General features: G+C 46.7%; 1 protein-coding gene and 1 long non-coding RNA gene across 3 annotated transcripts; one reads left to right on the top strand and one right to left on the bottom strand.

The window, feature by feature from the left end:
- The first annotated feature begins 34,848 nt into the window (after nucleotides 1–34,848).
- On the top strand, nucleotides 34,849–56,222 carry LOC132385560 (uncharacterized). The gene is made up of 3 exons (XR_009509194.1): nucleotides 34,849–35,233; nucleotides 45,117–45,300; nucleotides 55,059–56,222. It is a non-coding gene; the product is annotated as an uncharacterized LOC132385560 (long non-coding RNA).
- A 675-nt stretch (nucleotides 56,223–56,897) lies between these two features.
- LOC132385557 (zinc finger protein 239-like) lies at nucleotides 56,898–67,009 on the bottom strand. Of its 2 annotated transcripts, none has more exons than XM_059957711.1 (2): nucleotides 66,948–67,009; nucleotides 56,898–58,556 (listed from the first exon to the last, which is right to left on the bottom strand). In XM_059957711.1, exon 2 carries the CDS (start codon nucleotides 58,103–58,105, stop codon nucleotides 57,089–57,091), a length of 1,017 nt encoding a protein of 338 aa, XP_059813694.1. In that variant the 5' UTR covers nucleotides 58,106–58,556; nucleotides 66,948–67,009; the 3' UTR covers nucleotides 56,898–57,088. The 2 variants fall into 2 exon arrangements, with proteins under 2 accessions (XP_059813694.1, XP_059813695.1); XM_059957712.1 differs by lacking the exon at nucleotides 66,948–67,009 and adding an exon at nucleotides 65,340–65,722.
- Between the last annotated feature and the right edge of the window lie 5,080 nt (nucleotides 67,010–72,089).

The following is a 72,089-nucleotide window of genomic DNA, read 5'->3' as shown; positions in this document are numbered from 1 at the left end:
GAGCCTATCCGCCATAGCAGTTCATACATCACTGCTCAAACTCGACAGCCTTAGCTGTGACAGCCACATATATACATCCACCAGCTCAGCACTCAAACCAAATCGTAAAGTGCAAAAGGGGCACACACCACTACAAACCCTAGGCAAATTCCAAAAGGGGCACACAGCCCCACAAACCGGATATCCTATGACGAGAGGGGCAAGATTCAACAAAGGCAAGTGTGGGACCTTGTTAACGAAGGCGTGGTCCAGATCAATGTGGCAGGGTCACGTGAAACGGAATCTCAAGTGAGGAGATCAAAAATCACAAGAGGGCTTTTTAGCCCACTGCCCGCATAATTTCTACCTAACCCTAACCCTAACCCTAATGACAGTTTGGCTGTGTACAACATTTCCAGCTGCAGATGTCCTGCGGCAAGGACTGATTCCTTGTTGACAACACTCCCACCTTGTGGTGTCCTGCCGCAATGACAGTTCGTCCGTAGACAATACTCCCACCTGGTGGTATCCTGTCATAACGACAGATCAGATGTGGACAATACTCCCACCTGGCGGTGTCCTGTCATAACCACAGATCAGATGTGTACAACACTCCCACCTGCTGGTGTCCTGCCGCCATGACAGATGAGATGTGGAGAATACTCCCACCTGGTGGTGTCCTGCCACAATGACAGTTCGTCCGTAGACAATACTCCCAGCTGGTGGTATCCTGTCATAACGACAGATCCGATGTGGACAATACTCCCACCTGGTGGTGTCCTGTGATAACGACAGATCAGATGTGTAGAACACTCCCACCTGCTGGCGGCCTGCCGCCATGACAGATCAGGTGTGGACAATACTCCCACCTGGTGGTGTCCTGTCACAATGAAGGATTAGGTGAAGACAGAAATCCCACCTGGTGGTGACCTGTCGGTATGACAGTTTTGCAACAAAATCCTAACCCTTACCCTCATGCGAGCCTATCCGGCATAGCAGTTCATACATCACTGCTCAAAACTCGACAGCCTTACCTGTGACTGCCTCATATATACATCCACCAGCTCAACACTCAAACCAAATCCTAAAGTGCAAAAGGGGCACACACCACTACAAACCCTAGGCAAATTCCAAAAGGGGCACACAGCCCCACAAACCCTAGGCACACCCCGATTAACTCTTGCTAATCCCGAACGAACCGGAGAGGGCAAGATTCATAAAAGGCAAGTGTCGGACCTGGTTACTGACGGCGTGGGCCAGATCAAAGTGGCAGGGTCACGTGAAACGAAATCTCAAGTGAGGAGATCAAAAATCACAAGAGGGCTTTTTAGCCCTCTGCCCGCATAATTTCAACCTAACGTGTCGGACCATGATAATGAAAGGCATGGGCCAGATTAACCAGACTTCCCTGTACAAGCATAGACAACATCGCGGCTCATACTTCAAACTATGCAGCCTATACTCTGTACATCCACCAGCCCTACACTCAAAGCTAATCCTAAAGTCCAAAAGGGGCACACACCCCCAGAAACCCTAGGCAAATTCCAAAAGGGGCAGACACCCCCACAAACCCTAGGCAACTTCCAAAAGGGGCACACACCCCCACAAACCGTAGGCACTCCCCGATTAACCCTTGCTAAACCCTCACAAACCGGATAGCCTATGTCGAGAGGGGCAAGATTCAACAAGGGCAAGTGTGGGACCTGGTTAATGAAGGCGCGGGCCAGATCAAAGTGGCAGGGTGATGTGAAACGGAATCTCAAGTGAGGAGATCAACAATCACAAGAGGGCTTTTTAGCCCACTGCCCGCATAATCTCAACCTAACCTATCAGCGACACGCTCTTCATTCTCCCAGCACACGAAAGGCCAATAAGAATGCCCAGGTACACACAAGGGGAGAGAGAACTAGTAAATTAAACCCCGGATGGGGACGACAGACAGGTCAGTGCTAAACTCAGGTACAGCTCTGCTGAATGCCCAGTAAACACTTTGAATTTAACCTAAGCAATCCCAGGCATACTTGTGCCAGGTAATGATATTTAAAAATATCATTACCCTCAGAATTACATGCCTCTCATTATTGGTCCTTGGGAAAAATACAGGCAGTTTCTGAGTCGGACACAGTTGGGCCGCTTCTGTAGGCTGTCTAGTGATTAAAGGCCCGAAACAGCCGAGGATCCGAATGTTCACTACTGATGATGTGCCCCAGTGCACACCCGGTTCGCTGAACCAAGTGGTGTCGGACTACGATATTGAAAGGCATGGCCCAGATTAACCTGACTTCCCTGTACAAGCCTAGCCAGCATAGAAGCTCAGACTTCAAACTCTGCAGACTAACCTCTGCCAGCCAAACATGTAGATCCACCAGCCCTACACTCAAACCTAAACCTAAAATCGAAAAGGGGCACACACCTCCACAAACCCTAGGCAGATTCCAAAATGGGCACCCCCCCCCACAAAGCCTAGGCAACTTCCAAAAGGGGCACACACCTCCACAAACCGGATATCCTATGTCGAGAGGGGCAGCATTCAACAAAGGCAAGTGTAGGACCTGGATAACGAAGGCGTGGGCCAGATCAAAGTGGCAGGGTCACGTGAAACGGAATCTAAATAGAGGAGATCAAAAATCACAAGAGGGCTTTTTTAGCCCACTGCCCGCATAATTTCAACCTAACCTTAACCCTAACCCAATTTCAACCTAACCCTAACCCTAACCCGAATGACAGTTTGGCTGTGTACAACATTTCCAGCTGCAGATGTCCTGCGGCAAGGACTGATCCCTTGTTGACAACACTCCCACCTTGTGGTGACCTGCCGCAATGACAGTTCGTCCGTAGACAATACTCCCATCTGCTGGTCTCCTGTCATAACGACAGATCAGATGTGGACAATACTCCCACCTGGTGGTGTCCTGTCATAACGACAGATCAGATGTGTACAACACTCCCACCTGCTGGTGTCCTGCAACCATGACAGATCAGATGTGGAGAATACTCCCACCTGGTGGTGTCCTGCCACAATGAGAGTTCGCCTGTAGAGAATACTCCCACCTGGTGGAGTCCTGTCATAACGACAGATCAGATGTGGACAATACTCCCACCTGGTGGTGTCCTGTGATAACGACAGATCAGATGTGTACAACACTCCCGCCTGCTGGTGTCCTGCCGCCATGACAGATGAAATGTGGAGAATTCTCCCACCTGGTGGTGTCCTGCTACAATGACAGTTCGTCCGTAGACAATACTCCCACCTGGTGGTGTCTTGTCATAACGACAGATCAGATGTGTACAACACTCCCACCTACTGGTGTCCTGCCGCCATGACAGCTGAGATGTGGAGAATACTCCCACCTGGTGGTGTCCTGCTACAATGACAGTTCGTCCGTAGACAATTCTCCCACCTGGTGGTGTCCTGTCATAATGACTGATCAGATGTGTGTAACACTCCCACCTACTGGCGTCCTGCCGCCATGACAGATCAGAAGTGGACAATAATCCCACCTGGTGGTGTCCTGTCATAACAGCAGATCAGATGTGGACAATACTCCCACCTCGTGGTGTCCTGTGATAACGACAGATCAGATGTGTACAACACTCCCGCCTGCTGGTGTCCTGCCGCCATGACAGATCAGAAGTGGACAATAATCCCACCTGGTGGTGTCCTGTCATAACAGCAGATCAGAAGTGTACAACACTCCCACCTGCTGGCGGCCTGCCGCCATGACAGATCAGGTGTGGACAAATTCTCCCACCTGGTGGTGTCCTGTCACAATGAAGGATTAGGTGAAGACAGAAATCCCACCTGGTGGTGACCTGTCGGTATGACAGTTTTGCAACAAAATCCTAACCCTTACCCTCATGCGAGCCTATCCGGCATAGCAGTTCATACATCACTGCTCAAAACTCGACAGCCTTACCTGTGACGGCCACATATATACATCCACCAGCTCAACACTCAAACCAAATCCTAAAGTGCGAAAGGGGCACACACCACTACAAACCCTAGGCAAATTCCAAAAGGGGCACACAGCCCAACAAACCCTAGGCACTCCCCGATTAACCCTTGCTAATCCCCAACGAACCGGAGAGGGCAAGATTCAAAAAAGGCAAGTATGGGACCTAGTTAATGAAGGCGTTGTCCAGGTCAAAGTGGCAGGATCACGTGAAACGGAATCTCAAGTGAGGAGATCAAAAATCACAAGACGGCTTTTTAGCCCTCTGCCCGCATAATTTAAACCTAACGTGTCGGACCACGACAATGAAAGGCATGGGCCAGATTAACCTGACTTCCCTGTTCAAGCCTAGCCAACATCGCAGCTCATACTTCAAACTCTGCAGCCTATACTCTGTACATCCACCAGCCCTACACTCAAACCTAATCTAAAATCGAAAAGGGGCACACACCTCCACAAACCCTAGGCAGATTCCAAAATGGGCACTCCCCCCCACAAAGCCTCGGCAACTTCCAAAAGGGGCACACACCCCCACAAACCGGATATCCTATGTCGAGAGGGGCAGGATTCAACAAAGGCAAGTGTAGGACCTGGTTAACGAAGGCGTGGGCCAGATCAAAGTGGCAGGGTCACGTGAAACGGAATCTAAATAGAGGAGATGAAAAATCACAAGAGGGCTTTTTAGCCTACTGCCCGCATAATTTCAACCTAACCTTAACCCTAACCCAATTTCAACCTAACCCTAACCCTAACCCGAATGACAGTTTGGCTGTGTACAACATTTCCAGCTGCAGATGTCCTGCGGCAAGGACTGATCCCTTGTTGACAACACTCCCACCTTGTGTTGTCCTGCCGCAATGACAGTTCGTCCGTAGACAATACTCCCATCTGCTGGTCTCCTGTCATAACGACAGATCAGATGTGGACAATACTCCCACCTGGTGGCGTCCTGTCATAACGACAGATCAGGTGTGTACAACACACCCACCTGCTGGTGTCCTGCAACCATGACAGATCAGATGTGGAGAATACTCCCACCTGGTGGTGTCCTGCCACAATGAGAGTTCGCCTGTAGAGAATACTCCCACCTGGTGGTGTCCTGTCATAACGACAGATCAGATGTGGACAATACTCCCACCTGGTGGTGTCCTGTGATAACGACAGATCAGATGTGTACAACACTCCCGCCTGCTGGTGTCCTGCCGCCATGACAGATGAAATGTGGAGAATTCTCCCACCTGGTGGTGTCCTGCTACAATGACAGTTCGTCCGTAGACAATACTCCCACCTGGTGGTGTCTTGTCATAACGACAGATCAGATGTGGACAATACTCCCACCTGGTGGTGTACTGTCATAACCACAGATCAGATGTGGACAATATTCCCACCTGGTGGTGTCCTGTCATAACGACAGATCAGATGTGTACAACACTCCCACCTACTGGCGGCCTGCCGCCATGACAGATCAGGTGTGGACAATACTCCCACCTGGTGGTGTCCTGTCACAATGAAGGATTAGGTGAAGACAGAAATCCCACCTAGCGGTGACCTGTCGGTATGACAGTTTTGCAACAAAATCCTAACCCTTACCCTCATGCGAGCCTATCCGCCATAGCAGTTCATACATCACTGCTCAAAACTCGACAGCCTTACCTGTGACGGCCACATATATACATCCACCAGCTCAACACTCAAACCAAATCCTAAAGTGCAAAAGGGGCACACACCACTACAAACCCTAGGCAAATTCCAAAAGGGGCACACAGCCCAACAAACCCTAGGCACTCCCCGATTAAGCCTTGCTAATCCCCAACGAACCGGAGAGGGCAAGATTCAAAAAAGGCAAGTATGGGACCTAGTTAATGAAGGCGTTGGCCAGGTCAAAGTGGCAGGGTCACGTGAAACGGAATCTGAAGTGAGGAGATCAAAAAACACCAGAGGGCTTTTTAGCCCACTGCCCGCATAATCTCAACCTAACCTATCAGTGACACGCTCTTCATTTTCCCGGCCCACGAAAGGCCAATAAGAAAGCCCAGATACACACAAGGCGAGAGAGAACTAGTAAATTAAACCCCGGATGGGGACGACAGACAGGTCAGTGCTAAACTCAGGTACAGCTCTGCTGAATGCCCAGTAAACACTTTCAATTTAACCCATGCAATCCCAGGCATACATGTGCCAGGTATTGATATTTATAAATATCATTACTCTCAGAATTACATGCCTCTCATTATTGGTCCCTGGGAAAAATACAGGCAGTGTCTGAGTCAGACACTGTTGTGCCGCTTCTGTATGCTGTCTAGTGATTAAAGGCCCAAAACAGCCGAGGATCCGAATGTTCACTACTGACGATGTGCCCCAGTGAACACCCGGTTCGCTGAACCAAGTGGTGTCGGACCACGATATTGAAAGGCATGGGCCAGATTAACCTGTCTTCCCTGTACAAGCCTAGCCAGCATAGCAGCTCAGACTTCAAACTCTGCAGCCTAAACTCTGCCAGCCAAACATGTACATCCACCAGTCCTACACTCAAACCTAATCCTAAAGTCCAAAAGGGGCACACACCCCCACAAACCCTAGGCAAATTCCAAGAGCGGCACACACCCCCACAAACCCAAGGCAAATTCCAAGAGGGGCACACACCCCCACAAACCCTAGGCAAATTCCAAAAGGGGGAGACACCCCCACAAATCCTAGGCAACTTCCAAAAGGGGTACACACCCCCACAAACCCTAGGCACTCCCCGATTAACCCTTGCTAAACCCCCACAAACCGGATATCCTATGTCGAGAGGGGCAAGATTCAACAAAGGCAAGTGTTGGACCTGGTTAATGAAGGTGTGGGCCAGTTCAAAGTGGCTGGGTCGTGTGAAACTGAATCTCAAGTGACGAGATCAAAAAGCACAAGAGGGCTGATTCGCATACTGTCCGCATAATCTCAACCTAACCTTACAGTGACACGCTCTTCATTCTCCCAGTCCTCGAAGTGTCAATAAGAAAGCCCAGATACACACGAGGTGAGAGAGAACCAGTAAATTAAACCCAAGATGGGATGACAGACAAGTCAGTGCTAAATTCAGGTGCAGTTCTGCTGAATGCCCAGTAAACACTGTCAATTTAACCCATGTAATCCCAGGCATACAGATGCCAGGTAATGATATTTTAAAAATATCATTACCCTCAGAATTACATGCCTCTCATTATTGGTCCCTGGGAAAAATACAAGCATGTCTGAGCCTGACACTGTTGGCCACTTCAGGGAGGCTGTCTAGTGATTAAAGGCCCGAAACAGCTGACGATCCGAAGGTGCATTACTGACGATGTGTCCCAGTGCACACCTGGTTCATTGAACCAAGTGGTGTCGGACCACGATAATGAAAGGCATGGGCCAGATTAACCTGGCTTCAGCCCCACAATAGCAGTTCATACATCGCCACACAAAACTCTGCAGCCTAACATTTCCCAGCCAAACATATACATTCACCAGCCCAAAACTCAAACCTAATCCTAAAGTCCAGATGGGGTACACACCCCCATAAACTCTAGGCACTCCCCGATTAACCCTGGCTTCAGCCCCACAAACCCAAAGCACACCCTGATTGACCCTTGCTAAACCGCACAAACCCGATGTCCTATGTCAGGAGGGACAAGATTCAACAAAGGTAAGTGCTGGACGTGGTTAATGCAGGTGTGGGCCAGATCAAAATGGCAGGGTCGTGTAAAACTGAATCTGAAATGATGAAATCAAAAAGCAGGAGGTGGCTGATTCGCCCACTGCCCACATATGCTCAACCTAACCGTAATGTGATGTGGAGAACACTCCCAGCTGGTGGTGTCCTGTTGCAATGACAGATCAGATGTGGACAATACTCCCACCTGGTGGTGTCCTCCCAGAATGGCAGGTCCTCTGTGGATAACAGTACCACCTGGTGGTGTTCTACCGCAAAGATAGATCAGATGTGGACAATACTCTCACCTGGTGGTGTCCTGCCATAACAACACGTTAGTTGTGGGACAAGACTGCCACCTGATGGTGTCCAGCCACAATGACATGTTCGCTGTGTATAACATTCCCACCTGGTAGTGTCCTGCCGTGATGTGTGTTTTGGTGTGGACAACTCTCCCACCTGCTGGTGTCCTGCCACCATGACAGATCAGATGTGGACAATACTCCCACCTGGTGGTGTCCTGCCATAACAACACATTAGTTGTGGGACAAGACTGCCACCTGGTGGTGTCCTGCCACAATGACATGTTCGCTGTGTATAACATTCCCACCTGGTAGTGTCCTGCAGTGATGTGTGTTTAGGTGTGGACAACACTCCCACCTGGTGGTGTCCTGTCATAAGGACAGATCAGATGTGTACAACACTCCCACCTGCTGGTGTCCTGCCACCATGACAGATCAGATGTGGACAGTACTCCCACCTGGTGGTGTCCTGTCATAAGGACAGATCAGATGTGTACAACACTCCCACTTGCTGGTGTCCTGCCACCATGACAGATCAGATGTGGACAATACTCCCACCTGGTGGTGACCTGTCATAATGACAGATCAGATGAGTACAACACTCCCACCTGCTGGTGTCCTGCCACCATGACAGATCAGATGTGGACAATACTCCCACCTGGTGGTGTCCTGTCACAATGAAGGATTAGGTAAAGACAGAAATCCCACCTGGTGGTGACCTGTCGGTACGACAGTTTCGCAACAAAATCCTAACCCTTACCCTCATGTGACCCTACCCGCCATAGCAGTTCATACATCACCGCTCAAAACTCGACAGCATTACCTGTGACTGCCACACATATGCATCCACCAGACCAACACTCAAACCAAATCCGAAAGTGCAAAAGGGGCACACACCCCCACAAACACTAGGCACTCCCCGATTAACCCTTGCTAAATCCCCATAAACCGGATATCCTATGTCGAGAGGGGTAGGATTCAACAAGGGCAAGTGTGGGACCTGGTTAATGAAGGCGTGGGCCAGATCAAAGTGGCAGGGTGATGTGAAACGGAATCTCAAGTGAGGAGATCAAAAATCACAAGAGGGCTTTTTAGCCCACTGCCCGCATAATCTCAACCTAACCCTAACCCCCACAAACCCTAGGCAACTTCCAAGGGGGGCACACACCCCCACAAACCCTAGGCACTCCCCGATTAACCCTTGCTAAATCCCCATAAATCGGATATCCTATGTCGAGAGGGGTAGGATTCAACAAGGGCAAGTGTGGGACCTGGTTAATGAAGGCGTGGGCCAGATCAAAGTGGCAGGGTGATGTGAAACAGAATCTCAAGTGAGGGGATCAAAAATCACAAGAGGGCTTTTTAGCCCACTGCCCGCATAATCTCAACCTAACCTATCAGTGACACGCTCTTCATTCTCCTGGCCCAAGAAAGGCCAAAAAGAAAACCCAGATATTTTAACCCAAAAATTGACATAGAAGTTGGAAATTAAGACCAACCCCTGATATAATTAATTAAGTAATTGATAAATCACCAGCAGAAGTGACGAATTTACCTAGGTTATATAACCCCGTAATGCCCATAGAACAATGAAGTAATGGGTTGAACCCTACAGTTATAATAAAGTAATATAATTTAATAAAGAGGAATAATTTGAGATCTCACCTATTAGGGGTTATGAAATTAGAAATGAGTAATTTAGAGTTAAAAGAATGGAGGGGTCCACCAACCCTGAGGGATAATTAGCAGATAATGTACCTTTAAGAGTTGAGCAAACAAGGTGGGCCGGTTTCCTAGCAATAGCCAGGTTTGCAGCAGGTGGACAATTAGGTTTTAGAATAACAATAGTTAAAAGAGGCCCTGCGGGGGGAGGAAGGTGAGGGACATTTTAACTGGACAGCAGTACTGTCTGGGTTTAGAGACTCCACAGGAGACCTGAGTGATGGACAAGGGTCGAGTTGGACCTCCCGGTCGGGAATTACGCTTTTTTGAAGGCAATCCGTTGGAGTCGAAATCGCAGACGCAAGATAAGCAGTAGGAACATTATTCTTTTATTTATTGTCTTACTTACATTATTGTCTTAATGATGTGAAAAGGCAAAGATAGGAGAGGTTGTGTGGATCGATACCTGCCAGGTGGGCGAGTGGATAGCTCCGGTTACTACCGGGACCCCGGTGCCCCTGGGGATTTTTTCTCAACCACGGTCAGGTTAATTTATAAAATAGTCCAGAACCTTCATTATGTGAAAATTCTGGAAAAACAGTCCCAACTACTAAAGGGAATCATGAAGTAGGCCCACAGATTCTCCGCATGGCCTGAATGAGGCCTAAGGAGTTAGGCCGCCCTGGAATTAAACCCTTAGAAGTAGCACGACCCGCATAATTCCATGCCTTTCATTGTCTGGTCCAGGGGTAATACACACGCCAAGCTTGATCGCCTTGGCGGGGCCGTCTCGGGGAGGGTGTCTAATGTAAGGGCCCGAAACACCTGACGATCCGAGAGTGCATTACTGACGATGTGTCCTGGGACATGACAATGAAGGGCTTCGACCATATTAACTTGATTTCCCCATACAAGCCTAGCTGGCTTAGTAGCTCAGACTTCAAACTCTGCAGACTAACCTCTGCCAGCCAAGCATATAGATCCACTAGCCCTACACTCAAACCTAATCCTAAAGTCCAAAAGGGGCACACACCCCCACAAACCTTAGGCAAATTCCAAGAGGGGCAGACACCCCCACAAACCCTAGGTAACTTCCAAGGGGGGCATACACCCCCACAAACCCTAGGCACTCCCCGATTAACCCTTGCTAAATTCCCATAAACCGGATATCCTATGTCGAGAGGGGTAGGGTTCAATAAGGGCAAGTGTGGGACCTGGTTAATGAAGGCGTGGGCCAGATCAAAGTGGCAGGGTAATGTGAAATGGAATCTCAAGTGAGGAGATCAAAAATCACAAGAGGGCTTTTTAGCCCACTGCCCGCATAATCTCAACCTAACCCTAATGCCCTACACTCAAACCTAATCCTCAAGTCCAAAAGGAGCACACACCCCCACAAACCCTAGGCAAATTCCAAAAGGGGCACACACCCCCACAAACCCTAGGCTCTCCCTGATCTCATACTTCAAATTCTGCAGGCTAACCTCTGCCAGCCAAACATATACATCCACCAGCCCTACACTCAAACCTAATCCTAAAGTCCAAAAGGGGCACACACCCCCACAAACCCTAGGCAAATTCCAAAAGGGGCAGACACCCCCACAAATCCTAGGCAACTTCCAAAAGGGGTACACACCCCCACAAACCCTAGGCACTCCCCGATTAACCCTTGCTAAACCCCCACAAACCGGATATCCTATGTCGAGAGGGGCAAGATTCAACAAAGGCAAGTGTTGGACCTGGTTAATGAAGGTGTGGGCCAGTTCAAAGTGGCTGGGTCGTGTGAAACTGAATCTCAAGTGACGAGATCAAAAAGCACAAGAGGGCTGATTCGCATACTGTCCGCATAATCTCAACCTAACCTTACAGTGACACGCTCTTCATTCTCCCAGTCCTCGAAGTGTCAATAAGAAAGCCCAGATACACACGAGGTGAGAGAGAACCAGTAAATTAAACCCAAGATGGGATGACAGACAAGTCAGTGCTAAATTCAGGTGCAGTTCTGCTGAATGCCCAGTAAACACTGTCAATTTAACCCATGTAATCCCAGGCATACAGATGCCAGGTAATGATATTTTAAAAATATCATTACCCTCAGAATTACATGCCTCTCATTATTGGTCCCTGGGAAAAATACAAGCATGTCTGAGCCTGACACTGTTGGCCACTTCAGGGAGGCTGTCTAGTGATTAAAGGCCCGAAACAGCTGACGATCCGAAGGTGCATTACTGACGATGTGTCCCAGTGCACACCTGGTTCATTGAACCAGGTGGTGTCGGACCACGATAATGAAAGGCATGGGCCAGATTAACCTGGCTTCAGCCCCACAATAGCAGTTCATACATCGCCACACAAAACTCTGCAGCCTAACATTTCCCAGCCAAACATATACATTCACCAGCCCAAAACTCAAACCTAATCCTAAAGTCCAGATGGGGTACACACCCCCATAAACTCTAGGCACTCCCCGATTAACCCTGGCTTCAGCCCCACAAACCCAAAGCACACCCTGATTGACCCTTGCTAAACCGCACAAACCCGATGTCCTATGTCAGGAGGGACAAGATTCAACAAAGGTAAGTGCTGGACGTGGTTAATGCAGGTGTGGGCCAGATCAAAATGGCAGGGTCGTGTAAAACTGAATCTGAAATGATGAAATCAAAAAGCAGGAGGTGGCTGATTCGCCCACTGCCCACATATGCTCAACCTAACCGTAATGTGATGTGGAGAACACTCCCAGCTGGTGGTGTCCTGTTGCAATGACAGATCAGATGTGGACAATACTCCCACCTGGTGGTGTCCTCCCAGAATGGCAGGTCCTCTGTGGATAACAGTACCACCTGGTGGTGTTCTACCGCAAAGATAGATCAGATGTGGACAATACTCTCACCTGGTGGTGTCCTGCCATAACAACACGTTAGTTGTGGGACAAGACTGCCACCTGATGGTGTCCAGCCACAATGACATGTTCGCTGTGTATAACATTCCCACCTGGTAGTGTCCTGCCGTGATGTGTGTTTTGGTGTGGACAACTCTCCCACCTGCTGGTGTCCTGCCACCATGACAGATCAGATGTGGACAATACTCCCACCTGGTGGTGTCCTGCCATAACAACACATTAGTTGTGGGACAAGACTGCCACCTGGTGGTGTCCTGCCACAATGACATGTTCGCTGTGTATAACATTCCCACCTGGTAGTGTCTTGCAGTGATGTGTGTTTTGGTGTGGACAACACTCCCACCTGGTGGTGTCCTGTCATAAGGACAGATCAGATGTGTACAACACTCCCACTTGCTGGTGTCCTGCCACCATGACAGATCAGATGTGGACAATACTCCCACTTGCTGGTGTCCTGCCACCATGACAGATCAGATGTGGACAATACTCCCACCTGGTGGTGTCCTGTCATAACGACAGATCAGGTGTGTACAATACTCCCACCTGGTGGTGTCCTGTCATAAGGACAGATCAGATGTGTACTACACTCCCACCTGCTGGTGAACTACAACCATGACAGATCAGATGTGGAGAATACAGCCACCTGGTGGTATCCTGTCATAACGACAGATCAGATGTGTACAACACTCCCACCTGCTGGTGAACTGCAACCATGACAGATCAGATGTGGAGAATACAGCCACCTGGTGGTGTCCTGCCACAATGACAGTTCGTCTGTAGAGAATACTCCCACCTGGTGGTGTCCTGTCATAACGACAGATCAGATGTGGACAGTACTCCCACCTGGTGGTGTACTGTCATAACGACAGATCAGATGTGGACAATACTCCCACCTGGTGGAGTCCTGTCATAACGACAGATCAGATGTGGACAATACTCCCACCTGTTGGTGTACTGTCATAACGACTGATCAGATGTGTAGAACACTCCCACCTGCTGGTGTCCTGCCGCCATGACAGATGATATGTGGAGAATCCTCCCACCTGGTGGTGTCCTGCTACAATGACAGTTCTTCCTTAGACAATACTCCCACCTGGTGGTGTCCTGTCATAAAGACAGATCAGATGTGTACAACACTCCCACCTGCTGGCGTCCTGCCGCCATGACAGATCAGATGTGGACAATAGTCCCGCCTGGTGGTGTCCTGTCGCAATGAAGGATTAGGTGAAGACAGAAATCCCACCTGGTGGTGACCTGCCGGTATGACAGTTTTGCAACAAAATCCTAACACTTAGCCTCATACAAGCCTATCCGCCATAGCAGTTCATACATCACTGCTCAAAACTCGACAGCCTTAGCTGTGACAGCCACATATATACATCCACCAGCTCAACACTCAAACCAAATCCTAAAGTGCAAAAGGGGCACACAGCCCCTCAAACCCTAGGCAACGTCCAAAAGGGGCATACACCCCCACAAACCGGATATCCTATGTCGAGAGGGGCAAGATTCAACAAAGGCAAGTGTGGGACCTTGTTAACGAAGGCGTGGTCCAGATCAATGTGGCAGGGTCACGTGAAACGGAATCTCAAGTGAGGAGATCAAAAATCACAAGAGGGCTTTTTAGCCCACTGCCCGCATAATTTCTACCTAACCCTAACCCTAACCCGAATGACAGTTTGGCTGTGTACAACATTTCCAGCTACAGATGTCCTGCGGCAAGGACTGATTACTTGTTGACAACACTCCCACCTTGTGGTGTCCTGCCGCAATGACAGTTCGTCCGTAGACAATACTCCCACCTGGTGATATCCTGTCATAACGACAGCAGTTGTGGACCATACTCCCACCTGGCGGTGTCCTGTCATAACGACAGATCAGATGAGTACAACACTCCCAACTGCTGGTGTCCTGCCGCCATGACAGATGAGATGTGGAGAATACTCCCACCTGGTGGTGTCCTGCCACAATGACAGTTCGTCCGTAGACAATACTCCCAGCTGGTCGTATCCTGTCATAACGGCAGATCAGATGTGGACAATACTCCCACCTGGTGGTGTCCTGTGATAACGACAGATCAGATGTGTACAACACTCCCACCTGCTGGCGGCCTGCCGCCATGACAGATCAGGTGTGGACAATACTCCCACCTGGTGGTGTCCTGTCACAATGAAGGATTAGGTGAAGTCAGAAATCCCACCTGGTGGTGACCTGTCGGTATGACAGTTTTGCAAGAAAATCCTAACCCTTACCCTCATGCGAGCCTATCCGCCATAGCAGTTCATACATCACTGCTCAAAACTCGACAGCCTTACCTGTGACTGCCACATATATACATCCACCGGCTCAACACTCAAACCAAATCCTAAAGTGCGAAAGGGGCACACACCACTACAAACCCCAGGCAAATTCCAAAAGGGGCGGACACCCCCACAAACCCTAGGCACTCCCCGATTAACTCTTGCTAATCCCGAACGAAGCGGAGAGGGCAAGATTCAAAAAAGGCAAGTGTGGGACCTGGTTAATGAAGGCGCGGGCCAGATCAAAGTGGCAGGGTGATGTGAAACGGAATCTCAAGTGAGGAGATCAACAATCACAAGAGGGCTTTTTAGCCCACTGCCCGCATCATCTCAACCTAACCTATCAGCGACACGCTCTTCATTCTTCCAGCCCACGAAAGGCCAATAAGAAAGCCCAGGTACACACAAGGCGAGAGAGAACCAGTAAATTAAACCCCGGATGGGGACGATAGACAGGTCAGTGCTAAACTCAGGTACAGCTCTGCTGAATGCCCAGTAAACACTTTGAATTTAACCTATGCAATCCCAGGCATACATGTGCCAGGTAATGATATTTAAAAATATCATTACCCTCAGAATTACATGCCTCTCATTATTGGTCCCTGGGAAAAATACAGGCAGTGTCTGAGTCGGACACTGTTGGGCCGCTTCTGTAGGCTGTCTAGTGATTAAAGGCCCGAAACAGCCGAGGATCCGAATGTTCACTACTGATGATATGCCCCAGTGCACACCCGGTTCGCTGAACCAAGTGGTGTCGGACTACGATATTGAAAGGCATGGCCCTAGCCATAGAAGCTCAGACTTCAAACTCTGCAGACTAACCTCTGCCAGCCAAACATGTAGATCCACCAGCCCTACACTCAAACCTAATCCTAAAGTCCAAAAGGGGCAGACACCCCCACAAACCCTAGGCAAATTCCAAAAGGTGCACACACCCCCACAAACCCTAGGCACTCCCCGATTAACCCTTGCTAAACCCCCACAATCCGGATATCCAATGTCGAGAGGGGCAACATTCAACAAAGGCAAGTGTGGGACCTGGTTAATGAAGGCGTGGGCCAGATCAAAGTGGCAGGGTGTTGTGAAACGGAATCTCAAGTGAGGAGATCAAAAATCACAAGAGGGCATTTTAGCCCACTGCCCGCATAATCTCAACCTAACCCTAACCCCCACTAACCCTAGGCAAATTCCAAAAGGTGCAAGCACCCCCACAAACCCTAGGTAACTTCCAAAAGGGGCACACACCCCCACAAACCCTAGGCACTCCCCGATTAACCCTTGCTAAACCCCCACAAACCGGATATCGAATATCGAGAGGGGCACGATTCAACAAAGGCAATTGTGGGACCTGGTTAATGAAGGCGTGGGCCAGATCAAAGTGGCAGGGTCACGTGAAACGGAATCTCAAGTGAGGAGATCAAAAATCAGAAGAGGGCTTTTTAGCCCACTGCCCGCATAATTTCTACCTAACCCTAACCCTAACCCTAATGACAGTTTGGCTGTATACAACATTTCCAGCTGCAGATGTCCTGCGGCAAGGACTGATCCCTTGTTGACAACACTCCCACCTTGTGGTGTCCTGCCGCAATGACAGTTCGCCCGTAGACAATACTCCCACCTGGTGGTATCCTGTCATAACGACAGATCAGATGTGGACAACACTCCCACCTGCTGGCGGCCTGCCGCCATGACAGATCAGGTGTGGACAATACTCCCACCTGGTGGTGTCCTGTCACAATGAAGGATTAGGTGAAGACAGAAATCCCACCTGGTGGTGACCTGTCGGTATGACAGTTTTGCAAGAAAATCCTAACCCTTACCCTCATGCGAGCCTATCCGCCATAGCAGTTCATACATTACTGCTCAAAACTCGACAGCCTTACCTGTGACTGCCACATATATACATCCACCAGCTCAACACTCAAACCAAATCCTAAAGTGCAAAAGGGGCACACACCACTACAAACCCTAGGCAAATTCCAAAAGGGGCACACAGCCCCACAAACCCTAGGCACTCCCCGATTAACTCTTGCTAATCCCGAACGAACCGGAGAGGGCAAGATTCAAAAAAGGCAAGTGTGTGACCTGGTTAATGACGGCGTGGGCCAGATCAAAGTGGCAGGGTCACGTGAAACGGAATCTCAAGAGAGGAGATCAAAAATCACGAGGGCTTTTTAGCCCACTGCCCACATAATTTCAACCTAACCTTAAACCTAACCCAATTTCAATCTAACCCCAACCCTAACCCTAATGACAGTTTGGCTGTGTACAACATTTCCAGCTGCAGATGTCCTGCGGCAAGGACTGATCCCTTGTTGACAACACTCCCACCTTGTGGTGTCCTGCCGCAATGACAGTTCGTCCGTAGACAATACTCCCATCTGCTGGTCTCCTGTCATAACGACAGATCAGATGTGTACAACACTCCCACCCGCTGGTGAACTGCAACCATGACAGATCAGATGTGGAGAATACAGCCACCTGGTGGTGTCCTGCCACAATGACAGCTCGTCTGTAGAGAATACTCCCACCTGGTGGTGTCCTGTCATAACGACAGATTAAATGTGTAGAACACTCCCACCTGGTGGTGTCCTGTCATAACGACAGATCAGATGTGGACAGTACTCCCACCTGGTGGTGTACTGTCATAACGACAGATCAGATGTGGACAATACTCCCAGCTGGTGGTGTCCTGTCATAACGACAGATCAGATGTGGACAATACTCCCACCTGGTGGTGTACTGTCATAACGACTGATCAGATGTGTAGAACACTCCCACCTGCTGGTGTCCTGCCGCCATGACAGATGATATGTGGAGAATCCTCCCACCTGGTGGTGTCCTGCTACAATGACAGTTCTTCCGTAGACAATACTCCCACCTGATGGTGTCCTGTCATAATGACTGATCAGATGTGTACAACACTCACACCTGCTGGCGTCCTGCCGCCATGACAGATCAGATGTGGACAATAGTCCCGCCTGGTAGTGTCCTGTCGCAATGAAGGATTAGGTGAAGACAGTAATCCCACCTGGTGGTGACCTGCCGGTATGACAGTTTTGCAACAAAATCCTAACCCTTAGCCTCATACGAGCCTATCCGCCATAGCAGTTCATACATCACTGCTCAAACTCGACAGCCTTAGCTGTGACAGCCACATATATACATCCACCAGCTCAGCACTCAAACCAAATCGTAAAGTGCAAAAGGGGCACACACCACTACAAACCCTAGGCAAATTCCAAAAGGGGCACACACCCCCACAAACCGGATATCCTATGACGAGAGGGGCAAGATTCAACAAAGGCAAGTGTGGGACCTTGTTAACGAAGGCGTGGTCCAGATCAATGTGGCAGGGTCACGAGAAACGGAATCTCAGGTGAGGAGATCAAAAATCACAAGAGGGCTTTTTAGCCCACTGCCCGCATAATTTCAACCTAACCTTAACCCTAACCCAATTTCAACCTAACCCTAACCCTAACCCTAATGACAGTTTGGCTGTGTACAACATTTCCAGCTGCAGATGTCCTGCGGCAAGGACTGATCCCTTGTTGACAACACTCCCACCTTGTGGTGTCCTGCCGCAATGACAGTTCGTCCGTAGACAATACTCCCATCTGCTGGTCTCCTGTCATAACGACAGATCAGATGTGGACAATACTCCCACCTGCTGGTGTCCTGTCATAACGACATATCAGATGTGTACAACACTCCCACCTGCTGGTGTCCTGCCGCCATGACAGATGAGATGTGGAGAATACTCCCACCTGGTGGTGTCCTGCTACAATGACAGTTCGTCCGTAGACAATACTCCCACCTGGTGGTGTCCTGTCATAATGACTGATCAGATGTGTGCAACACTCCCACCTGCTGGCGTCCTGCCGCCATGACAGATCAGATGTGGACAATAATCCCACCTGGTGGTGTCCTGTCATAACGGCAGATCAGAAGTGTACAACACTCCCACCTGCTGGCGGCCTGCCGCCATGACAGATCAGGTGTGGACAATACTCCCACCTGGTGGTGTCCTGTCACAATGACTGATCAGATGTGTGCAACACTCCCACCTGCTGGCGTCCTGCCGCCATGACAGATCAGATGTGGACAATAATCCCACCTGGTGGTGTCCTGTCATAACGGCAGATCAGAAGTGTACAACACTCCCACCTGCTGGTGGCCTGCCGCCATGACAGATCAGGTGTGGACAATACTCCCACCTGGTGGTGTCCTGTCACAATGAAGGATTAGGTGAAGACAGAAATCCCACCTGGCGGTGACCTGTCGGTATGACAGTTTTGCAACAAAATCCTAACCCTTACCCTCATGCGAGCCTATCCGCCATAGCAGTTCATACATCACTGCTCAAAACTCGACAGCCTTACCTGTGACGGCCACATATATACATCCACCAGCTCAACACTCAAACCAAATCCTAAAGTGCAAAAGGGGCACACACCACTACAAACCCTAGGCAAATTCCAAAAGGGGCACACAGCCCAACAAACCCTAGGCACTCCCCGATTAAGCCTTGCTAATCCCCAACGAACCGGAGAGGGCAAGATTCAAAAAAGGCAAGTATGGGACCTAGTTAATGAAGGCGTTGGCCAGGTCAAAGTGGCAGGGTCACGTGAAACGGAATCTGAAGTGAGGAGATCAAAAAACACCAGAGGGCTTTTTAGCCCACTGCCCGCATAATCTCAACCTAACCTATCAGTGACACGCTCTTCATTTTCCCGGCCCACGAAAGGCCAATAAGAAAGCCCAGATACACACAAGGCGAGAGAGAACTAGTAAATTAAACCCCGGATGGGGACGACAGACAGGTCAGTGCTAAACTCAGGTACAGCTCTGCTGAATGCCCAGTAAACACTTTCAATTTAACCCATGCAATCCCAGGCATACATGTGCCAGGTATTGATATTTATAAATATCATTACTCTCAGAATTACATGCCTCTCATTATTGGTCCCTGGGAAAAATACAGGCAGTGTCTGAGTCAGACACTGTTGCGCCGCTTCTGTAGGCTGTCTAGTGATTAAAGGCCCAAAACAGCCGAGGATCCGAATGTTCACTACTGACGATGTGTCCCAGTGAACACCCGGTTCGCTGAACCAAGTGGTGTCGGACCACGATATTGAAAGGCATGGGCCAGATTAACCTGTCTTCCCTGTACAAGCCTAGCCAGCATAGCAGCTCAGACTTCAAACTCTGCAGCCTAAACTCTGCCAGCCAAACATGTACATCCACCAGTCCTACACTCAAACCTAATCCTAAAGTCCAAAAGGGGCACACACCCCCACAAACCCAAGGCAAATTCCAAGAGCGGCACACACCCCCACAAACCCAAGGCAAATTCCAAGAGGGGCACACACCCCCACTAACCCTAGGCAAATTCCAAAAGGTGCACACACCCCCACAAACCCTAGGTAACTTCCAAAAGGGGCACACACCCCCACAAACCCTAGGCACTCCCTGATTAACCCTTGCTAAACCCCCACAAACCGGATATCCTATGTCGAGAGGGGCAAGATTCAACAAAGGCAATTGTGGGACCTGGTTAATGAAGGCGTGGGGCAGATCAAAGTGGCAGGGTCACGTGAAACGGAATCTCAAGTGAGGAGATCAAAAATCACAAGAGGGCTTTTTAGCCCACTGCCCGCATAATCTCAACCTAACCCACGCCCACAAGCCCTAGGCAACTTCCAAAAGGGGCACACCCCCCCACAAACCTTAGGCAAATTCCTAAAGGGGCACACCCCCCCACAAACCACAGGCAACTTCCAAAAGGGGCACACACCCCCACAAACCCTAGGCACTCCCCGATTAACCCTTGCTTAAACCCCCACAAACCGGATATCCTATGTCGAGAGGGGCAAGATTCAACAAAGGCAAATGTGGGACCTGGTTAATGAAGGCGTGGGCCAGATCAAAGTGGCAGGGTCACGTAAAACGGATTCTCAAGTGAGGAGATCAAAAATCACAAGAGGGCATTTTAGCCCACTGCCCGCATAATCTCAACCTAACCCTAATGTGGAAGCGGAGACCCTGGGACAATACACCATTGTCTCAGCCTACAAAAGGGGTAGGAATCTGAAAGACATACTAGTCAGTACCAAAGTACGAGCAGCGCCAAACTGTGAGGTGGGAAATTGCAGGGCATGCATATACCTGAGAATTTCAAAAAGCATACACAACAGAGCCACAGGAAAGTGGGCCGAGATAGAGCAGAGGATAACCTGTGAACAAAAGAATGTAGTATATGCAATCCAGTGCACACTATGCCATATTATATACGTAGGGGAGACGGGCAACAGCCTGAGGACCAGATTCACGGGACACCTCAGTAACATCAGAAGGGGTATCCAAAACAGATTGGTTAGCAGACATTTCCAGGAACATGGGGGGTACTTTTTAAAAATATTAGGCCTGGAAACTAACATAAACTGGACAAACGCCCAAAGAAAAAGAGCAGAGAGGAGATGGATTGAAACACTGCAGACTTATTCTCCGCACGGCCTGAACGAGGCCTAAAGAGCTAGGCTGCCCTGGAATGAAACCCTTAGAAATAGCATGACCCGCACAATTACATGCCTTTCATTATCTGGTCCAGGGGCAATACACACGCCAAGCTTGATCACCTTGGCGGGGCCGTCTCGGGGAGGGTGTCTAATGTAAAGGCTCGAAACACCTGACGATCCGAGAGTGCATTACTGACGATGTGTCCCGGGACACGATAATGAAAGGCATGAACCAGATTAACCTGACTTCCCCATACAAGCCTAGCTGGCATAGCAGCTCATATCTCAAACTCTGCAGCCTAAACCCTCCCAACCAAACAAAAACATCCACCAGCCCTACACACAAACCTAATCCTAAGGTCCAAAAGGGGCACACACCCCCACAAACCCTAGGCACTTCCCGATCAACCCTGGCTTCAGCCCCACAAACCCTAAACATAGCAGCTCATATTTCAAACTCTGCAGCCTAACCCCACTCAGCCAAACATATACATCCACCAGCCCAACACTCAAACCTAACCCTAAAGTCCAAAAGGGGCACACACCCCCACAAAACCTAAACACTTCCCGACTAGCCCTGGCTCCAGCCCCACAAACCCTAAGCACACCCCGATTGACCCCTGCTAAATCCCCACATACCCGATATATACCTTCACCAGCCCAGCACACAAACCTAATCCTAAAGTCCAAAAGGGACACACAACCCCACAAACCCTAGGCACTCCCCGATTAACCCTGGCTTTGGCCCCACAAACCCTAAACACACCCCTATTAAACCTTGCTAACCCCCCACAAACTGGATATCCTATGTCAAGGGGAATAAGATTCAACAAAGGCAAGTATTGGACCTGGTTAATGAAAGCGTGGGCCAAATCAAAGTGGCAGGGTCACGTGAAACTGAATCTCAAGTGGCGAGATCAAAAATCACAAGGGGGCTAATTATCCCACTGCCCGCATAATCGCTACCTAACCCTAACCCTAACCCTCTCCTCTCAGACGATATCCTCAGCGCTTGCCCCTGCTTTCCTTTAAATTACTCTTACTAATTAATCTGAATCGCCAACTGGCCGCTGTTCATAGAACATAGAACATAGAATAGTACAGCACATTACAGGCCCTTCGACCCACAATGTTGTGCCGACCCTCAAACCCTGCCTCCCATATAACCCCCCACCTTAATTTCCTCCATATACCTGTCTAGTAGTCTCTTAAACTTCACTAGTGTATCTACCTCCACCACTGACTCAAGCAGTGCATTCCACACTCCAACCACACTCTGAGTGAAAAACCTTCCTCTAATATCCCGCTTGAACTCCCCTTACCTTAAAGCCATGTCCTCTTGTACTGAGCAGTGGTGCCCTGTGGAAGAGGCGCTGGCTGTCCACTCTGTCTATTCCTCTTAATATTTTGCACACTTCTATTATGACTCCTCTCATCCTCCTTCTCTCCAAAGAGTAAAGCCCTAGCTCCCTTATTCTCTGATCATAATCCTTACTCTCTAAACCAGGCATCATCCTGGTAAATCTCCCCTGTACCCTTTCCAATGCTTCCACATCCTTCCTATAGTGAGGTGACCAGAACTGGACACAATACTCCAAGTGTGGCCTAACTAGAATTTTACAGAGCTGCATCATTACATCGCGTCTCTTAAAATCTATCCCTCGACTTATGAAAGCTAACACCCCATAAGCTTTCTCAACTGCCCTATCTACCTGTGAGGCAACTTTCAGGGATCTATGGATATGTACCCCCAGATCTCTCTGCTCCTCCACACTACGAAGTATCCTGCCATTTACTTTGTACTCTGCCTTAGAGTTTGTCCTTCCAATGTGTACCACCTCACACTTCTCCGGGTTGAATTCCATCTGCCACTGCTCAGCCCACTTCTGCATCCTATCAATGTCTCTCTGCAATCTTTGACAATCCTCTACACTATCTACAACACCACCAGCCTTCGTGTCGTCTGCAAACTTGCCAACCCACCCTTCTACCCCCACATCCAGGTCGTTAATAAAAATCACAAAAAGTAGAGGTCCTAGAACAGATCGTTGTGGGACACCACTAGTCACAACCCTCCAATCTGAATGTACTCCCTCCACCACGACTCTCTGCCTTCAGCAGGCAAGCCAATTCTGAATCCACCTGGCCAAACTTCCCTGGATCCCATGCCTTCTGACTTTCTGAATATGCCTACCATGTGGATCCTTGTCAAATGCCTTACTAAAATCCATGTAGATCACATCCACTGCACTACCCTCATCTATAAGCTTGGTTACTTCCTCAAAGGACTCTATCAGGCTTGTTAGGCATGATCTGCCCTTCACAACGCCATGCTGACTGTCCCTGATCAGACCATGATTCTCTAAATGCCCATAGATCTATCTTTAAGAATCATTCAAAACGCTATTAAGCTGCGGTGAACGACTCCTTCTTTTTATCTTTTTGTGGGCAATCTAATTGAAGTTCCCTCTTCTCCAAACTCCTGATGACCGGATTGGCCTTTGAAACATAGAAACAAAGACACAATACAGGCCTTTCGGACCACGAAGTTGTGCCGAACATGTCCCTACTTTAGAAATTACAAGACTTACCTGGAGCCCTCTATTTTTCTAAGCTCCATGTACCTATCCAAAAGTCTCTTAAAAGACCCTATCGTATCTGCCTCCACCACCGTTGCCAGCAGCCCATTCCAAGCACTCATCACTCTCTGAGTAACAAACTTACCCCCGGCATCTCCTCTGTATCTACTCCCAAGCACCTTAAACCTGTGTCCTCTTGTGGCAACCATTTCAGCCCTGGGAAAAAGCCTCTGATTATCCACACGATCAATGCCTCTCATCATCTTATACACCTCTATCAGTTCAGCTCTCATCCTTCTTCACTCCAAGGAGAAAAGGCCGAGTTCACTCAACCTATTCTCATAAGGCATTCACCCCAATCCAGGCAACATCCTTGTAAATCTCCTCTGCACCCTTTCTATGGTTTCCACATCCTTCCTGTAGTGAGGCGACCGGAACTGAGCACAGTACTCCAAATGGGGTCTGACCAGGGTGCTATACAGCTTCAGCATTAACTGTTGGCTCCTAAATTCAATTACACGATTGATGAAGGCCAATACTGTACACAGTTCGCCTTCTTAACACACTCAACCTGTGCAGCTGCTTTGAGCGTCCTCTGGACTCGGACACCAGTTCCCTCTGATCCTCCACACTGCCAAGTCTTAATACTATATTCAAGCCCATATTTGACCTACCACTTCACACCTAACTGGGTTCAACTTTATCTGTCCGGAGGACTGAAGTCGCGCTGGGCTGTCTGTAGCGTCCGAAGTGATTCAGTGTGCTGGACTTAAGGTTTGGATATTATCAGATCCCCCTGAGTGAGGTTGGCAAAGAAGAGATGGCATTGCTATGTCCCCTGGGATTTCTTCCAGCTCGAAACGATGCCCAAAGGGCATCTCGGGAACTCCTGCAACCTTTCAGCGGGTCACGGACAAAACGGTGAATTTGCTTGGGGTATTGATATATCTGAATGATCTCATAGTGTTTGGATCCGTCTTAGAAGAACATGAAGCAAGGCTGCTGAAGGTGCTGGGCCGCCTGGAATCTGAAGAGTTAAAACTTCTGCAAATCTTCTGTTAGCTATGCTGGGGCACGTAGTCTCATTGGATGGGGTAGCTGATTTTCCGGCTAAGGTTGAGGTGGCCAAGACCCCAGACTTTAAGTGCTCTACGCTCATTCCTCGAGTTCTGTGGTTAGTATCGGAGGTTCGTGAAAGGCTACGCTAAAGTGAGTCACCCGCTGAATCAGCTTCTGTGCAGTTACCCCTCCCGTGAGGAAGCAAGGGACGGTGAAAGGTAGAGGAAGGAGGAGAGTATCTTTGTCCGTCGGAGCCCTTTGGACGGAAGTGGACTGCAAAATGTGAGGAGGTCTTTCAGTCGCTGAAGAAGCTGTTGACCCAAGCGCCGGTGCTGGCTTTTGTGGACCCCAATTGCCGTATGTACTACACATGGATACCACCCGAGAGGGTTTAGGGGACGTCCTGTATCAGGATCAAGGTACCGGGTTAAGGTCTGTTGCATTTGTCAGCCGGAGTCTGTCGCCCTCCATTAAAAAATACTATCCCACACACAAGTTGCAATTTCTGGCGTTGAAATGGGCGTTGGTAAGCTCCCGTGTCCCACTTGCAGATTGCGGGTCCTCTGGACCTGGTGTGTAAGGATTTCCTGTCAATAGAACCTGATGCCAGCAACACGGCGAATGTCTTAGACATCACGGATCAGTACACCCGATATGCTCAGGGTTTCCTGTCAAGGAGCAGAGGGTGCCTTCGGTGGTAAAAGGGTTTCCCAGGCTGATACATAGTGATCAAGGACAGGATTTCGAGAGCAGACTCATCCATGAGATACTGGGCATGTTTGGAGTCGAGAAGTCGAGGACCACGACCTATAGAGGGTGATTCCCAACTAGAGAGGTTTAATCGGACCTTGCTAGATGTGCTCGGGACCCTGAAGATCAGCAAGAAAAGCAAATGGTGTCAGCATATTGGGCATCTGGTTCACAATTACAACCGGACATGAAATGAAGCAATTGGGTACTCGACATAGTATTTTATGTTTGGGCGCAAGGCGACCTTGCCCCTTGACTTTTGTTTGGGGGACTGACGAGAGTGACTTACCCCTCAAAACTTATCTGAAGTGTGTGACTGTTATGATAAGAGAGCTGAAAAAAAAGCTTATGAATTAGCTGTGGTCACGGATGCCAAGCAGAATCAAGGAAATAAGAGGAGGTGCGATCAAAATTTGAGGTTCTCCGAACTCCTGCCGGGAGACGAGAGCCCTCATAAGGAATTTGGGCCTACCTGGAAAACATAAGTTGTTTGTCCGCTGGAGGCTGAGCCCTATGTGGTGGAGAGTCAGGTGCCAAACCTACCAATTCTCCGAGTGAAACCAAAGGATGTGAAGGGGTCTGTCAAGATTCTCCATCGGAATCACCTGTTACCACTACACAAGTGGTGCAGGTAGGCCTAGAGCCTGACTTGTAGCCTACACCTAGTAAGAGGACTCTGTGGAAATTCGGGGCGACTTCCGGACCCACAGCAGGCGAGGTCAGGCTGGACCCTACCCCTGAGAGGGATACTGTTTCGGAGGATGAGGACCTGGATGTGTGGTATATGCTGCCTTTTGCTAACTCGCCATTGATTGAGGAAGAGACTCCCTTCTCTTCTCCCGCTGAGTTAGGTGAAGTGGTGGGTTGGGGGAATATCTGTGGGCAGCCTGGGTTGCAGCGGTACTCTTTAGGGGAGGAAGTGGGGCTTGGCCATTGGACTGAGGCTTCTGAGTTGCAGGTGAGCACGAGTGATAGATCGGGAAGGCCTCGCCAGTAGACTGGAGTAATGTTCCACTGCTAAAGCAATGGTTTCTCTGTAGCAGCAATGTTTGGGAGAGATGAGGAGAGAAGACGCAAATGGAGAGAGTTGGTAGACCGCCGGACATAGTGGACATGGAGCAAGGGTCTGAAGTTCAGTGACGATCGGAGGAGGTCGATGGTGGACGAACGGCCTTATCCGTGAGCTTAAACTTTTGCACATTAGACTGATGCATGAGAAGCGCCATTTTCCTTTTTTTGATTATTTTTACTAACCATATATATTCAAATCTAGAAGTATAAAGCTCACTCTTTTAATCGCATATTGTGTTCCGTTTGCTATTTCGTGGTACTGATTTGTAACAGGGGACACGTCGCGCAGCATCCACCCAAACGAGGTTTCATAAGTTTGGCCTGGCCTGAGGCTATCATCCTTCAGATTAAGCCACTAACCGAACAGAGAGTTACAAAAGCGTTTACCATCCACTGTGATATTGCTTGCTCAGTTGATTTTACGTTTCATCCTTTCCCTCCCAATGGTTATTTTAGTTGTTCTCTGCACGGATTTGAAAGCTTTCCAATCCTCTGCCTTCACACTATTTTTATTGGTCTGTCCTATACTCTCTCTTTTGCTTTTACATTAGCTTTGACTTCCCTTGTCAGCCACTTGTGCATGAAATTTTACTGAATCTATACAGCCAGCTTTCACCAGATCCCAAACCATCTGCCGTTCTGAGTGCGTGCACCATAGGGAATCCAACCAAACCCCTTAACAATTAATATACCTCAGTCCGACTGTTCTGATTTCATCTCCCTATTTTTCATGTTTTATTTATGATTTATTTTAATGTTTTTCCAGATTCCAGCTCGTAATTCTAAGCATCTGCATACCGCTGCACATCTGTCCCTTTCCCCTGTATCCATCTTGTCGCACTCAATGGTGAATATTGAAGCGAAGTAGCAGTTAGGTCCTTCACTGCCTCCTTGCATTCCGGAGACATGCTTTCTCTTTTATCGTTCATCTCTCCAACTCTCTATCTCGTTATCCTCCAAAAATGAGACCCAATTTCGTGTTCCATTAACAATCTCCATATTTCTGTTGTGCATTTTAGGGAACGCATCACTTCTCAAATTCGACTCCCATGTTCTTACCTAATAGCATCAATTAAATACATTCCATACTGTCTTCTCCTATGCCAGTATAAGGTATTAGTTAAATGTCAAATAGCTGTGCTCTATCGTTCTGAAATGCTGATCCGCGGAGCGATCTGTTAACCGACCCTTTTCACTTTCCAGTACTAGCTCTAGGATAGACTGTTCGCCAGTCCGCGTGCCTGCTTATTGTGATAGGACTCCTTCCTGGACACAGCCGAGAAATTCTGTCACGTCTAAACTTTTTTAACCAGATGAAGTGCCACGAATATTAGTGAAGTTTTTAAGTTGCCTGTGACAACAGCCGTGTTAAAATGGCACCTGTCCAAACTCTATCTCCCGATCTGTCACTGTCTCTGTGTTGTTTTCGTTTTGGTGATGGGAGCTCTGCACAGAATACTCTCAAACGAGTGTTTCTCCCCTTTCTACTTCTGAGTTCTACTCACAGTCTATTAACATTCGATCCCCCCTTTCTACAGTTGTGATACTACCACACTCTCCCTGTGTTTCAAAGAATTTCCCTTTACTCTCTTTTGCGACTATGTACATTTTGAAAATTCTGAACCCCCAGATGTCCGGACGTCATTTCTCCCTTTTTGATTGAATTGACTTTATTCTTATATCGTTCACATACATGAGGAATAAAAAGCTTTTGGTTACATCGCCGTATAAATGAACAACGTGGAATCCTAGTAATTAATAACAATTTGTAATAAATAGAGCAGTCGATGTAATATAGAAAAACCCTCAAATCAGCGTGAGTAATCAGTTTGATGGCCTGCTGGATGAAACTCTCCCGGAGCCTGCTGGTCTGGCTTTTATGCTGTGGATAAAGCGGATGATTCTCCAGTCTCTGTGATATTAGACACTAGGCACTAGAATACAACAGGACAATACAGGCCCTTCGGCCCTCGATGTTGTGCCGACACATATATTCCTTAAAAAAATGTACTAAACCCACACTATCCTGTAACCCTCAATTTTTCTTTCATCCATGTGTCTGTCCAAGAGGCTCTTAAATACCCCTAATGTTTTAGCCTCCACCATCCCTGGCAATTCATTCCAGACACCCACAACCCTCTGTGTAAAAAAACTTACCCCTGATGTCTCCCCTAAGCTTCCCTCCCTTAACTTTGTACATCCGGGAAACGGTACCGCAGCATAAAATCCAGGACAGCAGACTCTGGGACAATTTCATCCACTCGACCATCAGACCGATTAACTCATGCTGATTTGAGTGTTTTTCTATGTTTCATTGGCAAATTGGCTATTTATTGCAAATTATTATTAATTTCTAGGTTTGCATGTTGTACAAAGTTGTACAATGATCGGAATTTATTCATTTCAGGATGACCAGGTACATGATTATTGGAATTTATAACATATTTGCCAATCCTAATGATTTATTCCAAAACTCCGCTGAATTCCAGTTGGAGTGGGCGTTATCTACACAGATGGTTATTTAATGTAAACACGTACTTCATTCCATCCTTCAGCTCTTGCCTGAATTTCCTCTGTGTCAGTGTACAGATTCATGTATTGGTGCACACACTGAGAATTTGCAACATGAACGCAAATTGCTGTAGCACATATACCGGGGAATTCAAATATCTGTCCTGGTAATAGTAATTTTCCACTTGCCATTTCAGGGAATGAGCTACATAGGGCATCCAAAACAACATGAGATTAGCTGAAATTGCAAACAATAAAATCATCAATTTTCTGCGGTTTTCCATCTCGGTATCCTTCTGTTTATCGCTACTCCTCCGAAGACCTCTGCGGACTGTATTTGCCGCAATTATATATCTTATTGTTAATCCATTGAAGACAAGGATTAAACCGATTGGTAGCAACGGTACTAAAATGCTATCCAGTAATTCGAATCCTTTCCACACGGGTAAGGTAGCGTATTCATGTGTGAAGGCCACGATATGTTGTCAATAATGACGTAAGGTTCCACGGCAAAGTAAAACGGGGCATTTTTCCCACAAATCACTGTAACAACAGTCACCATAACCGCCGTTGCTGTTCTTTCAGTGCAGTATCGTTCCCCAAGCTTTCGACAGCAAATTGCGATGAAACGATCGAAGGTAAAACTGACCGTAAACCAAACAGAACAGTCCCTCGTCACAATATGAAATACAAGTGTCAGAGCGCATACAGGGGTGATGAGCAGAGATCTGGAATAAATGTAGATATTGTTGGTATGTTCCACTAAAGCGACAACTATAACCACCATCAGATCCGCTGTTGCCAATCCAACCAGGTAACGTGTGACACATTTGGAGAGTCCGCATTTTCCCCGAGATAGGATCACAATCGCCGTTAAATTAACTACGAAAAATTTGGAGAGCAAAAAAATATCAATACAAAATTATCGTTTGCTGCAAATGTCTGAATGAACACGATTTTTCCAAAGCAATGCTGGACATGAATTTATTTTGGAAATGAAAAGCAGAAACTCAATTTGTGCGGAATCTGCCCGTGCACTCTGGCTGGACAATAATGGGCAGAATTAGCAGTGGGTTGGCGACTCACCGACGGTTTAGAGCCGGACATCTGATTTCCAGGACTCACGGACCGTTGAAGGTTGATCCTCCAATAACAACACCATTTCCATTATTTGAGGTGAAATAGCTCAAGGGGTTATATGTAGTGAAATCCTGAGATTTAATGCAGAAGTTATAATTTAGTGGTTTATGGAAGAACAGACCTGAGTGTCTATATTCGACTGCCCGAATCAGATTCTGAGCTGAAAATGCGACCACTGTCGGTTCAGAAAGCCGAGCAAGGCGAAACTATGGAACTCTGGCAATAATGGTACCGATGTAATTGACAAAAGAAATAAAAAGCATCACAACTGAAAGATATGGAAATTGAATAAATAAACTATCAGATGCTTGTATCCTCAATTCTGGAAACACATTTCAGACGAAGGTAGCATCTGTGCAGTGGAACAAAAGCAAGATGAAGACGGCACCATGCATAGAGTGACCAGCTCCAGTACCTTACCGACCGCTACAACTGCAGGATAGAAAACGTCCACGATGTAGTAAATTGCTAGATATCCCATAATCCGTCAGAGGCAGCGTTCAGTTGCATGGAGCGTTCCAACTGCTCATATGAACTGGTGGCAGATTTTATAGAGGTTTATGCAATTCAGAGTAATTCCACTGAGGCAGTTAGCGTGGTTATGACATCAGTCGCATTAGGGACAACCAGCTAAACAAACACTGAAATGAAAGTGTTTTTTTTCACTCTGTCACTGTGTCATGAATTCGTATCTCCAAGGGATGTTTCAAGTTATCAACTTTTAAACAAGCGATAATATGAACGTTGCCAATGTACTTTCCAAGACATCTAACGGCAGCTGCCGAAATGGGACATTTTCTGATCAGTGTTGTTTCTAAAATAGTCAATCATCCCGACAATCAACTTGGAGAATGAAAGATTTATTTTGTCACATTCAGCGGAGCACGTTCGCTTCTGACATTGAGAGCAGGACATTAGCTCGGCAGGTGATTCGAGGGGGAAGATAGGATAATTTTTTCTGTCACTTGTTCTAGTAATTTCGAGGCATTTGAATGATGAAAGCCACAATAACAGCTGATAACATGTATCACAATAAAAATGTTGTACATTTCTTTGATAATAAAACTAGTCACACGTCCACACAACTTTAGCTGCGGCTTGTGGACAGATTGATGAAAGTTATTTTCTGGATTGGCAGAGTGGATGGTTGATTCCTTGACTCTGACAAATCTACTGCAGGGATTGGTGCTGGCCCATTGTTTTCTTTATCATGCATGTTAATGCTTTGGATATTGATGTAGAAAGCTGAATCAGAAGAATTGCGGACGACTCCTTAGTTGGGGGCGTTGTTCCAGCCAGGAACTCTATCTAAGCATATAGCTTGATGTTGACTGTCTGGGAAATGGGCTGAAGAATGGCAGATGGAATGTAATACAGAATTTAATGCCCTGCATTGTGAGGAAAGCTACAACACCTACAAGGATAAAAGGCGCACATATTAATTAGGTGGACTTCAGTGTGCTGTTTTTAAAAAGATTTATTATTCCAAGAAAGCAGCGTCACAGGCAGATCTGCTCGTATTGAGCACTGATCACAGTGGCCTTCACAATCAGATCACGGAGTACACGAGTTGGTAAGTTATGTTGAAACTGTACACCACGTTGATGAGGCAGGGCTGTTCTGGCCACTTGCAGTTGTATTGTAGGCCTCCGTTAGTCTCGATAGACCGTGGATTTGCACCTTGGAAAGATTTCAGGTCGCAAGCCTGGGCAGGGTTGTATGGAATACCGGCAGTTGCCCATGCTGCAAGTCTACCCTATCCACGCCACTGATGTTGTCCAAGGGAGGGGCGTTAGGACCAATACAGCTTGGCACCGGTGTCGTCACAGAACAATGTGCGGTTAAGTGCCTTGCTTAAGGATACATACATCGCCTCAGCCAAGGCTCGAACTAGCGACCTTCAGATCACCAGACAAACGCTTTAACCGCATGGCCACGCGCCAACACTTCCTTGCAGTAATGATATATCAACAAGATTCAAGGAATGCAGCTATAATTTGAAAGGCAGAGTTCGGGGAATGAACAGGTTCAAAGCACGCATGATTTTTTTTCCCCACCTAGGGTCTATAATATAAACATTATAGAGATGGTGTGTGGATACGAGAGACAGAGTGCAGATGCGATTTACAGGGATGTTTCCTGGATTGTAGGGCGTAACGTAGGAGAACAGGTTGAGTGTACTTGGCCTTTTCTCCCTGTAGAGACAGAGGATGAGAGGTGACCTTTTGGAGGTGTCTAAGATGATGAGAGGCATTGAACGTGTGGATAGTCAGGTGTTCTTTTTTTCTCCAAGGCTGAAATGGCTAACTCAAGGGGATATAGTTTTAAGGTGCTTGGAAATGACTGTAGAGAGGATACCAGGAGTAGGTTTTTCACACAGAGAGTGGTGTGTGCCTGGAATGCACTGCTGGCAGAGGTGGTGAAAGCGGATCGCAATAGGGTCTTTGAAGAACCATTTGGACCGGGACAGGGAGCTCAGAAAAATAGAGGGCTATCCATTCAGGAAAGTCTAGGGAGCTTTTAGAGTAGGTTACATGACCGACATAGCATTGTGGACCGAAAGGCCTGTAATATGCTGTAGATTTATATGTTCTATCCTTTTTGTGAATCTACAACTGAGTTCACAAGCTTTTGGACGAAGTTGAAATATGCAAGAGATATATGTGGTAAAGCTTATACACTCGGGGTCGAGCTAGTGTGGAAGGAAGTGCAAGCGTTAGTGGTAGATGCGGATTCAAATGTATCATTACAATGAAGGTTGTGTAGGTATGTGGATGAGAGAGGGACGGAGGTCACAGATAAATGGGGCGAGGCGGAAGATCACAGAGGGATGACCTAGCTGGACGGAAGAGCCTACTTCTCTGTAGTAATAATCTGTGACTTCATGGTTATCTCTGTCCCATTTCACCATTCCGTGTCTTCTCATTTTCCAATTCGTTACTAATCTAAGTATATGCAGAACACAGGATGTGCTCAAGCTCACCTTTCAATCTGATTTCCTTCTGTTCTTGAAGTGGAAACTACTCCAGCCTACTGTGGAACTCGTACCGATGAGCAACCCCGGCTTATTGGAAAAATAAAGTCTCATCACTCTGCACCCAGTGTGGAACTTGCACCAATATGCAGCCCTCGGTTGCCTGGAGAATGTCTCACTTCTGTATCCATTGGGGAGCTGGTATCAATGCGTGATGTGTGGAACTGGTATAATACAGTAACTGTGGGCTGACTCACTGCTCTGTCTCCACTGTGGATCTAGTACTGATGCGTGGCCCTCAGATTTAGTGTACCTCAGCGCTGATAAAACGCTTTTCCCTTTCACACTCTCAATACGATTTGTGAGGCTGACTGCGCTAGTCTCTCCGTGTGATTCACCTTTTCTTGAAAGTTACTTTAGAAACATAGAAACACAGAAAACCTACAGCACAACAGAGGCCCTTCGGCCCAGAAAGTTGTGCTGAACATGTTCCTACCTTAGAAACTACTAGGCTTACCTATAGTCCTATATTTTACTAAGCTCCATGTAGCTATCTAAAAGTCTCTTAAAAGACCCTCGCGTATCCGCCTGCACCACGGTTGCCGGCAGCCCATTTCATGCACTCACCACTCTCTGAGTAAAAAACTTACCCCTAACATCTCCTCTGTACCTACTCCCCGGCACCTTAATCCTGTGTCCTCTTGTAGCAACCATTTCAGCCCTGGGAAAAAGCCTCTGACTATCCACAAGATCAATGCCTCTCATCATCTTATGCACATCTATCAGGTCACTTCTCATCTTCCTTCGCTCCAAGGAGAAAAGGCCGAGTTCACTCAACCTACTTTCACAAGTCTTCCACCCCCAATCCAGAAAACATCCTTGTAAATGTCATCTGCGCCATTTCTATGGCTTCCACATCCTTCCTGTAGTGAGGCGACCAGAACTGAGCACAGTACTCTAAGTGGGGTCTGACCAAGGTCCTATATAGCTGCAACATTACCCCCCCCCCCGGCTCCTAAATTCAATTCCACGATTGATGAAGGCCAATATACTATACGCCTTCTTAACCACAGAGTCAAACTGCGCAACTGTTTTCAGCATCCTATAGACTCGGACCCGAAGATCCCTCTGATCCTACACATTGCCAAGGGTCTTACCATTAATACTATATACTGCTAACATATTTGACCTACTAAAATAAACCACTTCACACTTATTTGGGTTGATTTCCATCTGTCACTTCTCTGCCCAGTTTTGCATCTTATCAATGTCCCGTTGTAACCTCTGTTACATACCCCGTGGGTACCCTGTGACTGTCACATGATCATGATGTAATTGAGGCTCTGCTGGGCATGATGTAACGGTCTTCCGCTGGTGGAGTGATGTAATTTTCCCGCCAGTGAAAGGTCATGTGATGGCCTATTTCAACAGGGTATAAAAGGAGAACCCCTCCCTGTAACGCAGTTCATTTCGTGGTTTAATTCGTCAATGGCTCCGTTCTGCAGCGTATTTGATTTTATGACACAGATTCGTTTTAAAGTGGAGTTTTAATTTCTACTGTAAGAATTGTTGTGCCGGCAGTTCTGAAAGTCACTGCTAGTTAAAGTCCAGTCGGAGAGTGAAGAATTATCGAAGTTCGGGAAGCTGAAGGATCGAGAAAAGTTGGTGTTGTTGGCGGTGAAACAGGTTCGATTTGATCCTCATTCGGAAGGAATTAGTAACTTGCAATCCAAAATAGTCCCTGCTAAAGAGCAGAAAGGACTGGAGCAAGGAAAGATCAATGCCTTTAAGTCGTTTTATTTCCTTCGCCGTAAATCCTTCGGGCAAGGATGAGCAGTAACGTTGTGACGTCGAGGAAATTATTACTTCAAGGTAAGTGTCTCTTAACTGGCTGTGGACTTTTTACATTATTACTCTAGGAACTGTTTCTGCATTATCGCTTTTAAGAACTGCTTGAGCTGCCATATAGCAGCTAACTTCCGGTTAAGTTAGTCGTTAGTTTATTTTTGGGTTTTTTAGCAGTGTTTAATAAATGTTTTATTTGTTATAAAAACCTGTCCTAATTTTATATTCATTGTTGCTGGATCATAACACCTCTGACAGCTCTCCACATTATCAACAACACCTCCGACCTTTATATCATCAGCAAACTTACTAACCCATCCCTCCACTTCCTCATCCAAGTCATTTATAGAAATCACGAAAAGCAAGGGTCCCAGAACAGATCCCTGAGGCACTCCACTGGTGACCGACCTCCAAGCAGAATATCATCCGTCTAAAACCACTCTTTGCTTCTGTGGGCAAGTCAGTTCTGGATCTACAAAGCAATGTACCCTTGGATCCCATGGCTCCTTACTTTCTTAATAAGCCTTGCATGGGGTACCTTATCAAATGCCTTGCTGAAATCCATATACACTACATCTACTGCTCTTCTTTCACCAATTCGTTTAGTCACATCCTCAATAAATTCAATCAGGGTCGTAAGACATGACCTGCCCTTGACAAATCCATGCTGACTACTACTAATCATATTATATCTCTCCAAATGTACAAAACTCCTGCCTCTCAGGATCCTCTCCATCGGCTACCAACCACTGTGATAAGATTCACTGGGGTATAACCTCTGGGGCTATCTTTACTCCCTCTCTTGAATAAAGGACCAACATCTTGCAGCTCTCCAGTCCTCCGGACCCTCTCGCGTCCTCTTTGATGATGCAAAAAATAATCATCAGAGCATCAGCAATCTCCTCCCTCGCCTCCCACTGTAGTCTGGGGTACATTTCGTTCCGTTCCGGTGGACTTATCCAACTTGATGCACTTGCAAAAGTTCCAGACTATCCTCTTTCTTAATATCTATATGCTCAGACTTTTCAGTCTGCTGCAAGTCATCACTGCAATCACTAAGATCCTTTTCAATAATGAATACAGAAATATAGTATTCATTAAGTACCTCTGCTATTTCCTCTGGTTCCATATACACTTTCCCACAGACACACTGGATAGGTCCTATTCTTCCACGGCTTACCTTACTGAGCTCCATATACTTGTAGAATGCCTTGGGGTTTCCTTAATTCTGACCGCCAAGGCCTTCTCATGGCCCTTTCTGGCTCTCCTAATTTCCTTCTTAAGTTCCTTCCTACCGCCTTATAATCTTCTAGATCTCTAATATTACCTGGCTCTCTGAACCTTTTGTAAGCTTTTCTTTTATTCTTGACTATATTTATTACAGACTTTGTACACCACAGTTCCTGTTACACTACCATAACTTCCCTGTCTCATTGGAACGTACCTATACAGAACTTTACACAAATATCCCCGAATATTTGACGCATTTCTTCCGTACTTTTCCCTGAGAACATCTTTTTTCCAATTTATGCCTCCAAGTGCCAGGTGGGAGATCCATGGGGAGGGATGTGTGGACCAGGGAAGTCGCGGAAAGAAAGATCCTTGTGGAAAGCGTAGAGGGGTGGAGAGGGAAAGATGTGCTTAGAGGTGGGCTCCTGTTGAAGGTGGCAAAAGTTACGGAGGATAATATGCTGGATCCGGAGGCTGGTGGGGTGGTAGGTGAGGACAAGGGTAACTCTGTCACTGTTGTGGTGACGGGGGATGGGGTAAGTGCCAAAGTGCGGGAAATGGAGGAGACACGGGTGAGGGGCATCATTGATGACGGCAGAAGGGAAAACACGATCCTTGAAGAAAGAGGATATTTGAGATGTCCTGGAATGGAAAGCCTCATCTGGGAACAGACACAGCAGAGACGGAGGAACTGAGTTCCTCCCCAGCGACATCTGGGAGACATTCATGCCCTCCACCTCGTCAGTGACTTCCAGTTCTCTGGTCTCGACTGCTTCATTTTTACTGTGGATGTCCAATCTGATACATATCCATTCACCATCAAGAAGGCCTCAAAGCCCTCCGCTGCTTTCTTGACAATAGACTTCACCAGTTCCCCACCACCACACTCCTCCAGTTGGAAGAACTGGTACTCACACGTAATAACTTCTCTTTTCGCTGTTCCCACTTTCTTCAGAGCAAGGGTGTAGCTTTGGCACTGGCATGCGATCCAGCTATGCCTGCCTGTTTGTTGGTTATGTGAAACACTCTATGTTCCAAACCTATACTGGTACTGCCCCCTAACTTTTCCTTCACTACATTGACGACTTCGTTAGTGCTGCTTCCTGCACCCAAGCTGAGCTCGTCAATTTCATCGACTTTGCCCCTGAGTTACACCCAGCCCTCAGATTCACTTGGACTATCTCGGACACTTCTCTCACCATTCTGGACCGCTCTGTCTCCATCTCTGGAGACAGACTATCCACTGACATCTCATAACTACCTAGACTATACCTCTTCCCACCCTGCCACATGCAAAAATGCTCTTAGCTATACCCAGTTCCTCTGTCTCCACCACATCTGTTCCCAGGATGTAGCTTTGCATTCCAGGACATCTCAAATATCCTCTTTCTTTAAGGATCGTGTTTTCCTTCTGCCGTCATCAATGATGCTCTCACCTGTATCTCCTCCATTTCCCTCACTTCGGCCCTCACCCCAACCCCCGTCACTACAACAGGGACAGAGTACTACCCCCACTTTGTCCTCACCTACCACCCCACCAGCCTCCGGATCCAGCATATTATCCTCCGCAACTTCTGCCACCTTCAACAAGACCCCACCACTAAGCACATCTTTCCGTCTCCACCCCTCTCCACTTTCCTTCCGCGAATGCCTGGTCCACACGTCCCTCCCCACGGATCTCCCACCTGGCACTTATCCCTGCAAGCCTAAGGGCTGCACCTGTCCCTTCACCTCCTCTCTTACCACCATTCAGGGACTCAAACAGTCCTTCTAGGTGAGGCAACACTTCACTTGTGAGCTAGTTGGGGGTCATCTACTGCATCCGATGCTCCCGGTGCGGCCTCCTCTACATCATCGAGACCCGACGCATTAGGGTTATTAATGTGATTATTAATAAATTTCCTATTTCATTTAAAGGTCGTAAAAGAGAAAATAAACGACATATTGCGTTTGCTTAATTACAATTTTCTTCTCCGTTAAGTCAGATCTGCTCTGAGAAGTTTTATGTTCATCCAAAAAAATCTAATAACAGGAGCATATATCCTCACAGATTTTGCTCCACTAATGTTCAAATCAAGGGTAAACACTTCGTGGAATATAATTAACGTCATTTCAAGGGTGGCTGTAATACCACCGGAGAGATATCTTCTCTATTTAACACGCTTGCTGTTAATCTGTCAGGAAACGCAGAGGGGGGCTTGAGCCAAATCAAATCAGCGGAGCGGGATTCTGCGGGGAACGATAACTTCCATAACAGATACAAAATAATAAAACAGAATAATACCAGAAGCCACAAAGCAAGGGGAAAGGGAAATTAAACGCCATTTGCAACAAGGTAAACGTTATGCAGATCGAGTGAAAGCCATAAGGTTACTGATTGAGGCGATTGGTTGGATGAGTGAACAAAACTGGTGTTTGAGAACTGGGGTTAAGTATGCTGCAGATCATGTGTATGGAACGAGTAGTAGGTGAATCCTGTCAGCTGGGCAGAGAAAAGGATATGTCAGCGTGAACAGGCCTGAGAAAAACCCCAACACCAACACCCTCCATGGCCGGGTCCCCTATGGCCTGAGCCGATCCGGATGGGTCTGGTTGAAAGATTCATCCAAGATGCTGTTGCGTTGGAGGAGGTCACGGGCTTGGCAAGTGAGACAGAAAACACTGATAACTAAACGCTCAACGCTCATTTACTTACCAACAACAAGAACTGTGCCAATCCTTGCAGCAGAAAGACAGATCTTTGATTTCCTTGGAGAACAACCCCATCTGTTTGTATTTGAACCTCTGCCAATAATTGGGAAATTTAATTTGATGCCATCTGCTTAACAGCATTTGCCGCGTTCACGCGAATAAAAGTTATCTTTGGTCATTTTGTGCCTTTGTTTTAGAATTTCTGTATATAAGGTGAAGTTTAGGCATTTAATTGTGGCCAGAAAAACTTAAAAAGGATACCGAATTACCGGAAAGTGAATTCTCCTGACCTGGACATTGCGAGCAGAAGACAATCCATAATATTGCTCTTCACTCTATCTAGCAACTTCATGTTACTCAATCTGATAGCATCTGGGAATCATTTTATCCCTGTTTTCGCCATGTATGCAGGTCCCCACAATTATTCCCCCGCAGACATCATTGAACAAACAGAAACATGATCACGCCCCTCACTTCCTGTGCAAAGATCGGTATTTTAAGCATTTAAATTCAGAGAAGAGCTGAAGATTTGATAATGCCCCATTGCAGGATTATTCTGAGATTGACCAAGAAAAATGAAAGTCAAACCAAGCCGCCGTGGTCTTCGGTAGTGGCTCAGTTCCATTTCATGCCCGCTGTCACATCTTGCACAATTCTATCAGGGAATCCAAATGTTATTGAGAAGAGTGACGTCGAAACGAGGTGATTGATGTGCTCTTAGCTAATTGCACAATCTATGTATTGTATCGAGTGAGCATACTTAATGTAATGTAAGAAGTCAAACGAAATGAGCAAAAATGAAGGGAACTGAATCCTAAGGCAAAACCTTGATCAGCGACAACCGTGGATCATGGGTCAAAAACTGAAGTCAGAGCTAAGAAGAGTCCAGGTTGACGTGTATTTTACCTTAGTTTCCTGGAAACAAGAAAATTTGGGTCAGTAGTTCAATTGTTCCATTTTATATCACAGAATCTATAAAATATGCTATATCAAACCTTTGTTCTTCGCAGACATTCAGGGAAACAAGCATACGCCAAAGGATGAGAGACAGTAAAAAAATTATAACCCGAAAGCTGTCCCTCTACTCGCCACAGAGACGCATAAGCAGCAGCAAAGCGTCGACCTTCCCGCTCCACCACTTATTGCAACAGAACTCACTGAACACTCCAGCTACTAACCAAACCAAACCAACCAATCTCAATCTCAATCTCAATCTCAATCTCAATCTCAATCTCAATCTCACTCTCCTCTCTCTCTCTCTCTCTCTCTCTCTCTCTCTCTCTCTCTCTCTCTCTCTCTCCTCTCTCTCTCTCTCTCTCTCTCTCTCTCTCTCTCTCTCTCTCTCTCTCTCTCTCTCTCTCCTCTCTCTCTCTCTCTCTCTCTCTCTCTCTCTCCTCTCTCTCTCTCTCTCTCTCTCTCTCTCTCTCTCTCTCTCTCTCTCTCTCTCTCTCTCTCTCTCTCTCTCTCACACACACACACACACACACACACACACACACACACACACACACACACACACACACACACACACACACACACACACACACACACACACACACACACACACACACACACACACACACACACACACACACACACACACACACACACACACACACACACACACACGTTACTCAACTAACTACCTCCAACTGAACTGAACTTTCTTCGTTATATCGTAAGACCGTACCCATTTCGCCTAGGTCTGAAAGAGCCTAGTGTTGTTTCTATTTCCACACATAGATTTATATATAAATATAAATTTTTCAAATGTAAAAAATATATTTTATATATATATATATGTATATCTCATTGCTAACCTGTTCAATATATTTGCATTTATGGTACTGTATTGCTTAGTTACTAATAAATATTATTAGTTTATAGTAATACCAGACTCCAATGTGTTTTCCATTTCTGCTTGTTCTTTAACCCGGTCATGGGGTACGTGACGCAGTTAACAGGCAGACGGCACCTCAACAGCTGACGACCTATGAAGAGAGTTTATTTATTAATTGACATACAGCGCGGAATAGGCCCCTCCTGCCCTTCGGACTATAGTGCTGAACAATCCCCTGATTTAATCCTAGCCGAGCCCGAGGACAATTGGCAATGACCAGCTGGTACGTCTTTAGTCTGCGGGAAACAATCGGAGCAACGCGAGAAACCCCACGCGCTCACGGGGAGAACGTGCAGGCCGCGGTGTGGATTGAGCCGGAGTCACTGGTACTGTAAACCATTGTGCTAACCACCACGCTACCTGCTTTTTTTTTGTTTGTAACTTATCTCAGAATTAATCAGGGCTTTGTCTTTGCAATGGTATGCACGACGCCGAAATTAACCTTCACTGCCCACCAACTCCGGATCACAATAAGAGCTAAATTCGGAAATAAGACCCTAAGCTTTCTGGTAACACGGTAGTCACGTCGGTAGACAGATTGGTAGATGGTTGGATCGTCCTATTGGAGGTAATCATTGCCTTGAGATCCTGTTTCGAGTATATTAGTTGTGAATGATCTACGCATCCTGGACTGTCTTGGCGCATGCAGGCAATGAGTGTTTTATTTCCTGGGAAACCGGAAATGGAAATGAAGCAGATAAATCATTCAGCGAATATCTCCCCTGTGTCTTCCAGATGGGAGGGGAATCGTTACTGAAACAGCTGAATGCTGTTCAGCTCAGTCCACTGTTCTGCGGGATTTCTGCAGTGATAGCCTGCATCTGGTGTGATCGACTGTCGACAACCGCAACAATTTTCTTTTATGGAGGGGATATTGTCTTCCCTTTGTTTCCCTTTGATTTCAATTTTATCAACTCTGAAGGTGAGCTCTGCCGAAGGTGGAATTCACTTCTGGGGAGTCAACTTCTAGATTCTACCAGTAGAAGTCAGATTAGAACAAGTGATTGTATCCTTGGCACTCTTCGAAAGTTCTTTCGGTCACCATCAATCCCGAAAGCCTAGAGGGTGATAACTTTGATGTCATTATTACTGGCAGCAACAGAAATAATAAACCTGATATTACGGATCATTTAACTTCGGAGTGAAAGCTGGAGTCCAGGATAGAAGGTGCAACAGCACAACTCGTGTAAAACCTTAATGGAACGATAGAAAAGTGTGGAGTTATAAAGAAAGCTGCAAAGTGAGGTGAATACTTATGATTTCAAGAACTTCAATTTCATTTGAATTTTTAAATATCTTCATCCGATCCCCTCACAACCCGTTCAGAACAAAGTCGATTTCTGTAACCAAAGAGACGACTAAAATGTTACACCTTTCAATTATTCTAGTAGATCTGTTCTCCTCACTCGCTAACGTCTTTCCATCTTTGCTCAAGTACGGCACCCATACGTGAACACAACTCTCCTGAAACGTGGAATATACTGAATATATTTCATAGATTTGGCGGCATCTGTGTAAAGTTAATGTTATATTTTGTGTCGTTAACAAGGCTTTTTTTCCCTGTGAGTTATTATTATCACACGTTTTGCTTTCCATTTATATCGTCTGCCACACTTGCTTCAATTTTCTGCACAATCCAGTGGGCTCCAACCTATCAGCCCCTCCCCACCTTGAAGCCACCACCACTCTCTGAGGCTGGATCTTTATTCAACGGGACTTCGTCCCCCTGCTTCCCAATGCTTCTATTTATAAAACACAGAATTCTGTCTGCCTGATTTCACAGCAACACTGAGCTGTGGAGATGCCCAATGCTTCTATTTATAAAACACAGAATTCTGTCTGCCTGATTTCACAGCAACACTGAGCTGTGGAGATGCCCAATGCTTCTATTTATAAAACACAGAATTCTGTCTGCCTGATTTCACAGCAACACTGAGCTGTGGAGATGCCCAATGCTTCTATTTATAAAACACAGAATTCTGTCTGCCTGATTTCACAGCAACACTGAGCTGTGGAGATGCCCAATGCTTCTATTTATAAAACACAGAATTCTGTCTGCCTGATTTCACAGCAACACTGAGCTGTGGAGATGCCCAATGCTTCTATTTATAAAACACAGAATTCTGTCTGCCTGATTTCACAGCAACACTGAGCTGTGGAGATGCCCAATGCTTCTATTTATAAAACACAGAATTCTGTCTGCCTGATTTCACAGCAACACTGAGCTGTGGAGATGCTTCTTAACGCTGTTCACTGGTGCGCTTTCCCACTAATGACATATAGCAGTTCATACCAGTTGCCGGTATGTGAATTCTCTCTGAGAGAGCACTGCTATGGTCTGACTTGGATTATTCCTTATTTCATAACCTCATTTTATTTAACAACATCGGTATTCAGCTTGATAGACGCTGGGTCCATTAGCCGCTGTGTACGTGGTAGGGTTAGGGTTAGGGTTACCCTAACCCTAACCTTAATCTTAATGCGTGGTAGACAGGAGTAAAGAGGAGATGCGAGGTAGAGGAGTTTCCGTGGTCAGGAACCAATCAGAAATAAATTAAATCTGCAGATGCTAGAAATCAAAGTAATACACACAAAATGCTGTAGGAAAGTGAAAAACCAGTCAGTATCTATAAAAGGGGTAAACTGAGGACGTTTCGGGCCACCACCTGTCATCAGGACTGGAGCAAAGAGATGAGCCGTCGGGTTAAGTACGTGGGGAAGGGCCGGAGAAGTACACGATGGTGGGTCACAGATGAAACTGGGAGCAGAGAGCAGGTGAAATAAAGAGCTGAGAACTGGATTGGTGAAAGCGATAGAGTGCTGGAGAACGGCAATCAGATAGGAGAGGACAGAAGGCCTGGAAGAAAGGAAAGCGGAAGAGCACGAGAGGCAGGTGATGGGCACGTAAGGAGATATGGCGAGAGAGGGAAATATGAATGGGGAATGGTGAATGGGGGGGGCAGGTCAATCACTGGAAGATCGAGAAATTGATGATCATGCCATCAGACTGGAGGCTACTCAGAGGGAATATAAGGTTTTGCTTCTACAACTTGATTGTGGCCTCATCGCGGCAGTAGAGGAGTGCATGGACTGGCATTACAGAATGGGAATGGGTGTACATTTGGTTAGGCTCTCGGTCACATGTACGACAGTCATGTCCTTTCGAGACCGAGCCCGAGTTCACGGTTAGAATGCGAAGTTTGCTCCTCGATGAAAAGCAGCTTCAGCCGACGCTTGATTCCAGGAGCAACTCTCTCCGATCCTGGGACCAGTGGATTTCCTCCACTGCGGCTGAGTGGGACTGTTTTACTGGAAACGGGATTACACTCACAGAGCGTGGTTCTGTGTCCCCTGTTGAGTTTGCGGAAGTACAACAGGAACTCCATCTGATTGCTGATCAGTCCCGTGGGAAGAGCTCGTTGGAGGCGGAGAGTCCTGACGGATTATGGTGTATTGGCACCAGGTGTTGTGTTCTCCCAGAAAACCTGTAGAAACGACTAAAACTCCCCGTTAGGCTAATCTTAACATCTGAACTACATTCTACAGAGGGGTGGTTGAGAGTGTGCTGACCTTTTGCATCACAACCCGGTACTCCAGCTGCAGTGCTGCCGACAAAAAAGCCTTGCAGAGGGTGGTTAGGGGAGCAGAGAAGGTTATTGGGGTCTCCCTACCTTCTGTCCAAGACCTCTTTCAGAGTCGATGCCTCCAGAAGACACGGTACATCATTAAAGACCCCTCACACCCTCTCCATGAACTGGTTGTTCTTCTGCCATCAGGTAGGCGTTACAGGAGCGTCAAAACTAAAACCACAAGGCTACTAAACAGCTTCCTCCCACAGGCAGTCAGACTGCTAAATAGCTGGTCTACCTGACTCTGCTTTGGACACATTTAACTTGCACTGGATCCTTATAACTTGTTTTTAACTGACATGTGGCTGTAGTGTTTTATTATTTATTGTTATGTTTATTATTTAATGTTGCGTTTGTTATGTTATGATTGCACTGCTCTTGGGAAACGCTGTCTCATTCTGCCCTGCAGAGCTGATGTACGGTTAGGATGACAATAAAGTTTTTGAATCTTGAATCTCAGGAGCCCTTCACCCACCGTTTCCGGAAGTAGCAGCTTCTCACGACTTGTCGTGCGCTGGATCACAATTCGTGCAACCACCACCTCTGGAAGAGCGATGGTCAGAGACTGAATTACACTGTCAACCTTCCAATGTGCAGTTGGATCAAATGTTGACCCCGGTTTAAAAACTAAAGTACCGTTCCTGGTAAGATATAAATGACTATTCTATTCTATATATACTATTCTAATATTAATCGTGAGATATTAATTGTGAGACTTTGGGAATAAACTTCCATTCGTGCACTTCATGAAGTAGTCTGCTTTGGTCACCACGCACCAAATGCAATGCACGCAGCACAGTTAGCACCAAATGCTAACTGTGCCGGTGTCCGGTCCCTAGCACTGTAGCTGGTCAATGATTTCAAAGACTGGGGATTGAAAATTCGCTACCATTTTCCCGTGGCTGTTTCAAAGACATCGCCACCATCAGAAGCTTTAGAGCATCAACTGAGTTTGATTGGCCTTGAGCAGGAATTCACAATTGGAGTCCACAGAGCCCTCGGTGAATGGCAGAGGTACATGTCTTTAAAAGGGCAGGAACACCTGGTCTTGAGGCTGTGGTACAATGACTCTCAGAACGAGGAATCCGCTCTAACTCAAGGCTTTTCTGTAACCCTGTCATCAAACTGAATGAGGTGAGATTCCTGTAATAAAACTGAATAGGGTGGACTATGCCTTTAAAAGAGAGAAAGCGGGGGAGAGACACTGACTACAGTACTGCTGCCTTCTTCTAGGTTGCTGTGGTGAGAGAGAGGTGGAGTTACGTGATGGACAGTTTGATGGTTACAGTTGCTTTGCAGCGTGTTTATTTAAGCAAGGGCAGATGACTCTCTCACAGATACTCCGAGTGCTCTCAAGGGTGGGTTGAGGATCGATCAGGAGAGTCACGGTGTGTAGAAGGGCTGACCCTGCGGAGGCTACCAGTGTGTTTACCCTTGCCTAGGTGGTTGTTTTCCCTTGAAGACAATACCTTTTGTGATGAGCTACGTTTGGTTAACCCGAGAGTGGATTCGGAGTACGACGACGGAAGACCAATGACACCCGTTTATTCCTTCTTCTCCTATTGTGGATTTCACCTTGGCTTACAGACACCTCTCTCTCCCTCACCAGCTCTGTGCATCGAACTGAACTTTCTTACAGTACCATCGTAAGACATTAAACCATGCCACCCGAGCTGAAATCGAGTTTGGGAATAATATTCTCTCAAACACACACACACCATATACATAACACAGCTAACTTTTGATTTACCCAGTTTAAGCTACTATATTAAAGTAGTCACTAATAAATAGTGGGTTTTAGCATCAAAACCAGACTCCAGGCGTGGTCTATTGCTGCTAGTTTGTTTAAACCGTTGCGTGTACGTAACACTATCCCATTCATAATTTTATATGTTTCTATAAAATCTCCTTGCACCTTTCTGAATTCCAGTGACTATAGTCCCAGGCGTCTCTATCTCCCTTCATAGTCTAACCACCTTATCTCTGGAATCAACGTGGTGAAACTCTCTGCCAGTACACCTTCCTCAAGTGAGGAGACCAGAACTGCACACAGTATTCCAGATGCGGCCTCCCCAGTATCCTGTACAGTTGCAGCGTGACTTAACTGCTCTTAAATTCAAGAAGAGCAACATTCCATTTGAGTTCTTGATAGCCTGCTGCACCTGCAAACTAACCTTTTGCGATTCATGCACAAACACACCCATCCTTCTGCATAGCAGTATGCTGCAATCTTTTACCATTTAAATGATAATCTTTCCTTTGAATGTGGATGGCCTCACATTTACCAACATGGGCTCTATCTGCCATAGCCTTGCGCACTCACTTCACCTATCCATATCTCTCTGTATCGTCTGCACAATTTGCTTTTCCACTCAATTTACTGTCATCAGTAAACTTAGACATAGTACACTCGGAACCCTCTTTCATCCCATGACACTAGTGTATACGGTGAATAGTTGTGGGTCATGCACCAACCCCGGCTGCTCACCGCTCACCACTGAGCATCCATCTGTTCCCCTTTATCCACTATGCTTGTAATAATTGCAAATAACTCCAGAAATTTTTTGAAACAAGACCTGCCTTTGCTGGATCCAGGCTGTGTCTGCCTGATAAATCCAGTTATTTCCTGATGTTCACTATTTCTTCTTCTTTAATGATAGCTTCACGCATTTTCCCAACTGCAGATGTTAATTTAACTGGCCTATAGTTCCCTGCCTCTTTCCTACATCCTTTTTTGAACAATAGTGTGACATTTGCCTTCTTCCAATCCGCCAGGACCTGTACAAAGTCTAGGGAATTTTGGTAAATTATCAGCAAAGCCCCAACTATAACCTCTGCCATTTCTTTCCGTACCCTGGTATACATTCCATCAGGACCAAGGGACTTGTCTGTCTTTAGGCCCACAGTTTGCTCAGCACTACCTCTTTAGTGATAGCTATTGTATCAAGATCCTCACCTCCCATCACGTCCATATCATCTCTCTTCAGCTTGTTATAGTGTCCTGAACCGTGAAAGCTGACACAAAATATTCTTTCAAAGCTTCAGCCATTTCCTCCTTACCCAATATCAACTCCTCCTTGTCACCCTCCAAGTGACATACGTTCACTTTGGCCATCATTTCTGCTTTTTATAAATATAAAATAACTTTTATTACCTGTTTCTATATTATGTGCTAATTTATTTTCATGATCTAACTTATCTTACTCCATTGCTTGCTTAGTTGTTCTTGTTGCTTTTTAAAGTTTCTTCAATCTTCCGGTTTGTCACAACTATTGGCGACTTTGTAGACACAAGCTTTTACTTTGATGTCTTCCTTTATTTCCTTAGGTTATCCATGGCTGGCTCTCCCCACCCTTACTGTCCTTACATTTTCCTTCTTTTGAGCACCGTGAAAAATCTCTTTTAAAGTCTTTCCCTGTTCTTCAACCATCTCACCATGTAGCCAATGTTCCCGGTCTACCTCATCCAACTCCTCCCTCATTCCTTTGTTCAGTCATAATACGCTGGTCTTATATCAAACTATTTCAACCCCATTTGTATGAGAAAATTATGTTATGATCACTCTTTCAAAGAGGATCCATAACTATGTTTGCTAATTGTGTACAGTTTTGGTCTCCAGGGTTAAGGAAGGACATCCTGGCTATAGAAGAAGTGCAGCGTAGATTCACAAGGTTAATTCCTGGGATGTCTGGACTGTCTCATGCAGAGAGGTTAGAGAGACTTGGCTTGTACACGCTGGAATTAAGGAGATTGAGAGGGGATCTGATTGCAACATATAAGATTATTAAGGGATTGGACAAGATAGAGGCAGGAAATATGTTCCAGATGCTGGGAGAGTCCAGTACCAGAGGGCATGGTTTGAGAATAAGGGGTAGGTCATTTAGGACAGAGTTAAGGAAAAACTTCTTCTCCCAGAGAGTTGTAGGGGTCTGGAATGCACTGCCTCGGAAGGCAGTGGAGGCCAATTCTCTGGATGCTTTCAAGAAGGAGCGAGATAGGTATCTTATGGATAGGGGATTCAAGGGATATGGGGATAAGGCAGGAACCGGGTATTGATAGGAGATGATCAGCCATGATCTCAAAATGGCGGTGTAGACTCGAAGGGCCGAATGGTCTACTTCTGCACCTATTGTCTATCGTCTATTGTCTAATTTTACCCGTCTCATTGCACAGGACCAGATCCAAGATAGCATGTTCCCTTATAGGTAAAATAACATAATGTTCAAGATAGCAGAAAGTAAGTAAGTTGCAGCAGCACCAGAATATCACAGTAATGCACAAAGTGCCGTTAGTGCAAGTATTTGAGTCCTTGTGTGTGCTCACAGTTTCAGTCATTGCTCTGTGGGAGTGGTGTGATGGAGGCCACAGCTCTGGGGTAGAACGTGTTCCTCAGTCTATTTGTTCTGGCTTTTAGTGGCCTGAACCTTTTGCTTGATGGCAACAGGTCAAACAGGGAGTGGCCGGGGTGTGTGGTGTCTCTGGTTATGTTGTTTGCTTTCCTCCTGAGTCTGCTGGAATAGATGGTGTCCAGTCCTGGGAGCTCCATCCTGACAATTCGCTGGGCCGCCTTCGCCACGCGATGCAGGTCTTGTCGTTCAGTGGCTGTGTAGCTGGCATACCACTGTGGCACTGTTGGTCAGGATGGTTTCAGTTGTGCTTCTGTAGAAGTTAAGCCACAGCTTTTGTGGGAGTTTGTCCCGTTTCAGCTTTCTGAGGAAGAAGAGTCTTTGTTGTGTCTTTTTTACAAGCAGCGAGGTGTTGGTGGTCCATGTCAGCGAGGTGTTGGTGGTCCATGTCAGCGAGGTGTTGGTGGTCCATTTCAGCGAGGTGTTGGTGGTCCATTTCAGCGAGGTGTTGGTGGTCCACGTCAGCGAGGTGTTGGTGGTCCACGTCAGCGAGGTGTTGGAGGTCCACGTCAGCGAGGTGTTGGAGGTCCACGTCAGCGAGGTGTTGGTGGTCCACGTCAGCGAGGTGTTGGTGGTCCACGTCAGCGAGGTGTTGGTGGTCCACGTCAGCGAGGTGTTGGTGGTCCATGTCAGCGAGGTGTTGGTGGTCCATGTCAGCGAGGTGTTGGTGGTCCATGTCAGCGAGGTGTTGGTGGTCAATGTCAGTGAGGTGTTGGTGGTCCACGTCAGCGAGGTGTTGGTGGTCCATGTCAGCGAGGTGTTGGTGGTCCATGTCAGCGAGGTGTTGGTGGTCCATGTCAGCGAGGTGTTGGTGATCCATGTCAGCGAGGTGTTGGTGGTCCATGTCAGCGAGGTGTTGGTGGTCCATGCCAGTGAGGTGTTGGTGGTCAATGTCAGTGAGGTGCTGGTGGTCCATGTCAGCGAGGTGTTGGTGGTCCATGTCAGCGAGGTGTTGGTGATCCATGTCAGCGAGGTGTTGGTGGTCCATGTCAGCGAGGTGTTGGTGGTCCATGCCAGTGAGGTGTTGGTGGTCAATGTCAGTGAGGTGCTGGTGGTCCATGTCAGCGAGGTGTTGGTGGTCCATGTCAGCGAGGTGTTGGTGGTCCATGTCAGTGAGGTGTTGGTGGTCCATGTCAGCGAGGTGTTGGTGATCCATGTCAGTGAGGTGTTGGTGGTCCTTGTCAGCGAGGTGTTGGTGGTCCTTGTCAGCGAGGTGTTGGTGGTCCTTGTCAGCGAGGTGTTGGTGGTCCATGTCAGTGAGGTGTTGGTGGTCAATGTCAGTGAGGTGTTGGTGGTCCATGTCAGTGAGGTGTTGGTGGTCCATGTCAGCGAGGTGTTGGTGGTCCTTGTCAGCGAGGTGTTGGTGGTCCTTGTCAGCGAGGTGTTGGTGGTCCATGTCAGTGAGGTGTTGGTGGTCAATGTCAGTGAGGTGTTGGTGGTCCATGTCAGCGAGGTGTTGGTGGTCCATGTCAGCGAGGTGTTGGTGGTCCATGTCAGTGAGGTGTTGGTGGTCCATGTCAGCTGTTTTGACAACATAACTCCAAGGAACTTCAGGTTTTCCACACTTTCCGCAACCTCTCCATGTATATGGAGGGGAGTGTGTACTCTGTCCTTTGATCTCCTGAAGTCAATGATCATCTCTTTTGCTTTAGAAGTGTTAAGGGCCAGGCCGTTGTCCTTCATCAGTCAGATGATCTACCTCGAGCCTGTAGGCTGTTTCATCCTAGTCCAAGATCAGGCCAACCACTGTGGCATCATCTGCAAATTTAATTATGGAGTTGGAGGTGTAGATGGGGGTGCAATCATGTGTGAAGAGTGTGTAGAGCATAGGACTCAGCACTCAGCCCTGCGGGGTGCCTATTTTTAAGATGAGGGTGGTGGAAGTGTGCTTACCAATTCTGACTTGCTGTGATCGGTCTGTGGGTAAGTCCATGACCCATGAGCACAGGGAGGAACCAAGGCCAAGAGTGTTCAGTTTGCTGACCAGTTTATGGGGGATGACTATGTTAAATGCAGATCTGAAGTCCACAAATAAAATCCTCACATAAGTGTTGGGTTCCTCTAAGTGAGTCAGAGCAATATGGAGGGCTGTTGTGATTGCATCCTCTGTGGAGCGGTTTGCCCGGTAGGAAAACTGGTATTGTCCAGATCAGGTGGGATTGTAGCCTTAATGTGTGAGAGCACAAGTATCTCAAAGCACTTTGTGGCTACGGGTGTCAGCGCTACAGGGCAATAGTCATTCAGGCACTTCACAGCTGATTTTTTTGGGGCAATTTTTTGGTGGAGGTTTTAAGCATGTTGGAACAACAGCTTGTTGCAGAAAGGTTAAATACACTAGTAAACACTTCAGCAAGCTGGCCGGCATATGCTTTCAGTAGAACATAGAATAGTACAGCACATTACAGGCCCTTTGGCCCACAATGTTGTGCCGACCCTCAAACCCTGCCTCCCATATAATCCCCCACCTTAAATTCCTCCATATACCTGTCTAGTAGTCTCTTAAACTTCACTAGTGTATCTGCCTCCACCACTGACTCAGGCAGTGCATTCCACGCACGAACCACTGTCTGAGTAAAAAACCTTCCTCTAATATCCCCCTTGAACTTCCCTCCCCTTACCTTAAAGCCATGTCCTCTTGTACTAAGCAGTGGTGCCCTGGGGAAGAGGCACTGGCTGTCTACTCTGTCTATTCCTCTTAATATCTTGTACACCTCTATCATGTCTCCTCTCATCCTCCTTCTCTCCAAAGAGTAAAGCCCTAGCTCCCTTAATCTCTGATCATAATCCTTACTCTCTAAACCAGGCAGCATCTTGGTAAATCTCCTCTGTACCCTTTCCAATACTTCCACATCCTTCCTACAGTGAGGCGACCAGAACTGGACATAGTACTCCAAGTGCTGCCTAACTAGAGTTTTATACAGCTACATCATTACATCACGACTCTTAAACTCTATCCCTCGACTTATGAAAGCTAACACCCCATAAGCTTTCTTAACTACCCTATCTACCTGTGAGGCAACTTTCAGGGATCTGTGGACATGTACCCCCAGATCCCTCTGCTCCTCCACACTACCAAGTATCCTGGCAGTTACTTTGTACACTGTCTTGGAGTTTGTCCTTCCAAAGTGTACCACCTCACACTTCTCTGGGTTGAACTCAATCTGCCACTTCCAAGCCCACTTCTGCATCCTATCAATGTCTCTCTGCAATCTTCGACAACCCTCTACACTATCTACAACACCACCAATCTTTGTGTCATCTGCAAACTTGCCAACCCACCCTTCTACCCCGACATCCAGGTTATTAATAAAAATCACAAAAAATAGAGGTCCCAGAACAGATCCTTGTGGGACACCACTAGTCACAACCCTCCAATCTGAACGTATTCCCTCCACCACGACCCTCTGCCTTCTGCAGGCAAGCCAATTCTGAATCCACCTGGCCAAACTTCCCTGGATCCCATGCCTTCTGACTTTCTGAATAAGCCTACCATGTAGAACCTTGTCAAATGCCTTACTAAAATCCTTGCAGATCACATCCACTGCACTACCCTCAGTACCCGGCCGGGCACTCCGTCTGGGCCAGCTGCCTTACTCGCATTCACTTTCCTCAGGGTGGATCTCACCTGATGTTGCTTAAGGACCAGTGTGGACTCATCGTCAGGTGGGTTGATGAGTGGAGCAGCCTCCTCCCTCCGAATATCAAAGCGGGCAAAGAACTGGTTTAGGACATCAGGCAGTGTGACATCATCATCTGGCAGCAGATTATTGGTTTTGTTTATGTCAGCGCCTTGATGCCTTTCCACATACTGCGGGGGTTGTTGTTATCAAACTGATTTTCAATGCACAATTTGTATTTGCGCTTTGCATCCCTGATGCCCCTGCAGACATTCCCCTGTGCTTCACTGTAGGCTGGTTTGTCTCCTGACCTGAAGGTTGCATCGCGCTCCCTGAGTACTGCTCTCACATTGCTGTTAATCCATGGCTTTTGATTGGAAAACATCTTAATTGTCTTTTGTATTATTACATGTTCTGTGCAGAACTTAATATATCCTAGGACTGAACTGGCACATTCCTCCAGGTTTGCTCCCTTTGCAAACAAGCCCCGATCTGTCTTGTCAAAACAGTCCTGTAGCATTGAGGTGGCTTCCTCAGAGCACGTGTACTGTCTTGATGGTTGGTTTTACTCTGCAGATCTGTGGTCTGTAAGCTGGAGTCAGTGTGAGGGAGATATGGTCTGATTGTCCTAGATGTACAGATGCGATTGCTTTGAATGCTCCTGGAATATTTGTGTAGACTATGTCTAGTATGTTATTTTCTCATGTCAGGAAATATCACTGACATATGTTGTGAAACTGTGTAGACTTGGTCTAGTATGTTACTTTCTCTTTTTGGGAAATTCACATTTTTGTAAAATTTGGGCATGACCAGTTTAAGATAGACAATAGACAATAGGTGCAGAAGTAGACCATTCGGCCCCTCGAGTCTGCACTGCCATTCTGAGATCATGGCTGATCATTCACTATCAATACCCAGTCCCTGCCTTGTCCCCATATCCCTTGATTCCCCTATCCATCTGTGCAATTGAAGTCCCCTGCTACAATGATCACTCCATCCGGGTGAGCCATGAGCTGTTTGTTGGCGCTATCATGTAGCTTTTCCAATGCTAACTTAGCTTTAGCTTGCAGGGGAACGTATACAGCCATAATTATTATCCTCATGAATTCTCTCAGGAGAAAGAATGGTCTACACTTTACCGCAAGGTCAAGTCCGTGCAGCAGTGTTTATCCACAATGTTCACGGCTGTACACCAATTATTGTTTACATAGACACACAGTCCTCCTCCCCTGCATTTCCCGGAGTCCTGCATGCGGTCAGGAAACCAAAACTTCCTCAAAGCTTTCTCCTCCCCAAGCAATTGGCCATAATCAAATGTGCTGCCCATGTAATGGACAACACGGACATCAGTAATGGCAATGCCAGAGCTGATCAAGCTGCCAAAGATGCTGCAACAGCTCACAATTCTATTGTGTCCTCTATGGCACCAAATCGTTCACTTGCCTCAAAAGCAACGGACAGACTAGACATTGTAACTGCACAGCATTAACAGGCAAATGCCCGACTCAGAAAAACAAATATGGAAGACGCATGGGTGTTTGTGTCAGAAGGCCTCTGGATTACTCCAGTTGGCCGAGTGTGTGTACCTGATGCTTTGCTATCAATGCTTATTGATTGTTTGCATACTGATACCCACCTTCGCAGGGAGGGAAGGACCAATATTATGTTGCGTACCTGGTGACCCATGACTGTAAGAAGCAGCAAAGGCACATGTCAGATCATGTTTAATATGTCAGCAAAATAACGCTGGCCAAGGAGTGAGGTGCGCAACAGGGAAAACACCCTTGTCAAGTGGTCCATTTGAGTGTATTCAGCTTGATTTTATTGAATTGATGCGTGTACATTGCTATAAGTATTGTCTTGTTATTATTGATGTATTTAGCTGATGGGTTGAAGCCTTTCCAACCACCAATAATAAAGCCTCAATGGTGGTAAAATTACTACTGACATAGATTATACTGAGGTTTGGAGTGCCTTGACAGATTAGTTCAGGCAATGGTCCCCACTTGGTAGGGAAAATTAACGAAGAATTATGTGAAGCACTGCATATTCAGCAACAATTCCATTGTGCCTACCATACCCAGGCAGCAGGAGTAGTAAAAAGAGCCAATGGAACTATTAAGACCAAACTAACCAAATTAATGTCTGAGACTGCTCTCAATTGGCAAAAGGTCCTGCCCTTAGCTCTATAAAACAAGAGTCACCTCCCATTCAACCATGAGATTATTGGCCACAGAAATAATTTATGGCCGACCTAGTAGAACCCCTTGGGGCGCCAACACAGACCCACCTTCCCAAGTAGATCTAAATATTATGGGAGAAGAAGTGCAAAGATATTTTCAGCAGCTAACCTCATCTCTAAAGTTTCTCCATTCAAAGGTAAAGTATGCCTTCGGACCACTGCCACAAGAGACGGATCAAGATTCAACCAACCAGAATGAACCCCCCAGACTGCAAACTGGAGACTTCATGCTAATCAAGGACTGGGATCACCCCAAGCTCAAACCAAGGTCATTCCAGATATTCCTTCAGACGCCAAATGGAGTCAAAGTCCGAGGACAGAATCGCTGAATCCATCTGAGTGACTACAAACGATGGGCCCCACAAGTAACTTAAAGACTGTTATTGGACTTTCTGTTATTATGGCCACCTTAATTGTATCCGGACTTGAGGACAATTTGTTTTGTAAAACTCATATACATTTCCATGGTAATCGAACTGTGTGTTACCCGCTTGCCCAGTCAGTAGAGGCATTATTTGTAGCCAACCCTGTGTGGGACCCCACCCTCCGACCTTTATACCACAGATACTTCAGAGCGTGGGTCTGAGTGAAAATGTCAGGACAGGTAGGAGAGCTGATAAAAGATAGGTCTCAGTTCCCCAACTGCACAGGAACCCAGGGAGAAATCGTAGGATTTGCTCTGATCCCATGAGCTATCTACTTTGTTTCTCAGGATGGGGATAGGGATGCGCCAACACTTTGATCCCCACAAATGCCTCTTGTGCCCAAAGACAATGTGCCTGCAGACATTGCCGGGTGAGCAATGGAATATTCTTCTGCACCTGTGATGAGGAAAGGTGTTTAAACGTTACTGCATGAAGACAGCTCATTTGTGGGCGCTGCAACGGAACTCACGTCAGCTCTGACTCCTGGTCATAGCCTTTTACCGACTACCAACTCAAGGGTTCGGAGTCGGGAGGTAACTCCAGCCTGGAAAGAAACTGGAAATCTAAGCAGTTTGCGAGTTTCAATGACATGCTAGAATCTGTCCTGATGACATGCAGGAGTTTAGATACTGATCGCACAATTTGTTCTTGGGTGGATGACCTTTGCTTCTGCTTTAGGTGTTTCAGTATTCTCTGTCTCGTACCATCACTGTTGCCAGGCATGTGGCTATGGGGGTGGCTGAAAATTGTATCTTGCATACATGACTGACTGTGGTGTAAAACTCTATAAAAAGGGAGGACTGTTCCCTTGTTCGTACAGCATCACTTGACAGAGCTCCGCAAGCACTGCGAAGTTTGTTAAGCAATCCTCCAAAAAGCCTGTACTTGCTTAAGTAAAGAATTGTGGCTATCCACAGAAGGTGGCGTATTGCATTTGTATCAAGTGTGTAAGAATCACAAGAAAAACGAACCGACATTACACCACAGTCCAGAGTCCGAAACTGTTTCCCTGCCCCTCATCATATCCTCTCACCTCTCCCACTGTCCAGAGCCTGAAACTCTGCCCTGTGCTGACCCATCTCTGGTTTCTGACCTTGCTCCACTGAACATCCAACTGAGCATTCAGCGTTCTGCTTTCAGACTTTAGAGTACAGTGGTGTCCTCTAACAACCCAGCCGTGTGAGACACAGCCCTCAGAAAGGGTGAAAATGACCAATAAGAGCAGGGAATAAGGTGTTTAACTACCATTAGTCCTCGGTCCAGAGATTTGAGGGACTAGCAACATGTCAGATGTAACCACAGTCAGCTCGTCGTCTGCAGAATGTCATGCAGGAAACTCAAGGGAAATCCCTTCACCCACAGAGTGGTGACTGTTTGGAACCCACCACACAGGGAGAGCGAGGGGTGAACAACAGGGTCAGACTTAAACAGTCTGTCGTAGAACAGAAATACTGGCAGGGACCATCTGGGTTGAGTTGGCTGCCTATTGTACACTGAGAGTGTTGTAGATTCACTGAGTACCGGAGACAGAGTTTAAAATAGAATGGATTTATTTATCACAGAAACTCCAGTCCCATTAAATGTGAACATCGGCAGAAACTCCTCCCATCCCCAGTGACCAGGGCGCAGACCTGTGTTTGACGAACAGCAGCAGTAATTGCAGAGTTCGACAACAACAGTCACTTGTGAACTTGCCTCTGGATTCTGCAACTGTACTGGTTCAATATCCACCAGGCAGCTTATTAAACTTTTCCCCCATTGTGAACTCCATAGTGCTTCTGGAGGCTGGCTGAATGATTGAACCCCTTCCCACACTCTGAGCAGGTGAATGGTTTCTCCCCAGTGTGAACTCGCTGGTGTGCCAACAAGTTAGATAACTGAGTGAATCCCTTCCCACAATGTGAGCAGGTGAAAGGTTTCTCCCCAGTGTGAACTCGCTGGTGGGCCAGTAAGTTTGATAACTGAGTGAATCCTTTCCCACAGTCTGAGCAGGCAAATGGCCTCTCCCCAGTGTGAACTCGTTGATGAACCTTCAATTGAGATGACTGAGTGAATCTCTTCCCACACTCTGAGCAGGTGAATGGCCTCTCCCCAGTGTGAACTCGCTGGTGTTTCTTCAGGTAAGATGAGTGGCAGAATCCCTTCCCACATTCAGAGCAGGTGAACGGCCGCTCCCCAGTGTGAACTTGATAGTGCGATACAAGGTTGCATGACTGAGAGAATCCCTTTCCACAATGTGAGCAGGTGAACGGCCTCTCCCCAGTGTGAACTCGCAGGTGTTGCTTCAGGTCTGACGATCGACTGAACCTCTTCCCGCAGTCCGAGCAAGTGAACGGCCTCTCCCCAGTGTGAATTCGCTGATGTTGCTTCAGATGGGCTGAGTGACTGAAGCCCTTCCCACAGTCTGAGCAGGTAAACGGCCTCTCCCCAGTGTGAACGCGCTGGTGTGCCAGTAAATTAGATAACTGACTGAACCCCTTCCCACATTCTGAGCAAGTGAACGGCCTCTCCCCAGTGTGAACTCGCAAGTGGGCCAGTAGGTTAGATGATCGACTGAACCCCTTCCCGCAGTCTGAGCAGGTAAACGGCCTCTCCCCCGTGTGAACTCGCTGATGTACCTTCAGTTGAGATAACTGACTGAACCCTTTCCCACAGTCTGAGCAGGTGAACGGCCTCTCCCCAGTGTGAACTGACCAGTGTGCCAGTAGGTCAGATGATCGAGGGAATCCTTTCCCACACTCTGAGCAGGAGAACATCATCTCCCCGGTGTGAATTGACAGTTATGTCTACAGGTGGGATGACTGAGCGATTCCACAGTCTGAGTTGGTGAATTGCCCCTCTCTTGTGTGTACCCGCTGGTGTCTGTAGTTGGGGTGAATCCCTTCCCACAGCCTGAGCAGGTGAACAGCCTCTCTGCAGGGAGAACTCACTCGTGTGTCAGATCAGGTCACCGAGTGAATCTGTTCCCACACATGGAACAATTGAACAGTCTCTCTCCCCTGACAGCCCACTGGTGTCTCTGCGGGTCGGCTGAGTGAGTGAATCCCTTCCTACACAAACAGCAAGTGATCGACCCTTCACTGCTCTGGGTTTCCTGACGTATCATCAGCTTGGATGAACCACTTCCCGCAGACTGAACAGATCAATAAATGCTGGTGTGTTCTCAGCATCCCGGTTCCAGTGGATCGCGCCCAGAGACGTCTTCATCTCCTAGGACCAACAACAGATACACTGGTGTTACAACGGGAATATCTGGTCAGTCCTTAAATATCTGGACAGAATCATTAGAACTGATGTGCTGTTGTGTTTGAGATCCCTGCACACAAATGCTTTGTTGTGTCTATCTCACCTGTAAAATGATTTACAAAAGCCATCAATGGGTGAAGCGCAGCATTTCAGATGAAATAACTTCAATCTCTATGGTCAGGACTGACAGCACACTGTTACAGAGGGGTGCAACCCAAGTTGGAGGAACAACTCCTGATTTTTCTAACTGAGCACGGACCAGGAACCCCGACTGACCATCCAGTTCTCCAACTGTCTGAAAGTGGCCTGGTTGAGGGAAGTACCTGGTGTGAGAAGTGCTAGTCTTTGGCTCGAGAGTCTTCGGCGAGGAGGCTAAGTCAGGCACAACTGGAGAGGGTGAAGACATGACCGCTAAGCTGATTCAGTGTGCTACGTGCATGATGTGGGAGGTCAGGGACACTGATGGTGACCCGGCTGCTACAGCTGTGGAAAGTGTGTCCAGATTCAGCTTCTGAAGGAGCATGTTGCAGCACTGAAGAAAGAACTGGATGACCTCAGGTTCATCCGTGAAAACGAGTTTTCTGGACAGGACCTACAGTGAAGTTGTTACACCAAGGATACCGGAAGAGAGAAAGGGGGCGATGATGAGAACGGAAAGGATGCTTGAAATACAGGAGACCCCAGGGGATGTACCTCTCGTAAACAGATTCACCCTCTTGGAAGCTGTCAGGACAGAAGGTACTGCCAGTCTGACAGGCGGACAGGTCTGCGAGCCGAAAATTGGTGCAGAAGCACAGCCAAGGAGTCAGACATCAGGAGGAGCCGTGGTAGTAGGGGAGTCCATAGTGAGAGGTACGGAAAGAGATTTCTGCGGCAACAGGCGAGACTTAAGGATGGTATGTTGCCTCCCTGGTGCTAGGGTCCAGGACATCATGGACCGATTACAGGGAATCCTCAAGGGTGAAGGTGAACAGCCGGAAGTGGTAGTGCATGTCGGTACAAATGACATCGGGAAGAAGAGGAAGGACATTCTGCAGCGGGTCTTCAGAGAACTTGGAAGAAGACTGAAAAGCAGGACTTCCAGGGTGGTCATCTCTGGTTTGCTTCCAGTTCCTCGTGCTGGAGAGGGCAGGAACAGAGAGATAATGGATCTGAATGTGTGGCTGAGGAACTGGTGCAGGAAGCAAGGATTTACATTCTTGGACCACTGGGATCTGTTTTGGGGTAGGAATGAATTTTACAAAAGGGACGGGTTGCACCTTAATAGGCGGGGGACCAGCATTCTGGCAGACAGGTTTGCCACTGCAACACGGATGTGTTTAAACTAAGTAGTGGGGGGGGGGGGGGGGAGGGGATGAACTGGAAATATAAGGATGGAGTTAAAGGGAAAGTGAAAATAAGAAAAGTTAAAAAGAACAGAATCAATGGAGTAGAAAGCTCAAGAACAGATCATACAGTATGGCCAAGTGAAATAGGAATTGATATGAAAGGAGAGGGGAGAAACAAATTAAAGGTATTATATATGAATGCACGAAGTATAAGGAATAAAGTAGATGAGCTTGAGACTCAGTTGGAAATTGGCAAGTACGATGTTGTGGGAATAACAGAAACATGGCTTCAAGCGGACAGGGCCTGGGAAATGAATATTCAAGGATATACATCTTATCGAAAGGACAGACTGACTGGCAGAGGGGGTGGGGTGGCTCTGTTGGTGAGGAATGATATTCAGTCCCTTAAGAGGAGGAACATAGAGTCAGTATGGATAGAACTGAGAAACTCTAAGGGTAGAAAGACCCTAATGGGAGTTATCTACGGGCCCCCAAACAGTAGTCTGGATGTAGGGTGTAAGTTGAATGAAGAGTTAAAATTGGCATGTCGCAAAGGTAATGATACAGTTGTCATGGGGGATTTCAACATGCAGGTAGACTGGGAGAATCAGAATGGTACTGGACCCCAAGAAAGGGTGTTTGTGGACTGCCTCAGAGATGGATTCTTAGAACAGCTTGTACTGGAGCCTACCAGGGAGAAGGCAATTTTAGATTTAGTGTTGTGCAATGAACCAGATTTGATCGGGGACCTGGAGGTAAAGGAACCATTAGGAGGTAGTGACCATAATATGGTATGTTTTAACCTACAATTTGAGAAGGAGAAGTGTCAGTATTACAGTTGAACAAAGGGAACTATGGAGCTATGAGGGAGGAGCTGGCCAAAGTTCAATGGAACAATACCCTAGCAGGGAAGACAGTGGAACAACAATGGCAGGTATTTCTGGGAATAATGCAGAAGGTGCAGGATTGGTTCATTCCAAAGAGGAAGAAAGATCCTAAAGGGTGTAAAGGGTGGCCGTGGTTGACGAGGGAAATAAAGGGCAGTATAAAAATAAAAGAGAAGAAGTATAACATAGCAAAGATGAGTGGGAAACCAGAGGACTGGGAAGCTTTTAAAGAGCAACAGAAGATAACAAAAAAGGCAATATGCCAAGAAAAAAATGAGGTACAAAGGTAAACTAGCCAAGAATATAAAGGGGGATAGTAAAAGCTTCTTTAGGTATGTGAATAGCAAAAAAATAGTTAAGACCAAAATTGGACCATTGAAGACAGAAACGGGTGAATTTATTATGGGGAACAAGGAAATGGCAGATGAGTTGAACAAGTATTTTGGATCTGTCTTCACTAGGGAAGACACAAACAATCTCCCAGATGTAATAGTGGTCAAAGGAACTAGGGTAAAGGATGAACTGAAGGAAATTTATATTAGGCAAGAAACAGTGTTGGATAGACTGTTGAGTCTGAAGGCTGATAAGTCCCTGGGGCCTGATGGTCTGCAACCCAGGGTACTTATAGAGGTGGCTCTAGAAATCATGGACGCATTGGTAATCATTTTCCAATGTTCTATAGATTCAGGAACAGTTCATGCTGACTGGAGGGTGGCTAATGTGGTCCCACTTTTCAAGAAAGGACGGAGAGAGAAAACATCAGCCTGACATCAGTGGTGGGAAAGATGCTGGAGTCAATTATAAAAGATGAAATTATGACACATTTGGATAGCAGTAGAAGGATCAGTCCGAATCAGCATGGATTAATGAAGGGAAAATCATGCTTGACTAATCTTCTGGAGTTTTTTGAGGATGTAACTATGAAAATGGACAAGGGAGAGCCAGTGGATGTAGTGTACCTGGACTTCCAGAAAGCTTTTGATAAAGTCCCACATAGGAGATTAGTGGGCAAAATTAGGGCACATGGTATTGGGGGCAGAGTACTGACATGGATTGAAAATTGTCTGGCTGACAGGAAACAAATAGTAACGATTAACGGGTCCCTTTCGGAATGGCAGGCTGTGACCAGTGGGGTACTGCAAGGTTCGGTGCTGGGACCGCAGCTGTTTACAATATACATTAATGATTTAGATGAAGGGATTAAAAGTAACATTAGCAAATTTGCTGATGACACAAAGCTGGGTCGCAGTGTGAAATGTCAGGAAGATGTTATGAGAATGCAGGGTGACTTGGACAGGTTGGGTGAGTGGGCAAATGTATGGCAGATGCAGTTTAATGTAGATAAATGTGAGGTTATCCACTTTGGTGGCAAGTACAGGAAGGCAGATTACTATCTAAATGGAGTCAAGTTAGGAAAAGGGGAAGTACAACGAGATCTAGGTGTTCTTGTACATCAGTCAATAAAAGCAAGCATGCAGGTACAGCAGGCAGTGAAGAAAGCTAATGGCATGCTGGCCTTTATAACAAGAGGAATTGAGTAATTGAGTAAAGAGGTCCTTCTGCAGCTGTACAGGGCCCTGGTGAGACCCCACCTGGAGTACTGTGTGCAGTTTTGGTCTCCAAATTTGAGGAAGGACATTCTTGCTATTGAGGGAGTGCAGCGTAGGTTCACAAGGTTAATTCCTGGAATGGCGGGACTCTCATATAACCATATAACAATCACAGCACGGAAACAGGCCATCTTGGCCCTCCTAGTCCGTGCCGAACCCTTAATCTCACCTAGTCCCACCTACCCGCACTCAGCCCATAACCCTCCACTCCTTTCCTGTCCATATACCTATCCAATTTTACCTTAAATGACACAACTGAACTGGCCTCTACTACTTCTACAGGAAGCTCATTCCACACAGCTATCACTCTTTGAGTAAAGAAATACCCCCTCGTGTTTCCCTTAAACTTCTGCCCCCTAACTCTCAAATCATGTCCTCTAGTTTGAAAGATTGAAAGATTGGAGCGACTGGGCTTGTATACACTGGAATTTAGAAGGATGAGAGGAGATCTGATTGAGACATGTAAGATTATTAAGGAGTTGGACACGCTGGAGGCAGGAAGCATGTTCCTGCTGATGGGTGTGTCCAGAACTAGAGGCCACAGTTTAAGAATAAGGGGTAGGCCATTTAGAACTGAGATGCGGAAAAACTTTTTCACCCAGGGAGTGGTGGATATGTGGAATGCTCTGCCCCAGAAGGCAGTAAAGCCAAGTCTCTGGATGCATTCAAGAGAGAGTTAGATAGAGCTGTTATAGATAGCGGGGTCAAGGGATATGGGGAAAGGGCAGGAACTGGGTACTGATTGTGTATGATCAGCCATTATCACAGTGAATGGCCGAATGGCCTACTCCTGCACCTATTGTCCATTGACTTCAGTCTGTGACGTGGCTCAGTTTGTCTCTCTCCATTTGTATTATTTCCAGTTCTGGTCACGTCCCACAGTACTACAAAGGCACATGGTATTACACGGCTGATCCCAGAGACTTCCTAATCACTCTGACCCCCTCCCCAAGTGATTGATGGCAGTGAAATCATCGATGGCAATGAATATGAAGGGGAAGCCAGTTGTCTTTCCCATTGGAGTGTGGCATTTTTGTGATGTGAAAGCCACAGGTCACTCGTTACCCAGGAGAAAGGTGTTTGATATCATTATGTACCCAGAGAGAATGGTACAAAACATGTTTTCACGGGTAGAAAGGTCCAGAGAAAGAGCCCAAACAAAGGTGGTTTTCTCAAGAACTAAATCTGACAGAAGGATTTTGTTCTTTCTCCCCCCCCCCCCACCCCCATGCAGCAATAACTGACGTTTTCATTGACTGGAGGGTGGACTCTCCATCTGAGCTCAACTCAGAAATATGTTTTTGTTCTGAGTGCCAAATCCTTGGATTCAGAAAGCTGGAGCTGGGCAGTGTCTGACAGATCCATCCACTGCCATTCCCTCCACCTGCACTTGGAAACACACCCTATGGACTGCTCAGAAAGATGCTAGAGTTATCATCCACGGCTGCCTCTATACCCAGAAACATCCACGGAGGCCAACAGCAGACTGTCGTTCAAGAGAGTGAACCCTTATATCATGACAGGCTCCAATGGAGTATGTGGCAGGGCTGAGGAACCTGTGACAACCAACTAGTGGGGATATTCAAAGACATTTCCGATCCCTCAGAGTTTACAACCTGCTTCTAAGGTACTAAGGTAGGAGGTGTCGATGATACTAAGGTAGGAGGTGTTGTGGATAATGAGGTGGGTTTTCAAAGCTTGCAGGGAGATTTATGCCGGTTAGAAGAATGGGCTGAACGTTGGCAGATGGAGTTTAATGCTGAGAAGTGTGAGGTTCTACATTTTGGCAGGAATAATCCAAATAGAACATACAGGGTAAATGGTAGGGCATTGAGGAATGCAGAGGAACAGAGAGATCTAGGAATAACAGTGCATAGCTCCCTGAAGGTGGAGTCTCGTGTAGATAAGGTGGTGAAGAAGGCTTTTGGAACGCTGGCCTATATAAATAAAAGCATTGAGTACAGAAGTTGGGATGTAATGTTAAAATTGTACAAGGCATTGGTGAGGCCAAATTTAGAATATTGTGTGCAGTTCTGGTCACTGAATTATAGGAAAGTTATCAATAAATTAGAGAGAGTGCAGAGACGATTTACTAGGATGTTACCTGGGCTTTAGCACTTAAGTGACAGAGAAAGGTTGAACAAGTTAGGTCTCTATTCATTGGAGCATAGAAGGTTGAGGGGGGATTTGATCGAGGTATTTAAAATTTTGAGAGGGATAGATAGAGTTGACGTGAATAGGCTGTTTCCATTGAGAGTAGGGGAGATTCAAACGAGAGGACATGATTTGAGAATTAGGGGGCAGAAGTTTAAGGGAAACACAAGTGGGTATTTCTTTACTCAGAGAGTGATAGCTGTGTGGAATGAGCTTCCTGTAGAAGTAGTAGAGGCCAGTTCAGTTGTGTCATTTAAGGTAAAATTGGATAGGTATATGGACAAGAAAGGAGTGGAGGGTTATGGGCTGAGTGCGGGTAGGCGGGACTAGGCGAGATTAAGAGTTCAGCACGGACTAGGAGGGCCGAGATGGCCTGTTACCGTGCTGTGATTGTTTTATGGTTATATGGCTTCAAAAGGACAACAATCACACCAGTGCCCAAGAGCAGGGTGCACTGCCTTAACAACCATCATCCAGTAGCTCTACGGCGATGAACTGCTTTGAGGGGTTGGTCATGGTTAGGATCAACAGTTGTCTCAGAAAGGACCCGGAACCACTGTAATTTGCCTAACGCCACAATAGGTCTACGGCAGGTGCAATCTCAATGGTTCTTCATGCGGCCTTCAATCACCTGGATAATATAAATACTGATATGTCAGCATGCAGTTTCTTCACCACAACTCAGAGCTTCGGAAAGTTCTGATTGAAAAGCTGCTAAACCTGGACCTTTTTACCAAGAACTGGATCTGCATCTTGGAACTTCCTCACCTGAAGACCACAATCCGTGCGGATTGGAAATAACATCTTCACCTCGCTGACAACACCGGCACACCTTAAGATTGCTCTACCCTCTCTACACCAATGACTGTGTAGCTGGGCACAGCTCAAACGTGTCATCAGCAAGTTTACAGATGACAATAGTTGTTGCCGTAGTTTCAAATTGTGATGAGACGTCATACAGGAGCGAGATACAGCAGCTAGTTGAATGCTGTGGCAGCAATAACGTTGCACTCATCGTCAGTAGGACCAACAGACTGAAGAGTAAGATAAGGGAACACGAACCAGTCCTCATAGAGGGATCAGTATTGGAGAGAGTGAGTAATTTCAAGTTCTGTGGTTTCAACATCTCTGAGGATCTATCCTGGGGCCAACATATTGATGTAGCTACAAAGAAGGCACAACAGCAGAAATAGTTCATTTGGAGTTTGAGATCTGGTATGTCATCAAAGACACTCACGATTTTCTACAGATATACTATGGAGACCATTCCAAATCACTGTCTGGTATGGGTGTGGGGAGAACTACTGCATAGGACCAAAAGAAGCTGCAGAAAGTTGTAAACACTGTCAGCTCCATCATGGGCACCAGCCTCCACAGCGTCTAGAACATCTTCACAGTTTGATGCCTCACAAAGCAGGTGTCCATCATGAAAGACACCCATCACCCAGAACATACCCTCCTCTCATTGCCACCATCAGGGAGGAGGTAGCAAAGCCTGAAGGCACACACTCAACGATTCAGGGATCGTTCCCCTCTGCCATCAGATTTCTGAATGGACATTGAACCCATGAACACTGCCTCATGACTTACATATCAGAATCAGGTTTATTATCACCGGCAATGTGACGTGAAATTTGTAAACTTAGCAGCTGCAGTTCAATGCAATACACAATTTAGCAAAGAGAAAAAATAATAAATAAAATAAAACAATAAATAAACAAGTAAATCAATTATGTATATTGAATAGATTTTTTAAAATGTGCATAAACAGAAATACTGCATATTAAAAAGTGAGATAGTGTCCAAAGCTTCAATGTCCATTTACGAATCGGATAGCAGAGGGGAAGAAGCTGTTCCTGAATCACTGAGTGTCTGCCTGCAGGCTTCTGTACCTCCTACCTGATGGTAACAGTGAGAAAAGGACATGCCCTGGGTGCTGGAGGTCCTTAATAATGGACGCTGCCTTTCTGAGACAGCTCCCTGAAGATGTCCACAGTACTTTGTAGGTTAATGCCCAAGATGGAACTGACGAGATTTACAACCCTCTGCAGCTTCTTTCAGTTTTATACTTAAATAATTCTGTTTTATAATGTTATTACATTTTACTTCTGCCGCAAAACGACAGATTTCACGGTACACGCCAGTGATATTAAACCTGGTTCTGAACATCACGGACACAGTGATGCGCATGCGCCACAGAAACGACGAAACATCCTCCCCCGATCAGCACAAAGCTCCCCGGGGCCCCGACACGGATCGAGGGGCAAAAGGACCGGGAATGTCCCCGGGTGCGGGGTCACGGTGTGTCCGGAGCTCGCAACAACAGTCTCTCAGTCGTGCAGTGGATGAAACTCCCGCCCGCAGCCCCGCTCCTACCTGCCGCTGATTCTCCCCAGCATGTCGTCCACCGAGCGCATGCGCAGTTTCCGGGAACGATCTGCGACTCTCACGCCTGCGCATTTGGTTGCTAAGCGCCCGATTTTCAAGCGCAGAGGTTTCTGGGTATCCACGGTGCCATTGAAGCAAAGACCAGTTCCACAGATAAATGTATTTATGTAGAAAACTCAGCAGCAACTTAAATACAGCGTATTCAGCGTCAACAGGCAATCCGTGTGACGAAGTCCAACTCACTTACAAATGCAGATATAAAACACATGAGATTCAGCAGATGTAAAGCGCTGCAGGAAGTCAGCAGGTCAGGCAGCATAAACTGTCTGGGGCTGATGAAGTATCTCGGACATTACATTGGCTCTGAGTTCCTCTCCACAGATGCTGCCTGACCCACTGAGTTCCTCCAGCATTTTGCAAACACAAATCTCTCTCTTCAGTCAATAAAAACACAAAATGCTGGCAGGACTCAACAGGCCAGGCAGCATCTATGGGAGGAGGCAGTGACGACGTTTTGGGCCGAAACCCTTCATCAGGATTTTCGGCCCGAAACGTCGTCACAATTCCTCCCATAGATGCTGTCTGGCCTGCTGAGTTCTGCAAGCATTTTGTGTTTTTATTTATTTCCAGCATCTGCAGATTCACTCGTGTTGCCTCTGTCTTCACTCAATCAGTTTCCAAATGTTGCTGAAATTTCATTTGTAGCATCATCCTCCTGGTCTGATTCCCTCCTCCTACTTCTCGTAAACTCTAGCCTGCATCACATCTGGAGCCTCAAAGCCCTCATTTATGCTGACTCCTCTTGTTCCTGCTCCATCGAATATTTACCCACCATTCCACTGTCATTCTTTAGAGGAGAGTATTGTATTGCAATAGCCCTTAGAAATCAGTGAAAATTACCCAAAACATTGAACAGAGCAGGGCAGACAGATTTTAACCACACATGACTTCATCCTCGGCCCAGAACCGTGAGGGGTGAGGAATATCTAGGACAACACCCCAGTAAATTCATCCTCTGCAGTTTATAGAAAGTCATGGAGGAAATTGTGAGGTTTGAGAGAGTTTAAAATAATTTGCAAGGGGGATGGGACCAGGAGAGATAGAGCAGGAAGTACATGGGAAGTGCATGGAGTAAAACCAGATCTAACATATAGAGAGGCTTTAGGAAAGAGAAGCAGAATAAAGGGTGTAAAGTTAGTAAGTTAGAAGGGCTAAAGTGTGTGTACTTCAATGCTCAGGAACAAAGATGATGAACTGAGAGCTTGGATACATACATGGAATTATGATGTAGTGACCATTACAGAGACTTGGCTGGCACCAGGGCAGGAATGGATTCTCAATATTCCTGGATTTCAGTGCTTTAAAAGGGATAGAGAGGGGGGAAAGGGGAGGAGGGGTGGCATTACTGGTCTGGGATACTATTACAGCTGCAGAAAGGGTGGGTAATGTAGCAGGATCCTCTTTTAAGTCAGTATGGGTGGAAGTCAGGAACAGAAAGGGAGCAGTTACTCTATTGGGGGTATTCTATAGGACCCCTGGTAGCAGTAGAGATTCCAAGGAGCAGATTGGGTGACATATTTTGGAAAGGTGCAAAAATAACAGGGTTGTTATCATGGGTGGCTTTAACTTCCCTAATGTTGATTTGCACCTGATTAGTTCCAAGGGTTTAGATGGGGGAGAGTTTGTTAAGTGTGTCCAGGATGGATTCCTGTTGTAATATGTTGATAGGCCGACAAGGGGGAATGCCATACTAGATCCACTATTAGGTAATGAACCGGGTCAGGTCACAGATCTGTCAGTGGGTGAGCTCGTGGGGGACAGTGATCACTGCTCCCTGGCCTTTAACATTATCATGGAAAAGGATAGAATCAGAGAGGACAGGACAATTTTTAATTGGGGAAGGGCAAATTATGAGGCTATAAGGCTAGAACTTGCGGGTGTGAATTGGGATGATGTTTTTGCAGGAAAATGTACTATGGACATGTGGTCGATGTTTAAGGATGTCTTGCAGGATGTTCAGGGTAAATTTGTCCCGGTGAGGAAGATAAAGAATGGTAGGATGAAGGAACCATGGGTGACAAGTGAGGTGGAAACTCTAGACAGGTGGAAGAAGGCAGCAGACATGAGGTTTAGGAAGCAAGGATCAGATGAGTCTATTGAGGAATATAGAGTAGCAAGAAATGAGCTTAAGAAGGGGCTGAGAAGAGCAAGAAGGTGGCATAAGAAGGCCTTGGCAGGTAGGGTAAAGGAAAACCCCAAGGCATTCTTCAATTATGTGAAGAACAAAAGGATGGCAGGAGTGAAGGTAGGACCGATTTGAGATAAAGGTAGGAAGTTATTCCCTGAGGTTGTGGCATTGAGCGAGGTCCTCAATGAATACTTCTCTTCGGTATTCACCAATGAAAGGGAACTTGATGATGCTGAGGACAATATGAGTGAGGCTGATGTTCTGGAGCATGTTGATATTAAGGGGGAGGAGGTGTTGGAATTGTTAAAATACATTAGGACGGATAAGTCCCCGGGTCCTGACGGAATATTCCCCAGGCTGCTCCACGAGGCGAGGGAAGAGATTGCTGAGCCTCTGGCTGGGATCTTTATGTCCTCTTTGTCCACTGGATGGTACTGGAGGATTGGAGGGAGGCGACTGTTGTCCCCTTGTTCAAAAAAGGTAGTAGGGATAGTCCGGGTAATTATAGACCAGTGACTCTTACGTCGGTGGTGGAAAAGCTATTGGAAAATATTCTCAGAGATAGGATCTATGAGCATTTAGAGAATCATGGTCTGATCAGGGACAGTCAGCATGGCTTTGTGAAGGGCAGATCATGCCTAACAAGTCTGATAGAGTTCTTTGAGGAGGTGACCAAGCTTATAGATGAGGGTAGTGCAGTGGGTGTGATCTACATGGATTTGACAAGGTTCCACACAGTAGGCTTATTCAGAAAGTCAGAGGGCATGGGATCCAGGGAAGGTTGACCAGGTGGATTTAGAATTGGCTTGCCTGCAGAAGGCAGAGGGTCATGGTGGAGGGAATACATTCAGATTGGAGGGTTGTGACTAGTGGTGTCCCACGAGGATCTGTTCTGGGACCTCTACATTTTGTGATTTTTATTAACGACCTGGATGTGGGGTTAGAAGGGTGGGTTGGCAAGTTTGCAGACGACACAAAGTTTGGTGGTGTTGTAGAGGATTGTCAAAGATTGCAGAGAGACATTGATATGATGCAGAAGTGGGCTGAGAAGTGGCAGATGGAGTTCAACCCGGAGAAGTGTGAGGTGGTACACTTTGGAAGAACAAATTCCAAGGCAGAGTACAAAGTAAATGGCAGGATACTTTGGTACTTTGGAGGAGCAGAGGGATCTGGGGGTAAATGTCCACAGATTCCTGAAAGTTGCTTCATAGGTAGATAGAGTAGTTAAGAAAGCTTATGGGGTGTTAGCTTTCATAAGTCGAGGGTTAGAGTTTAAGAGTCGCGATGTAATGATGCAGCTGTATAAAACTCTAGTTAGGCCGCACTTGGAGTACTATGTCCAGTTCTGGTCGCCTCACTGTAGGAAGGTTGTGAAAGCATTGGAAAGGGTACAGAGGAGATTTACCCGATTCTGCCTGGTTTAGAGAGTCTGCGTTATGATCAGAGATTAAGGGAGCTAGGGCTTTACTCTCTGGAGAGAAAGAGGATGAGAGGAGACATGATAGAGGTGTACAAGATATTAAGAGGAATAGATAAAGTGGACAGCCAGCGCCTCTTCCCCAGGACACCACTACTCAGTACGTGGCTTTAAAGTCAGGGAAGGGAAGTTCAAGGGGGATATTAGAGGAAGGTTTTTTACTCAGAGAGTGGTTGGTGCGTGGAATGCACTACCTGAGTCAGTGGTGGAGGCAGATACACTAGTGAAGTTTAAGAGACTACTAGCCAGGTATATGGAGGAATTTAAGGTGGGGGTTTATATGGGAGGCAGGGTTTGAGGGTCGGCACAACATTGTGGGCTGAAGGGCCTGTAATGTGCTGTACTATTCTATGTTCTATGTTCTGAATTCAAGGTAAATCTCTTCATCCACAGACTGGCCACCAGTTTCAACCTGAACATTATAGGGTGATTGAGAGGTGAACAGCAGGGATGGATTTGAAAGCTCTGGTGTGGAAAGGAACATGTACAGGTACCAGCTGGACTGAGTGGCCTCTCTACTGTACCTTAGCTGTGTGACAGACAGGAAGCACCTGAGACACAGAATTTGAAATAGAAATGATCTGTCAAAGATCCACAATATTAAACACGTGTAATTTCAGACTAATATCAGTGGAACAAACCACTGCAATGCTTAGTGACCAGGGTTCAGTCCTGAGACTGATGAGAAACCACAGTATCTGCAAAATCTGACATTAACATTCTCACATGCACTTCCAACTAGATTCATTCATCATGATGTTTAAAATGTTCACAGAGTGCTTATTTGAACTTCCTCCCTGAAGTGAAGTTGTTGGTGTCTCAGCTGATGGGATGACTGAGGAAATTTCTTTTTGACACAAGAAAAAAAAAATTTTGAGGGTACAGAATCTTTACGTCCCTGTTAGGAAAGGTTAAAAGTTTGAGAGATCCATGGTTTTCAAGGGATATTGGAAACTTGGTTTGCAGAAAGAGAGAGATCTACAATGAATATAGGCAGCATGGAGTAAATGAGGTGCTCGAGGAATATAAAGAATGTAAAAAGAATCTTAAGAAAGAAATTAGAAAAGCTAAAAGAAGATATGAGGTTTTTTGGCAAGTAAGCTGAAAATAAATTCGAAGAGTTTCTACAGTTATATTAATAGCAAAAGAATAGTGAGGGATAAAATTGTTCCATTAGAAAATCAAAGTGGACAGTTATGTGTGGAGCCGAAAGAGATGGCAGAGATTTTGAACAATTTATTTTCTTCGGCATTCACTAAGGAGAAGGATATTGGATTGTGTAAGATAAGGGAAACAAGTAGGGTACTTATGGAAACTTTGATGATTAAAGAAGAGGAAGTACTGGCGCTTTTGAAGAATATAGAAGTGGATGTCCCTGGATCCTGACAGAATATTCCTTAGGATCTTGAGGGCAGTTAGTGTAGAAATATCAGGGCCTCTGACAGAAACATTTCAAATGTCATTA

Source organism: Hypanus sabinus (genome assembly GCF_030144855.1).
Source record: "Hypanus sabinus isolate sHypSab1 chromosome 31 unlocalized genomic scaffold, sHypSab1.hap1 SUPER_31_unloc_3, whole genome shotgun sequence".
Lineage (NCBI taxonomy): Eukaryota > Metazoa > Chordata > Chondrichthyes > Myliobatiformes > Dasyatidae > Hypanus > Hypanus sabinus.
This window is presented reverse-complemented; position numbering and strand designations above follow the sequence as displayed.

Coding starts and splice junctions, on each gene's coding strand:
- LOC132385557 (XM_059957711.1), bottom strand. CDS start 58,105: ATGATGTTCTCCTGCTCAGAGTGTGGGAAAGGATTCCCTCGATCATCT.